This window comes from Chaetodon auriga, chromosome 17, assembly GCF_051107435.1.
Source record: "Chaetodon auriga isolate fChaAug3 chromosome 17, fChaAug3.hap1, whole genome shotgun sequence".
In the NCBI taxonomy this organism is placed as follows: Eukaryota; Metazoa; Chordata; class Actinopteri; order Chaetodontiformes; family Chaetodontidae; genus Chaetodon; species Chaetodon auriga.
The window spans coordinates 7,136,368-7,207,462 of NC_135090.1; the positions used below are offsets into that span (position 1 = coordinate 7,136,368).

A 71,095-nucleotide genomic window follows, 5' to 3' on the forward strand; every position below is an offset into this window, starting at 1 on the left:
AGAGTTCAATTTAGACAAAAATGTAAAAATAGAATAATCATGATGTCCTGATTGGTTCATTGCACTAATTCCACTGGATGTTATTATTGGTGTTTCATTGTTTTATTGTGTTATTAGCTTTGATGAAGATAATGGAATAAAAGGAGAATCAAGTGTCACTCGAGTAAAATGAATGAGCAAAATAAAGTTGTGATCAGCATACCTAAATGTGTTCGGCTTTGTGCATCTTTGGTTCCATTTCATCAATCTATTGTGGAAAGAATATGAACCTATTTTAAATCTACAGTAAGTGATATTATTGATGTTTTTGTTCAGTCAAATATTTTATTGTGATAAAAGATTGAAATGCTTGTGCTGAAGCCACTGAGGAATAATTTCATTTATTTAGCTTGTAGCTGCTTTTAGCTGTCCAACCATTTATTTTATTTTATTTATTCCGCTTATTTCTCAGGGACAGTGCATATCATGTACCCATTTAAATGATGGTCCTGGCTTTGTTTAAGCAAGTGTTGGCACCTAAGTTCATGTCAAACCACTCTCTTTTCAGCTCTGCCGCTGATTGATGACACAGCATTGACGACCATACTGATATTTTCATGATATCAGGTCCACTAATACCACCGCTGACATGACTAAATTTGTTGTTTTCATCTGCTGATTTCTGACAGCGAGACTTTTTTAGTCAATGAACCCTGAACAAATTGAACCAGAACATAAAGCACTTTGGGGGCGTTGATTATGCTAATGATCAAATCTCGCTGCATAATGTAGCTTCAGTGCTGTTAAATCAGACTGAGAGTCTACAGTCAGCGAGCTGATGCTAGCAGCTCTGTTGGGCTCTGGAGGATAGTAGTCCTTTGAGCTACATGCAAACATCACCATGCTGACATGCTCACAATGGCAATTTTAGCATATGGATGTTTCGCTGGTATGATGTTTACCATATTCACTATGGTTTAGTTTAGCACGTTAGCATGCTAGTTAATTAGCCCTAAACACAAAGTGTGAATGTCATTAAGCTGAGATAATGATTCTTCAGAGGTGCTTGTCAGACAGGCGAATAGCTTCAGAAACCCTCTCCCCCCCACACTGTTTGAGATACTTCACTCAACCCCAAGAAACCCAAGAAAGTCAAGCTGCTGGACCTTGAGGAAAAGTCGGAGAAATTCAGAGGAAGTCATTGCTTTTATGAATGTCTGTGCAAAATCTTGTGCCGATCCATTTACTAGATATGGATATTAGTATACTGTATGTTTTCAAGTCCTGAAGTCCGGAAAAGGTGACATTTCAGAGCTATAACTTTTTAAGCTGCAGAACTATGACTGATACAGAATACATTAAACACTGAACAATAATTGCCAATTTTTTTTGCCAGGAAAGAATGACAACATGCAACACTGCATGAATAAATAAAAAAAAGAGTTCACAAAAGAGAGTACTACATGTTCAGTATGTAAGATGTATTCATATAATTTGCCTGTGAGATGTGACATGTGAAGTGTATCTGTGGATGTATTCAGGAGTGTGTGTGTGTGTGTGTGTGTGTGTGTGTGTGTGTGTGTGTGTGTGTGTGTTTGTGTTTATGTCCATATGAGTACATCGTGTTACTTTGAGTACATGAGACACAGCTGTGAGTGTGACTCATCTCATCTTGTGTCCCAAGTCACACACTAGCAGGAGATCATTCATACGCACATACACTTACTCGAGGTCACAGCTTTGTTTTGCAGCACTTTTAGCTTCATGCTGCACTTTACAGACCAGCTCACATTTGTGCCAAAACCTTTGAATGTACAGTATGGTATTTGTAGACTGATGGCTGGTGGCTTTTTATGAAATATTACATTTTTGTTGAAACTCTGTTATACTGTTCCTGCAATCTTTGCAGTACCCAATTCTTTATCACTCGTTTAAAGGTCACACCATAACTGGAAGAAATGAAGGGTATGTATGTCTGCACTATGCTCGTATGCTTGCATTTTTCCTTCTTGTGGCAAAATCATTAACACATCATGCCTGCAAATAGCATCAGTGCCATCGCCGGGACTATTTTCTGTCCTTATTGCCGACATGTTCCCAGCATACTTTGAGCTCATGTTTGCATGGCTGATTTGAGCATGCAGGTTTATTAGCAAGTGTAAGTATATAATGAGATAGAAAAGTGGAAGCCGTGGCAGTGTTTCCTGTGAAGACGGAGGCTGATACACTCCACTGACTGCAAAGCTTGCAGTGTGAGTCACACTGTTGTGGGAGAGAGCCAAACAGCCGAGGATTGGGCTGCAGTCTGCTGGTCTGATTGGCAGACCCATCCATCCCAGTGAGTGTGTTCATGTGTGTGGGTGCTATATCTCTGGGTGCTGGGGACTCTGCCGAACTGATATGATACTGTAACATCTCATCTGCTGTGGAAAACAGACAGGAAGCTGGAATGTCTCTCAGCCAGTGAGTAGGGATGGGTACTCTCTGGATGAAAACAAGTCTGTTGCCAGTCATGTGGAAAAATTAAATCAGTCTATATTTCTGTTACATTTAATGTAATCATTATTTGACCAGGAAAGCTTGACTGAGATTCACAATCTTTTTTAAAGATATCCAGAGGAAAGAAAGAAATATCACCAGTATAAAACATAAAAACACAAACATCAAGCTAGGAGCTGTGAGGGCCAATGTGCATTTCTGATGAAAGTCAAAATGTGCTGCCAACCAATTTTTAGGGAAAACAGAACATAAACCCTGTGTAAATAACAGCTGTGTTGGCTTAACGTGTTGTTTGGTGATGCATTATTCCTATTCCCACAGATGACAATGCAGATGACTTGACACCATGTTGACATATTTACAGCAGAGCATCAACGGAGGTCAGAAGCGGAGGAAAAAGCAGCAGGTAGGAAAAAAAAAGCTACTATTTTGCACATAATAATACAGTGCGGTCACAGTACATGTTGTGATTCAAGTAATGTTTATCATTATAGACATGCCCAAAGACAGCCAAGCTTTAAGATAACAATGAGTTCATTTTCTACATATTTTGCTTACAGGGCCTAAAACATGTGCAATGTCTTACGCAGAGATGCTGTTCAAAGTGTAATACAAGACTAGAATCTGCAGCCAAGCTAGCGGCTCTGCAAGACCACTGCACAGCGCTGACTGAGCTAAATATGAGCTAACACTCTAATGCAAACAAACATATGCTTCCGCATAATAACAATGCTAACATTGTGATATTTAGCAGGTATGTTTCCCATGCTCATCATCTTAGTTTAGCGGGTTAGCGTGCTAACATATTTGCTAATTTGCATTAAACACATTGTACAGTTAGTTTGTCAGGCATGTGGTTATAAACTGAAGTATTAGTATTAGTAGTAGCACAAATTGAAATTTTGACCTGATGATGGCGCTGCATAAAAGTTAAAGGATCACCAAAGTTATTACAATTCATCCTGAGGGGGACATGAATGTTTGTATTCATTTTCATGCCAATCTGTCCAGTAGCTTTGAGATATTCTAGCCTGACAGACATTACCATCCCTCCAGCCATGCTGCCACTGTGGCTACAAATCAGCAGGTGTGGTAATCAAAAAATGGAGAAATGTTATTCTTCTCATCGTGGAAAAGGCAGAAATAATTATTTTAACACCAGCATGGCAACCTTCAATCCAGTGCAGCCACAGCTCGTGCTATAAATATGCAGTCCAGGGCCTAAATTATGTGTGATGTCCTCCACAGAAACACTCTTCAAACGTACAAAGGTACAAAACAACCTTAAGCTTGCTTACACATTATACTGTTATTATCAACCAATCAAAAACTCTCTATGCTCACTCTCCTGCTCTGCTTTCATTTCAGCCTGCAGAAATCATACATTAGATTAGATTCTGGGAATTTCCTGTTGCTGTGCAACACTTATGGAGCCTAAAGTTAATTCAGCCAGATGTGACAATCACCAGTCACATTCTCACAAGTTGATGAGCTGGTGTTTATCATCTGACAGGCCTTCAGACTGCTGCTGCTGTTTCTGTTTATGCTGCCTGCTCCTACCTGAAACACGCTGCTGTTCCCCTCTCCCGCCTCCTCCTCTGCTAGGTTCTTATTACCATACTTACAATGGCATCTGTTGCCTTGTGCATTTATGTGTCTCTTGATATCTCAGTGATCTGTATCTGCTCATGTGTGCTCTGTGTACCTCATGAGGGGATTTTATGTGCTCGCCTCAAAATCTTATGCAGCTTGGATTCATTCAGGGAGCAACCGAGGAGTAACCACCCACATTTGGTGCAATTTAGCAACAGTGCAAAAAACACAAAAGCAGAATATTGAAACGTTAGTGAACTTGATTAAGATAGAAATGAATTTATTGTCAGACAGACGTGACCGTTATGAAGATCATCAGAGCTGGACAGAGAGTATGAGTCACGTGCTAGAGAAATAAAATGCCACAAGAGAAGAGAGGGAAGTAGACACAGATAGCAAATGGAGTCTTAATATCATTCTCATTTGTCATTACGTGCCTTCTGGCTGAAATTAGCATTTTCTTTTAAAAGAACTAAACATGCCCATAGCTCCATTACAAGTGAAGCAACAGCAGGCAATCACATTACCAATGAACTCATCAGAATTCCAGGAATGGTTATGGTTGACCATGCTGATGTCTCACACATCACGACATGAAGAGATGTTATTTCCCTCCGCAACCACAACTCAATCTAAGCATTTGCAATGGGCGAATTCTTATCCGGGCAGCGCAGTACACGGTCCATCACCATGAAATACTCAATTGCAGGTCACATACTGTACGTGTGCAGGAAGTTGACAGTATGCATAGTAATATGGAAGAAGACATGTCTGTTACTGAATGTATCTCTCCAGTATCATTTAACTGTAAGAGTCCTTCCAGTTTTGCACTCTAGCCTACCAGTGCAACTATTTTAGACAGTATCAGCCCTCAGATGTACTCTCTGTACATTCAAGATGAAGTTCTCTACATCCCACCACCAATCAACCTTTGCTTAGTTGATGTTCGAGGCTCTGAAGATGAAACGAGATCTGGTGGGCAGACCAACACCCTGTTTCATCAGCCAAAAGCCTTATTGCAAGAGCACATCCTCCCACATCAAAAAGAAAAAAGAAAATCTGCTAAGAAGAAAAAGAAGTGAAGATATTTATAGCTGCTCTTCAATCTGTTTATTTACAAATGTAGAGTGAAAGGCTCATTTCAAAAGAAATTGAGTGCAAAATGTCAACCATAAAATTACTGATTATTGAACTTGTTGACAGAAAAAGTAAACATTCAGGCTGATCCTCATTAAGAAACCTGAACAGTTTCAGTGAAAAAACAAACATAATTTAAAGCAAATGAATGTTGATGAATTATCAAGCTATGTTCTGTTACACTGAGCAGAGTGAGGTTAAACCCTAATTATTGTTGTGGCTGTGTCAAGGGATGTTGCTGCAGTTGTAAGGCAATTAAACGATATTCAATGAAAATGAACGAGACAGTGTTTTGAATGTGAAATATTTAGAATGTGGAATTAACTTGTTTTAAAGGGTTGGTTTGTTGGATTAAGTAGAAGCTAGCGGTGAGGTTGAAGATTCCAACCATCCGACGCGAAAGGTGCTCCCTAGTGTCAGTGTTTGGTTTATTCATTCTGTGCTACTGAAGGAACTTGGTGGACTCTGCTCACTCCATTTCTGCTGATATGTGACTTTTAGCCTTTCTTGAGGCAACATCTGTCCGTCGGGCCATTGCTTTGGTCCAGACTGAAATATCTGAAGAACTATTGGATGGATTGGCGTGAAATTTGGTGTGGATATCTATGGTGCAAAGAGGATGTATCCTAATGATTTTGACGATCCCCTGACTATTTGAGGGATTGAAAGTTCATACACACATTCATGTGTGTATGAATATTTATATTTTTATATATATATATTATATTCCCATCAGCCTTAGCTGGACTTGTGTTTAGAGGTAACTACCAAATGTTAGCATGCTAACATGATAAAGTAATTATAACTGCTAAACATCAGCGTGCCAGTGTTGTCACGGTGCGATAAGTCCTCCAAAAACAATTTGTCTGTGCCTTCTAGAACGACACATTATCTGTTCTGACGCCTCCATCGGCAGGACAACATTGCTCGTCTATACTTTCCAAGACTGTTACAAATCACTGTATAACCGTTTTCTGATATTTTATCACCATGGTAATAGTTTAGTTGAGTTTAGATACAAAGAAGGTCAGGAGGAGCATGGTTTGGGCTGAAATTACTACTTACAGTTAAGGGACCGTCATCACCACAGTGACAACAGGGCTAGAAAATTAATGGAATAAGATAATAAGATGAAGAATAAAACCCACTTGATCATAACAATAAAAATAAGATGAAAATAGAATAAAGAGAATTCAAATGTTTCAATGAAAATATTTAGTTTTTTTCATACTAGTTTCACTTATTTGAATATTTGTGTGTAATTAAAATTCAGCCAATCCATTATTTATCCATCGATTTCCATTCATTTGTTTGTTTGTTTCATGCAAATATCATAACCTGTTAGGTATAGAACCATAAAATGAAGAACAAACCTGTTAATATGCAATCTGTGCATACATTAACATCTTACATTGCCACCAGGTGTTTACCCGGGCACCATCATTTTCTAAGACACAGCCACAGGTACATGATGTAACAAGAAAAATGACAGATACACTGTGGGACAAAGTTATGGGTACTGAAGATTAAAAATTCAAAGCTCAAGAGTCAGATGAAGCCTCATAATTCTACTGAGGTGACATTAATTTGCCCATATACCCACAGTGATTGAAGCAACAACTCACTGCTTCTCTGGTGGTTGTCAAAAGTCATTCATTGAAAAGCAGGAAATCACTAACAGAGGAAGTGCTGTTGATTGGAGTTGAGGGGAAGTGGGTATGAACAAAAAAAGTAAATTAAAACACTTTATCACAAAATAATTCCCGGAATCCATTAAACATTAGATATTGATGATATATAACAATGTCAGATGATCCGAGGTGGATCTTAATTTCAATTTTAATAGCTTAATTTTAATAACTAGCAAAAATCTTCCCTTTTTTCCCCCTCACAATTTCATCTACTGTGTTGATCTATCTTGGTTAAGTATTTATGAGAGGAAGGTGATAATAAGGTAGCTAAATTCAAGGCTGCAGGTATGCACAGACAGCTCTTAATAAAGTGATATTGGTGGTAGGTAGCATTCTGGATCGTCATTGTGAGCTGTGTAATAAGTGGAGATCTCAGGAAATGTGGAGTTCAGTTACTTTAAACTAATTTCCTCCTTTTTATTTACACTTCTAAGAGTTAAAAGAGTCAATAAGCAGTATTTGGCTAGCACTAATTTACAGGCTAATGTAAATATGTGATATTAAAGTAGGTAGCATGTAAGATTGCTCCTCTTAGTGTGACAACAGAAGGCGACTCTGTCATCCCTGATAAGAATAATGAATGTAAAATAAGGATTTGTGTTTACAGGGTATAACAATTTGACAGTGTTTCCTCTCTTACAGTATATTTAAAGATTATCTCTTCCTCACAATGTCAATTTAAAGTCAACTGACAGGAGAGCCCAAACATGGCACTCACCTAATCAAAAGTTTGCATTGTGTAAAAGTTATTTTCCCCTCTCCTTTGTCTGAAACCCATCAGGAGATTTGGCACTGTCAAACACCTCTGCATATTTGCAGTCACCATTGGTTTGTTGAGCATTAAAAATGTTAATTGGAATTTTTAAAAAGGAAAGAAAATATCGCATTACCATCCCACCTCCTCCAGTCACAGGCTGTCAAAATGCAATATTCCAAATTAGATTGTATTTGGATAATCTTTTGAACTGTAATAGGTTTCCAGCCAGCAGGCATATTACTATTGGCACATCATTATTAAACAAAAGTGACACCGAACCATCACTTTGCAGGCGGCGCCAGATAAACGTTCGACACCGTGCAAATAATATTAGTTCTGCTTCCAGAGTCACTGGCTTATCTCTGGGATGCTATATTGGGTTCATATCCCTGTCGGCTGGCGAGGGCCTTCTGACGGAAGTGTCTAAATTTATGAGTAGCCCATATGTGTGAGGTGCATGTATGAATAGGCTGCTGTGTGTGTGTACTGTGTAATGTGTGTGTCACACATTAACGCTTTTATATGTAAATGCTGTGTTTGTGTGTGTGCGTGTGTGGGTGGGTGGATAGACGAGTGTGTGCCTGCTTGTGGGTGTGTGTGGAAAACGGGATGCATTCATATGTAAATAGGCAGTGTATGTGCGCCTGTATATGCAGACGCGACCCATATCATGGCATAATGAGATCCGCCACTGTTGGTTACCCTCAGACAGTGGTAATTATGGCTGAAGTGAAAAGGACTGATGCTGAAGGCAGGACGGACGTTCACACACTACGTATTCAACCACACACAGGCCTCAGTCCCACTGACAGCCTGCTGCAGGCAAAATGACGACCTGTCCAGTTGGCACCGGGATGGGAATACGATGCCACTAACTGGAAATGATAAATTAGACCTGCATCCGCTTTCTAATCAGCTTTCCAAAGCCTGCATACCTGCTATAATATCCAATACCAGGAAGATACGAGGTATTCAAAGTGATGTCAAGTCAATAAAAACCTAATAAAGAACCTCATTAAGACAGAACGATACAAAGAGCTACAAATAAAAACAAAAAATATGAAAAACAAAAGCTTTTTGTTGCATGTAGCTCACTCAGTTAGCGCTCAATGCTTCCAGGTAAGCAGAATTAAACATCACATCTCCTTCTTGAAACTCTCAGATTAATTTATATCAAGGTTTCTGTGTAAACACGGCATTTTATTCTTTTGATAAAAAGTTAGTCGACTCATTTAAAGGATCAGTATGGTACTGGTGGTCAGTCCCACAGACAGCATGCTGCTGCTGTAAATACTAAAACACCAAATGTGCATCAGTTCGCAGCTGAAAGTAGTCCCCAGTAAATGCAGCATTTACCAAAGTTTGAACAATGTTTGCTCGAATGAAACTGAAAGTGTATATTTGCAAAGATTTACATCCTCAGTAGGAAACAATGCGCTTGGAGCCACAGACAGGGAAGGGAAGGCAGAATTTCAATATTGAGACACAAACACTCTGTTGTTATAGTCTGTTATTTGTTGTTGAAGATATCGAATATCACCAGCTTTGCCCTTTGAAAGAACAAGTCAGTGTATTTGTCTCCTTTATACATGACTCTATGGTATTGCTCTCTCCTCTGTTTCTATCACTTCTTGCCTTTGCTGCTGAGCGTCGTTTCTTGCCTGGAGCAGGTGCTTTGAATACCGAGAGCAGACTGGATGCTAAAGTGACTCACTATTGCCTCCTGAGCTACAAAGTGGTATTACGAGATAGGACAGACTGGACCTTATTGGGACCGGCTGCTTAGCATGCAAATTTTAGCAGATATCTCTGCGGATTTTACTTCCTTTTTGCGTGTTTTAAACTAAAACGCTGAAGTATAGCTCTTTTAACGATTCATTTAAACTCCCAAATCGTCGCATATGGACACTTGGTGAGGGTTGCTTGGCGTCACTCTTTGAGGCACTGGCTGCCCCTTTAGCATCATTTTTCAGCATGCAGTGTAGTCCGATAGACATCTATAGACAGCCAATGCAAAGACTGTGTTGCCTTTAAACTTTCATTTAATTTTTTTTTTAGTGAAAAAGAAAAAAAAAACTCTTCACTCAAGGTCCACCTGCAATTTTCCCAAAAGCTGTTAACAACCCAGCAGATGGAAACTTCTCAGCTTTAGCTGCTGTAGTTTGCTCAGTAAATTAGTTGCTGAGGAGGAGCATGAGATGCAGTTGAAAGCACAGGGAAAAACAGTTAGTCGACCTTGAGTTAAGTGGTTTTTTTGTGCTTGTTTGTTAGTTTGTTTTTGTCAAACTACTGTTTTCGAGATCAAGAATGAACATCTGAACACAGTGAACTTTAAATGTGTTTTTGCTTTTCTTTCTTTCTTTCTTTCTTTTTTTTTTTTAAAGTTCTGTTGTTTGTGCAGTTTAAGTGCATTAAGTCTTACGTCAAAATGATGGTACATTTAATTCATCTGGACTTAACGTTTAATGGGTTGGGTTACACAAGTCAAGCACATTACTGTCCTTTCCTTTTAATTCTGCACAGAAATGACTGGGAGTCAAAGGCTTCCCTGAAGGATGGAAATGCTTATTCAAAAATTCTAAACAGCATGGTTTGCGAAACAGTCAGCAGTAATGTATTGGTGTCATGATTTGTAGTAAACGGATGAAAGCATAAAGAAGGCGCACCCCTTAAACAACCTCACAGAGTGTTTGTATCCAGGCCTGAAGTGTCCCAACTAGATTTCTAACATTTGTCATCGTGGTAATTGTCCTTGCTCAAGTGTTTCTCCTCTACAGAAAGCTGCACTCTGATGTTGCTCACAGGCTGTTCTACCTGATAGGCTCTACATCCTGTTTGCACGCTGACAAACGCATCAGCCAAGTTGTGATTTATCTTCTTGGTACTCGCCTTGAACCTTTCAGCCACAATCTCGCTCTCCTTACATCTCTCCATCTCTGAACACAAGCGATGCCTCCCTGCTTGTCTCAATGGCTAATGGACTCTGTAGGGTGCTGAGAGTATTTTATTGTGAGGGTTTCTTGATCAAGTGCATATTTCAATGCCATATATATGCAACATAGAGTGAAAGGATGAATTATACTTGTGTGGCAATATTCCTTGGGTTCAACTCATCTACAATCAATATGCAGCACTCAGAGTGCAGATACATGCACTTCTATTTTCAACAGCTTTTTACTTTGATACCTTTTTAAATAGATGTGAGTTGTAAGGGCCATTTCTTTAAACTCCAAATCCACTCGTTGAGCATGTTAATACCGCGAGCCAAGTGTGTTCCCAATCCAGATCGTATCATAATGTAAACAGGAATTAAAAACAACATATAACACAGTGGAGGGATGTTCAAAAGTGAGCAGGCTGGGTGCTGAAAACATGGAAAGTGACTCAGAAGATTTCGTTATACGCACGAGTCCCTTCTTCAACACCTACATCCCTCTGTTTTTGGAGCAGGCAGTTCATGAAAAACCCACATGAGGGAAAAAGAGGAGTGCAGTCTGTGTGTGAGGCCAAAAGCCCAAACAAGTAAGAGTGTAAAACCTCCACAGGCAGCCCACGGATGCTCTTTACACCCAACCAGAGCAGAGCGTGTTTGAACCGACAGCCAATCGCATGAAACCCACAGTGTTGACTACTTCTATTAAATGTAGAGTACACCATTGACAAAAGAGGCGATGGAGGTGAAGAGAGGAGGAGTGGCATCCTGCTTCCTGAGTAGAGTCAGTAGGCTGAACCGCTTTGGTTCAGACTGAAACATTTCAACAGCCATGAGACAGATTGTCATGAAATCTTGCAGAGACATTCATTGTCCACACAGGATGAACCTGAATGACTTTGCTGCTCTCCTGAATTTACATCTAGCGCCTTCCTGAGGTCTAAGTTTTAACTGAAAGAGACAAATGTTTTACTGTCATGCCTAGATGGCAGTTTTGTTCAATACTTTGGTTTAGTTTGCTCAGATTTTGTGTTCAGTTAGCTGAACAGCATGTTAGCATTGTCACTATGAGTATGTTAACTCGCATTTAGTTCTTACAGCTGTACCACAGCCTCACCAGTGCAATACCACATCTGTCCAGCTGGTTGACGACAAGACAACACAGGAGTGGAGCACTGCTGTTGTAAAGAAAAAAAAAAAAAAAAATCTCTGGTGATGATTTTGTACTTTATTGTCAATGAAGTCAGAGAGCTGATGAGCATGATGAAAGCACAACATGAAGCTGAGTGGCAGGAGACATGTTTGCTTAGATGTGTCATCAATCACTCCAAGGTGCCAAAGTACATTTCACACTAGCAGTGAATATTTAGGCAGAATCAGGTCACAGTGAATACCAACTGAAATGCAGTTTAATTGAATAATGCCAGCTGAAACAGGAATTAAACAGTGAAACACAGTCAATCAAAGGGGAGATTTTCCTCATTTAGGGCAAGAGTGCCCATCATTTTTCAAGGTCTCTCAGATCAGTGGATCCCAGCCTTTTTTGGCAGATGCAAACCCACAACTGTGTCAGATGAACCCAAGTAGGCTTCCCATTTATCCATTAATTCTAGCTATTTGAAACAGTCACTCATTGCTTTTAGCAGACGTCAAATGTTCATCCATCACTTTTAGCTATTTCAACCATCCGCTACCTACTTGCACCACTGATCCATTGCTTTTCGCTCTATGAACCACTTATTGATTACTTTTAGACAATCATTTAAGCCACTGATCCATTGCTTGTAGATAACTGTGTGAATCATGTACCCATAGCTATCTATTTACCCACTACTTTTAGACCAATCTTCAAACTATTTAGCAATACTTTTAGATTGCGATTTCAGCTGTCTGTGCATTCATTTTAGCTGCTTATTCTATTTATCCACTTCTTTCAGCTAACTATAGATTTGCCATGCACTCGCTTAATGTGCTTTTTTTTTTTTTTTTTTCATGAAATCATAATCTATATCTTTTCAAAGTAATTAGGCTACTCCTTCACGCACCCCCTGGGGTAGGCTACAAGTAGGCTACCCTTTGGGGAAAACTGCAGTAGATGTTTCGTATCACATTATCCTATATTAAACACATAAGCTCAAACTTTGATTTTAATATTTTCACTGCTAGTGCAAACCTACACAACCTGGCTCAGAGAAGCAAACAGGCTAATTTCCAGGCACAGGGTATCAAGAGGCTCATCCATTTGGCCCGTACAACAAAAATACATTGTTCGCCGAGCTGGATCTTTGACCCTGCAAAGTACAGTAACCACAAGGGATCTCCAGTGGATGTACTGTGATGTTTCCTCCACTACAGTCGCTGGGATTAGATCCAGGTTTGTGTTTACTGTAGGGGGGATTTTGCTTGGCCAGAATGACGGCTGGAGATGGATCCCCAAATACTGTGAACAGATTCCAGCCTTCCTATGTGCTGGACTGCAGGCTGCAGCTGCTGTCTTTTATGGCAGATTCCTCAGAGGCAGGAGTATCTGAGAGAGACTGCAGAGAGGCACTGCTCAATGAGCAATTTATATGTTCTCAACAAAGCTTCTTCTTGAGACCCCGAAGGCAGGTCTTAATTGTTAGACGTGATATCTCCACTCCCCCTCTCCCTCTCCTCTTTCTTTGACTGTTTTCTTCTCCCTCCTCCCACCCACCCTCCCTCCAGCTATTAGGAATTGGATTTGGAGCAGAACGATCCATTTAGTCTCTCTCCTCCATCTCTATCCCTCTCTCCCTACTTCCACACCTCCTCTGTAGGTTTCTCTCATCAAAGCCCTGGCTTAATCTGTCTATTTTTACCTGAAGGAATGAAAGGATGGGATGAGGTAATGCTTTTCCTGTCCATCAGGTGGGCAGTGGTGCATGGGCTCTCTAGTGGGTATAGCTTAGGGAGCTAGCACCACCATGTGGATTCAGAAAAGATGAAGCATTATGAAAGCAATAGCAAGGAGGCTCAGCCTGGAGAAATTTACTGCATGATTGCCAAGTGATCAAAGGGAAACACAAAGAACTTGAACATAGATAGTATGAACAGACTCTACAGCTGAGTAAATAACGCTACAGACAACATTTTAACAATGGCCTGTTCAGGAAACTTGAGAATCACTGACTTTCTTCAAAGAAGTACTGCAGTTCAATTCGAGGGAGTCAAGAAGTCAGAATCCCTTGAAGTCAATGTGTGAAAGCAGAGCTCCACCTAGTGCACACAGACAGTAGGTGACAACGACACAAAACTGATGGCATTTTATTTGAAAAATGAAACCAAGGAGCTTTGACTTTTGCATTTCACTGAGAAATGAAACATAACAGGAACATCGCGGTCATAAGTTATTTAAAGTGTCAGTCCAGCGTAAACCTGTGATCAATATTTAAACCAGCAGAGATATGCACAAGTCCAGGAGACTGAAGTAACAGTATGTGTAATATCTGTCTGTCAGAGGTTTAAAGGAAGGATAACAATCCTTCTCTTCCATGCTTTTCTTAAAATAATCTTCCTCGAAGATGCAGAAAAACTACTTTTGGAAAACAGTATGGGCATTAAAACTTAGAAAATACAACATCACTCATCATTTTAGCAAATAAAATACAAAAGCATAGTCGGATGATTTGATTGGTATTCGAACAATAATCAAAATACATTTTTGCAAAGGTTTTTGATTTGTGTATTGATGGCAGTGACACAGCTGCTTGAAGTGTGGAGTGACTTCTCTGGATTACATGGCAGGTCTTTTGTTTTTGGTGTTTTTGCCCAGCATTTCTTCGACAGTTTGGTGTGATAACATCCCAGCATGGCGTGCATCCTGATCCTTTTCACCTGGAATTATGTTTTCTATGTACACTGATGATGAGCAGCATGTTTGGGCAGTGCCTGAGACCAACAACAGTGCTAACCTACATCACAAAGTCTGTAAAAGGGCTAAAAACACCCCTCCTTTTATCAGCTAATTTCTTAAATATCTGTATTCCATACATCAGTAAATAAACTTAAAATAAATATTTCCAGAGCAGACATATTTCTTAATATCATAATGGGACAAAAAAAAACATAATCAGAGGAGAACTGAGATAAATGATGGAGCAGAGATTCTGACTCCATCACCTGTGCTGCACCGATCCTTCCAAACAGACCTACGGTGTTACTCTCCGTCTTCTCCTCCTCGTCTACCTGCACTTAAAGGCACAGAGGTGGTGAGCAAGTTGCAGCATGTGGAGATGCTGTTGCATCAGATAGAGAAGGTAAACAGGGTTGTTGGATTTAAGTCCAGCCTTCAGTCATCTTTGTTGTCGTTCTGGCCGTTACAGCTCTTCGGTCGGCCGAGGCAGAATCTGCGCGGATGGTCTTTAAAATCGAGGTAATGCTGGACGAAGCGTGGGTGCTGCTCTATAAAATGATGAAGTTCATCTGGAAAAGAGGGGGAAACATAGGAAATTGTGTTGTAAACATGATTAAATTATAATGTATCTCTTTCATTTTTTGGTAAAGCGTGTCCTGGAATCAAGCCTTTATTTCAAGGTGTGATGTGAAGCATTGTAACATCAGTGTTATTCGTTTCTTCATTCAGAGACATCAGTAGAATTACTATGCTGATTTCATACCATTACAGAGAAAGTGAACAGCTTCGTTTTACACTGTGTGCAGATGGGAAATCAGCGGGATTCATGTTAAAAGCGGAAATTGCTTTATAGGACAACGGAGAAACAACGAGTGTACGGAAAGGCTTTGACAGTTTCTAGAAAAGGCAGATGGTGAATGTAAAGGACCCTGGAAAATCAACGACAGACGGCACTTATCCTCTTCAGTGAAGCCAAGAAGAAATCAAATGTGACGCTGACAGCACGGAGGAAGCAGGGACGCGCTGATAGACGCTGTCAATCATCTCCATAATGGTCTCATGTGTACAAAGGTGTCACATCATTTTGTGCTGAAGCTGAAAAATGCTTAATGACAAACACTGGGTCTTACCATATGTGATCTTTTCTGTGTCAGGTCTGTCAAGAGATAAAAAGAAACCCGACAGCTCCACCTCTTCCACTCCTAACATGATTTCCAAGATGGTGGCGAGCTCTTCTTCTTGGATTTCCCCATCCTCCTCGCTCTCATACATCTGCACAACAGCACAAATTCTCAGTGCTATAGCTTTAAACCTATGCTGAAGCTGATCCAGCGGTAAAAGCGCTCACCTTGAAGGCCAGTTTGAGGGTCTTCATTGAAGCGGATGGTTGATGAATGGTAGACAGGGCAATAACATAGTGTCTGATGTCTATGTGTCTGTCTCCATGCTGCGAACAAAATCAACTTAGTGAGTAAAAGTGGCAAAGAAACAAATATGTTCCCATATGAAAAGGTCATTTGATGCTTATTAGTGTAAACTCGAGTTTGAAAACAAGTTTATCCGAGCAGTTTGACTGTCTGTCTGTCTGTCTGTCTGTCTGTGTTTACCTGGTCAAAGAGGCTGTGGACTTGTGTGAGTGCATCTGTAACTGGCAGGTTGAGGAACTGGGCGAAGTCCTCCAAAGCCAGCCGCTCTCCCTGCAGCTTTCTGGCTCTCCTGGCCTGCTCCTCCAGAACCTCCTCTGTAGTCGCTGATCTCAGCCTGATCATGCACAGTGTCCAAGAGAAAACACATCATGCAATGATGTATTAGTTCGTGGTACTGTTAAAATGTGACATATATGGACCCGCTGTTTGTCACCTTCACGTTGGTTGGCTTGTAAACATACCACATACCTATCCACAACATCTTAAAGAGTAAAGCAGATAAACGTCTGGAGGAAAAAAAATGTGGGTGATGTGTTCATATCCTATTGTTGACACCTGCAGCAGTTTGGCTTGAATTTTGGCTGACGACTTCTTTTTGTACATTCTATTTGTAAAAAATGTGCAAACAATCAAAGATTTATCTGCAACACGTTACTTTCCTCCCGTCAAGATGTGCTCTTCATTACAACGTGACATATTCCTTCACTGGCTGTTGGCTTTGACATCATTATAATGACACAGCGTACGAAATTCACACAGATTAAACCGAAAACTATGACTAAAATTATGACCTCTATGACATTATAGCTTATTTTTTAGAAACATAGCTGAATAAAACTCAACCTTTGTGCATAAAATGTTAGAATTACATAACAATACATAAATGTGGATAAGACATTAAAAAAAAACCCCTGTAGGATTAAATCTGCACGTAAGTCAAATCTTCTGTAATTAACCAAATGGTCACTTGATGTGATCACAGATATCTGACAGTGTTCTTATGTTAATGTATCACCTGTATATAAAACCAGTTAGCAAAAAACTGTGGCATTCTTTAAAAGTATTTAGTCTTGGCAGAACATTTCTGCTATAACACCAAACCTTTCCTCACTTGATGTTAATTAACTGGTTCATATCATTCTGGAGGGGGGCACATCTTCCTGTGTGTGTCTCTGCCCTGCCACCCCTAGATGTCAGTGTTTCTACACCTTTGGGGCCCCAAAGTCTTGAATCACACCCAGTGCTCACCCAGTCCAACCAGTCAATCCAGTCTCCCTCAACTCACCCCAGGCGGCACACCAGCAGGTTGAACTCAAGCAGGCTGCTGTAGTCATATATGCCTAGCGGGCCCTGTGATAGGCTGATCTCACAGTCATCAAAGGAGAGGTCTGTGAGCGGCAGCTCTAGTGCCCTATCAGGACAGAGGGAAAGTAAATGAAGACCTTTCACATGTGTTTGTGTGTTATGAACATCCACAACGAGCATGTGCATACAGTCTGACGCTCATACATACACACTAACACACACTTACTTCGCCATGAGCTTCCTGACATTATTGGCAAACAGGGCAGGGTTTTCCTTCTCCTCATCTGATGGAGTGTAAATAGGCAAATACTAAGGAAAGACAGAGAATGTCATCTTAACAGTGCTGTCCACTGCATGACAAATATGGAATTACATATATCACACTTATTACATTAGATGGGGAGTGTAGTCAGTTTTACTGACCTCTGGCTGACTAAACCACTCACCTCTATCTCCATACGGTTATGAGGTTGGCACAGAGTGAGCCACAGGATCTTCAATCTGGAAGACAGGACAGTTGGCTTTGTAAGTACACGGTGAGACAGTGTCAGGATGGCCATGGATACAAGAGTGGACAAATACCACTGGAGATAATGGAGGCTTCCCAACAGCATTCTACCATGTTCATTGTTGAGGTTAAACAGGTCACTGCTGTTTGAACTACACACTTAGCAGAGGGCAGTAAGAGCTGTGTGTGTGTGTGCATGCGTGTGTGTGGTGTATGTAAGAGTGTGGGTGTGTGAGAGAAAGACAGAAACACTCACGCTCCGGGACCTTGCCACGTCCATGTAACAGTATCCTGTGGGGAGGAAGGAGAAAGAGGAAACGGCTCAGGACAAACACATCGTGAAGTCAAATCCCTACAGCTTCTCTGACTTACTAAAGGGCTGTTTGCTATTTTTCTCTTTTGTGTGTGTCTGTGGGTTCACCTTACACATATTATTCATCACAGCTGATTGATGCGTAAATACTGTCCTACTGATGTGAACTGACAATGTTGCAACACTTTGCAGCCAGGATGTCAAATGACACCTCCCTGGTTAATGCTGCAGTTCTGTGACATGATAATGCAACTTTCTTTGAAAGGGGAACTCCACAGGAGTCCGTTCACAGATCCTGGGAAGTACCACTGCCTGTGTGGAGAAGTGTGATAGATTAAATGGGTTAGATCTGGAGGCTACAGAGTTTGAACATTTTAAAAATCTGTGGTTGTGGAGTTACAAAGAAGTGAGGTTAACAGACCTCCGCAACTGCTCCTCATTTCTGCTTGTGGCCGGCAGATCAAGGCCACATTAGCTGCTGCTAGCATAACACTCCTCAGTTGTCAGCAGTTGAATTGCATTGTGGGTCATGTAGGCACCAGGATATGACAAGGAAGCTGCATTAATTTTGCTACTTTTTTTTTTTTTTAACTGCCCATCAGTGTTATTGGAGTGCAGTGCTAAAAGAGCTGAGTACTCTTTGAAAGTCTAAGTGAAGTCAAAATGAAGTGAAACTAAAGATCAACTGGAACTTCTATTAAATGTACGACACCTACTGTACCGTTAAGATGCAAATTAGGATCCCAAGTTCCCTTAACTGATTTGCTTCCTGTGCAAAGTCTAACTCGGCCCTCTATGCTCAGCCTATGAAAAATGTTTTATTTTAAATAAAACCCTCTGGCAGGCAAAATCAAACCTTGTCCCGGACCCACTTTGGCCTGCGAGCCTTGCTTTGCCGCAGCCCTGACCCACATTCATTTGTTCATGTGTAAAAGGGGAAAGTCAACAGAACAGCCGACTGCCTGAAGGTTAATTGCAACAATGCATTATTTTCTGCTCTGATCTGGGCTGAGGAACCAAATCACCTGTGTGAACACATGTTGAGAGCGATAAAACAGCATACAGATAAAGCATTCAGATAAAAGCAACATTTACAACAGGACATCTGGGCACTTTCAACCGCTGCTATCGGCTTCTCTTCCTGCTTGTTGGTGTTGCACATTTGCATTAAAGATCCAGAAAGTTGAAAATGTATTGATTTGGCTCGCCAACAATGAGAGTTTTGTGTAAATTGCTTCCAGTGTTCTTGGCTGGGGGTAGATGTGTTTATTGTTGTTTTCATTTCCAGTTAAATGAACAGATGGAAACAGATGGAATGGAAACAGTTCTGGTGGTGGTCTTGACAGGATTATACCAAATGTGGACAAGCTAAGCTGATTTTTTTTGTGTGTGTGTGTGTGTGTGTGTGTGTGTGTGTGTGCGTGTGTGGTTAACTGCCCTGTGCTGCCACGTTGTCACTAAAGCACAGTGACTAAGTTCAGCCCAAAGGGAAACAGTTTCAAAAGCTCTCTGGGGAAACGGACAAGAAAAACTAGGTAATAAGAAGTGTATAATTCATGAGAGAGTGAGGAGAGGCGCAGAGAGACACATGATACCCATGTGCGTCCATATGTGTGTGTGCGCATGTGTGTGTCTGAGTGTGAGAGCGAGAGATTGAGAGAGAAAGAAGGGGATGAAATATCATCCGACTCGAACATGAAGTCACTCAACACAGGAAGGACGCATGCTAACGTGAGGGAAAGAACCCATTATGTCACAGGTGTGTGTAGGTGTGTGTTTACCAGTTCGTTCGGGTAACGAAGCACCAAAGGCTGCACTGGGAGTCCCGGTATGAAAGCACCTGAGACACACAAGAGAGGAGGGAGGTGATGAGATGGAACTGTACCGACCCAGCATTTGAGTTTTAGTCATGTACTACATGTATATATTATCAGCAAAATTTGTGAGACAGAAGAACGTACTGGTCTAAGTTGTGCACTGGTTTGGATGAGCTCATGACCTCAGGATAACCTCCAGTCCTGGCAGACAAGCTCTCTGTGGAGATTCTATAATGTCCTGCTGATGACTGACGAGCTGATAGAAGCTACATACAGTATTTATTACTGAGCAAAGCCCCATTCAAGCTACTGTCTGAGCTCTGAATAGATGAGAATGGGATAAGAATATTACTAATGAGAATAAAGCTGAAGGTGCAGAACAACATCAATATTCATTGGGAGTTACACTCATGGCCAATCTTATTTTAATGTTGTTTTGGTCTCCAACTCCTGAGGGAAACATCTGGCTCGTTAGCTGCTAAATGCTCCACTTTGCTAGCTAGCCGCTAACTTTGTCTGTCTGTCTTGGTGTTGTACGGTGGGTTTATCGCAGGCTTTTAGCTGAAATGCATGTGGAAACGAGGTTGATGAAAACAGTAAAATGAAACAGTAAAGGTGTGGACCATAAAAGTAAAACAATGAGCTGAAAGATGTTAAAATGCTCCTTACGCCCGAGGGAAGGGCAGAGACGCAGAATAATGTGGTTTTACCACTACAAGTGATTCCTTTCTCATTACACAACTTTTTCAGACTTTTTTTCAAAACTATTCTTTAATGTTTATATGGTATAAAATGAGATAAAATGCAATCAAGATCTAATCTGGTCAGTGTTCTCAAGAATTAAAATTATATTAAAAAGAAAAATCACGAATTGAGTTAAATAAAACAAAAAAACATGTATATTATTTATTAGAATCTTTGATTGGACACCCAGAAAGCTAAATACTTAAAAATATGTGTATTTATGTGCACTATACAATACAATAGGCCAATAGGTCCTGAAGGAAGGGAGAGGCTGGTATCACTTCTGCTTTAAAACGACACCTGTGAAGCTGGTGAAGTTAAAAAGTTCCCACAGTAGAGGACATCCTTGTGCTGAATGAGATAAAAAAAAACTCTGTGTTGGAAAATTGAGCTTACAAATCTACGCAGCTGTAATGAAGAAGGAACCTCCACCTTCAACCACGGATGACTAGCTAACATCTGATTTTTAACAAGAACCACACTGGCCGACATACTGGTCTAGCTGGACATGAGACGGTGACAGAACATGAAGGAGCATGAGAGGGAGCAATGACTACATCCTCTGAATAATACCGTGAGCATAGAGAGAGGACGGACAGGGAGAGACGACTGAACGCCGAAATGACAGCTCTATTGAAAGGCCTTTTGAAGACTGGAGGTATCTGCTGAGCACCTCATGCACAGGTGGCACCCTGGACGTTAAAAACACAAACACACACACACACACTGCTGCTTTGTTGTGGTGGGAGCCAGTGAAGAGACATAATTAGAGGAGACACATCCAGAGAGGACTGGTACCACACAACAGACAGATCAAGTTGGACAAACACACTCACATGCACACACATTGATACTTCTGTCCATGTGAGGACACCCTAGCCTAACCCTAACCACCACAGCTAAATGCCTAAACCCGAACCTTAACCTAACCTAACTCTTAAAACCAAGTCTGAACCTCAAACAGCTCTTTGGAGGACTGGCCAAAATGTCCTCGCTTTCAAAAAATTTCGTCACTTCCTAAAACTCAAATTGGTTCTCACAAGGATAGCTGTACATGTACACACACACACTCAAAAAAAGCAGAACAGAGTGTGACAAACAGGGCTTACTGGGAATGACAGATTTACAGACTGGAAGAAAGGGGATTAGACAGAGCAGGCAGAGAACAATGACAGACAGCGTAACACACACACATGTACGTGCTCACACACACACACACACAGACAGACACACACACAGACACACACATATGAGCAGAAAAACAAGCTGAAAACAGACCGAGTGCAACAGTTGTGTGTCGTGTTGAGGTGTCCCTGAGCAGGACACCAAACCCAAACCTGCTGGGCCAACGTAAAATGAATTTGCCCAGACATCTACACCTGGAGCTGGCAGCCGTGCAGTCAGCCTCATGCATAAATAATCATTTACAAGTCCAGGCAAACTAAATGAAATGAATACTGAACAAAGTGCTCTCTCTGTTAACACCCTGCTGGCTGGCAATGACCAAGAACCTCAGCCAAATACTGATCTGAGCTGTGGTTTGGACAAACGCTGTATCAGCTTCTCTGGAGAATACCATCCACATGGACTGCAGGTAGCTCACATTATTGGATTATACACTAAAAACTTCCACCAGTGGACAAAAAATATGCTGTTTTTTTGCAGTTGAGGTGAGCAAGACTACCCACACCTTCAGTATATGCAAGCAGCTGCAAGTGCCTGCCTGTGTGAGGTATTGTGCCAATATCAGACCTCACTAGGGCACACTTGATTAATAAGGACATCCCGTCTCCCACGCACAGACAGATACTGCACATGGGTCAATTGAGCTCAGATGGTTGGCAGGAACAACTAAGTGGGTTGACGCATACAGCATTACAGTTACAATGAGGTGACATTTAGGAGCCGAGAGGAGTCATCCAACTAACACAGCAAATGTGGCTGGAAGCGTTGGTCTCTCTGTGAGTCTATACAGCAGTGCTTTTAGCTAAAGGCTAACATCAGCACGCTGACATGCTCACACTGACCGTGCTAAAATGCTGATGTTTAGCAGATGCATATTTACAGTGGTCACCACCTGAGTTTAGTACGCTAACTTTTGCTAACTAGCATTAAAGGCAAACTACAGCTGAGGCTGATGGGAATATTGTTAGTGATGAGGAAATATCATTTTTGCATGTATGGAATAATACATGTGTGTTTTCAGCACAATCTCACCACAACAGGGTCGTTTGAAATATGAAAAGGTACATACACACACACGCACACGCACATGCACGCACGCACGCACACACATATACACACACACACACACACACACACACACACACACACGATAGGTTTTCATCACTTTTGGGGGACATTACATAGACCTACATTCATTTCTTGGAGACTTACCCAAACCATAACCATAACCACTGCTTGCCTAACGTTACCCTTAACCTTAACCCAAGTCTTCAACCTAAAATTGAATCATTTACATTATGGGGACCTGCATTTTGTCCCCACAAGTAAGACGAGTCGCCACAATGTGGCTATGTAAACAAATTTATGTCCCCATAGTGAGAGTAACACATACACACACACAGCTACCTTCCACCTGGTTTCATGAAGCCTAAAGCAGGACTGAACACATACCAGCCTTGAATGAGATGAGACCTGACCTGTTGGTGCACGTCCCCTCTGGAAATATCATGATCTGGAACAAAGACACATTAAGGTTTTCATTAGCGATGTGAACGGATGTTCTGATTGATACCAATTCCTTGATAAATTCTGCTTATCAGTTAGATTCTTCATCAGCTCCCTTGTTGATTTGTGATCAACAAGAGATGAGCTGGGTCCCTCATGTCATCCATCTAAAATGGATGACATGAGAGAATACCTGTACAGCGCTCTTTTTCATCTTGGTTTTCTTAGTCAAAGAAAAAACCTGCCTAGACCTGTTAGTACAACATAGGGTATATATGTACAGTAATGCATATGCTGTTCAGTTGGCGTGCAGTGGCAGTCATGCATTTGAGTGTCAAATACATGGCATCCCTGGAATTTGCACCCACAGAAAGATGTTTCAGCATATTGTTGGTGTTTCCAGTCTGATTTGAAATGATCATTTACAGACATGAAAGCGTCTTTCGCTGTGAAATGAGGCCACACACTGACTAACTGTATTTATGCTACCATCTTTCAATTTCACAAGATCACTGTTTCTCTGTGTGCGTGTACTGTATGGCTTTATGTGCATTCTCGTGTATGTCACCTGTGGCCACTCCCCTCCAGACTGAGCTCTCCGCTTGATTTCCTCAACAGTCTTTCTTCTGGAGTCCCGATCCGAACGAAACACAAACACTGGCCTGAGGTAGTTGATGAGAGCTGTGAGGACGGCGGTGAAAAGAAAGATTTGAAATGTGAGCCGGAACAAGAGAGCAAACACTACACTTATTGGTAATCTGTACGACTCACTGCCCCAGATGGGAATGCTCCTGCTCTCCACTTTGGTGACTATGGAGCACATCGTCAGGCTGCCTGGGATGGCATCAAAGTAGGAGGAGTGAGGTGCCATGGTGAGGATGGGAACTTCAGAGGACGCCGCCCGCTCCCCTTTCACCTTGATCGAATGGAAACCTCCGCAAAACCACATGACTCGCAAGACCACTCGCAGACACACGTCTATAAGCCTGATGAAGGACACACACAGGCAGTTGAAAGACAAAGATTTGTCCATCTTACTTATACTTATATACCTGAGATGTGAGAGAAAACTGTCCCACTTTCCTGCATAATGAGTACTTTTACTTTTGTACTGTTAGTACATTTTGCTAAGAATACTTAATACTTTTACTTAAGTAAGGTTCAGAAAACAGGTCTTTTACTTGTAGTGGAGTATTTTCACAGTGTGGTGTTGCTACTTCTACTTCATAAAGGGTCTGAATACATCTTCCACCACTGCTACTCTCCCTCTGTGCGTACATCATATATTACTGTAATATGCTAAATGCTGGTTTATATACATTATCCCCAAAAATGACATCCTGCTTTAATCTGATCTTTGCTTTAAACTGTAACTCCTATGGATGCTGTATATTCAGGAAATTCAATCACAACAAATATCCACCACACACACACACACACACCTCCTCCACCACGACTGTGGCTCAACGACAGAGTCTGAGCGTCCCAGGCAGGCTATGAAGGCGAAGGGCCACGCCAGCAGCAAGAAGAAGAACATCAGCAGCAGCCGCACCGGAAACACTGTGACAGACATCAGTCCGATCTGCCGACACAGAGAACAGAGACAGAGACACCGTCACCATTCCTCTGCACCTCCACTATCATTCCCTGTACCGTCAGGTTACATTCTGCTGGGTTTTTAGCCAGCTGTCAAACAGTCATTACTTGAGCATACTGTACATTCCTACGCATAAAAATAATATGCCGGCATGTCCTGCAGGGTTGGGGGGGGAACAACACATTCCATCTGCGCCTTCAGGAAGGAACAAACAATGCACAGTATCAATCACAGTAAGAGTCGTGCTCTTTCCTGCTCAGGAACCCCACAGGTTTACAGCCCTTTACTGTATGTAGAATATGTGCATGTCTATATATCAGTGCTAGTTACCTTGTGCTACCTTGTGCTATTACAAAAAGAAAAAACCAAGATGTTTGCATTCTTACACACACTGTTTACGCTGAATACTGTTTATCGTAATGCTACTAGATGCAAACTTTTACCTTTAATGTTACTCACAATAGTGTTGGGGGCTGATTTTCTGATCAACTCTTGGACACAAACACGTCACTGCTCTCCAATATCACCCTATCCCATCCTAGTTCCCAGCTCCAGTTCTTGATAATGCTGAATCTCTCGACTCAATACTATCAAGATACTTGGTTGCTTATTTGATTTGAAGTACAATTTGTTAGAGTTTTTGTTTACTCTTGTAACTCTTGACCATGGGAAGAAGTTGAATCATACACTTCTAGAGACTGGATATCATGACTCATATTTCCAAAAACAACTCACATCACATGCCAGTCAGTCTTTCTGAGGTTGACTTCAGCAGCATCATTACTTTGCTGCATTTAAAAGTGACACATAAAATACTTTTTGAAGTAAACTGCTCCACTTCTTGCTAATCAAGCTAGTGCCATAAGAAAACAATTAATAAGATGTCAGAGCCCCTGAAGGCTGCACACAGCACAAAGGTGAGCATACTTCACATATGACATGACTGCATATAAAATGTACACATAATTTTGTGTGTGTACAAATATACATACGTGTGTGTGCATGTGTATACTGTACTTCGATCGCCTATCAAGGCCATTTTATGTAGAAACAAAACATGGAGCCAGGGGAGGAAGGTAATATTCAGAAAAAACAAAAACAAAAACAGATTTAAGTCTTAACTTTCCCAGAAAAAAAACTTTCTGGGGTCAAAGAGCCACATCGCTTCCCTTCACAAGGCTGGATGGACCTTTCTTCTAAATGCAGCTTCAGTTTGTCACAGGATACTTATGGTTCGATGAGCACTACTTTTGTTTTTTTAAAGTCAAAGTAGTTGCAGAAGCAAAACTGCATTTTATGTTTGGGAGCCGATCTTGAAAACACCTCACACCCAAAGAAAAAACTGAGGCGTAATTACACGAAGGCGCTTACATAACACAGAAAAGAACAAAACCTAATAAAGTGGCTGAGTTTGCTCCGACAGGAATGTGAGATTGACAGCTTCACTGTATTCGCTGTATCAAGCCCCTGGTAGTGCAACTTGTAAAAGTTGTGTAAAAGCCACAGTGACAGCACAAATTAAGCAGGAACCTGTATTCCAGGAACTCGGGCAGGTTGGTGTTTTTACTGAACATGGCATGTGCACTTGGGTCATAATGCTACTTGAAACTGAAAAGACGCCACTGCTTGCTGAGTATTTTCCCCAGAACCACAAAATTAAATTGATTTGAAAGGTGAGGATCATTTTTATTTTATCATTATTAACAACACTTTACACTAATTTTACAACATTTTACAGTACAACAGACAGCAAACTTGAACACCAACATACTAGCAGCCACAGCACCTGCACAGTCAGCAACACTAATGCATGAGGACTGCGAGGAGAGGAAGAGGGACTGAGGCGGTGTGTGGATGTGGGCGAGAGATGTGACCCATAACCAGGTTATCAGGATAGCGAGGATACAGCCACTTAACCCAGGACACATGCACATGGGTCTAAATTCAATCTGTTCATATGAGACTGCTGTCAGTCTTAACAGAGACTCTCGTCTGCAGTGATCATATACCCCGCTGATAAACCTGTGAATTATACAGTCACATTCGGCCTCTTGATCAAATAACCAGTCTGCACTTCTGTGCATATGCATGCTGTCTCCCTCCCTGACCCCAAGGCGTACAGTACTTTTAAACATTAACAAATGAATACTCTGCCAAAACCTGGATATTTTCCAGCATCCTCTAGTTACCAGATATGTTAGAATCAAGAGCTCTCACTAAATCACACATCCTAGGCTATTGTACAAAGTGTCAATGCACAATAAAGACAGTAACCTTATGTACTTGTAGAAGTTATTTCAGCCCTTATTTCAATGTTAAGGGCTAAATATTCACAGGAAACATAAGCATGCATGGAGGTATCAGAGATATGCACATAGTGTCCATACGGTACATGAATGCATCACTGTTTGTTGATACCCTCATCTGATGTATTAAGAGTGTGGTGGTTTCCAGTGGCAGACCACCATCTTTTGAGCAGGAGTTGAGACCAGCTGGAGGAAGACATCAGTAGCTTGTGATCAACTCCAGAGCTGACGTATCATTGAGAAGTAGTACTGCTGGGATCGGTCTCCTCAGCAGGGTGGAGCGAGCAGCAGAAACACTTAGCCAGGAATGCTTAACCTCTGGGCAATCCCAACCCACGTGAATAACTGTGCCAGTCTGATTTGATAAGGATGATTCCCAAACGTATGTAAACAATCCATTTGCTCAGAAATGTAGGGGTTTCCTGGCTGTTTGATGTTATCAAACAAGAACTTTCACTTTTGCATAAAACCAGTGAGATTTTACTAAATAAACAGGAAGAAAGGAAATATGACGAGGCCACTCTGCAAACAGTGTATGAGGCTGAGCTCAGCCTCAGATCACACAGTGCAGTTTAAGTGCTGTGACTGAAATGAAGTGCACTGAGGCCATGAGTGGCACAGCGCAGATCAGAAGTCAGCTGACTGACCTGTCATGCCTTTTCTCTTACAGTGTAATGAGAGAGATGTGGTGAGTGTGTGTGAGTGTGTGTGTGTGTTGGGTCACAAAGTCATGGCCTTCAGTGTAAATTCAGACAGTGTGACATTTTAAGCCCCTTCCTCCCCTTTGCCCAACCTCGGGTTGATCTCTTCATCCCGCACTTTCATCGCGCTCCCTCGTTCCCCTTCTCATCAACCTCCCGACCTGCCTCACAGTAATCTGCAATCCCAGAGGAATTCCTCTCCGTAACCATCCGTCCGTCCATCCATCCATCCCTCACTCCCCGTGTCTCTTTGCTCAGCTGCACCTTCATTTATCATGCTGCTCTCCCTTCAACTGTTTTCCTCCTACTTTGCATTGATGTGCTTTCTGTGACCACTCTAGGGAATCGTATCTCACCCCTTCCCATCCTCTCCCGCCTTTCCTTTCTTTCCTGCGTGCGTCTCTCCCCCCCGGGGAAGCCCAGGTGCACACTGCAGGGCTGTATTAATAAATAAACAGTAATGGGGGTGATTTATGATGCTCTAACCCCTCTCCCCGCCTCACCACCCCCACGGCTGACACACAGCGCACTCATCATCAGAGCTTAACGAATCCATCTGGGAGGATCCGCTGACATTTTCTCAGGAGGTGGCATGAGAATGAGCTGGGGCGGGGTAGAGGGAAGCAGTTTCTAGTGTTTTATGGGAGTAGTGGTTCATCCACAGCTGACGGTTTGAAATTTGCTATGAAAATACGGCTCTGCACTGCTGGGCTTACTTGCACCACAGATCTTCCCTCTAATATAAAAGTAGCTTAAACTTTTATGCTCGGAGGGCATAAAAAGCCGACTGTTCGGTCGGAGATGCAGGTGTGTTATGCTAATAGCAACATTACTGGAGGGAATTTATCAGATTTCAAGACTTTAAATTTTTAAGACTCAGCTCAGGATTCCCATTAAAGGTTCTTTCATCCTACTACTTTTCATCACGTCATTTTTATCTCAATTTTCAGAAGTCAGTTTTTATTTTTCAACACTTCTTTCCACCCTGACTTTTCTTTTCATAATTCCACTTGGTGATAAAGTCTTTGTCTGTCCACCAGACACAGGCTTTTGTCTGAAATATGCTCAGCTTGGTCTCATCCATATTTTATGTACTTAGTCAATATTGAATATTTTCAGTCTCCACAGGGTTAAAGCAGTTAAAGGCTAATTATGATGAGAAGTCACATGATTTTGGGGACCATTTCACTTTAATCTGATTTACCTTAATACCTCATGAGTTGTAAGTGTGGTATTATACATAAGTGACAACATAAAAGGAAGAAAGGCACAAAGAAAATGTCCCATTGTCTACTCCGAATGACCAAATAGCAGCAAATGTCTTTTGGCTTGAGGGTAAAGTTCAGTGCTTTGTCAGCCCATTCTGCTGTCTGTTAAATATTCAGGAGGCTGGGAAGACACGATGGTCCAACTGTCTCCAAATACACAAACAAACACACCTTCTGTACATGCATATGGCAACATTAAAGCTGTCATGGACCATTAACACAGTGAGTCACTCAGCCCATCCTGCAGCTGGGTACATCTACTTTCTTAACACACGCACACACACAGCTTAAGTATCGCAACGTGATTTTATAAAATCTGATTAGTTTTAATAAATAAACCTTGAAATACCCGACTGAATTATCTGAAGCATTTTCTTTTGAAATTAAGAAACTGCAATACTCAATACAACTCAATACAACACAGTGTGTCTGTCCTTGTGTGGCTACACAAAAAATTGGAATTGAAATTTTGACCTGATGATGGCAAAGCTTTTACACTTCATACTCTAGTGACCTCTTGGTCTCTACAGAATACGACTGCAATCCACTCAATAGTTGTTGAGATGCTTAAAAAAAAGAGACAAGAAGGTCAGCCTACTGATGGCACTGGAGAAAAAGTCAGGAGATCACCAGAGTCATCAGAGTACATCATCTGGGAGACAGGAGCTACTGTACAAAATTTGGACCACCAACCCACCACAACATGTCAAGCAGACCTGTTGGTGGGGCCACAGAAGAAATTAGAGGAGTCAACAGATGAAGTACGACAGAGGACGATGTCACTTGCTTTTGGGAGGACAACAGCAGCAGAACGCTCTTTCTTTTCCAGGCTGAAGCGTGCTTCATCTTGATTCAAATGAACAAATTTGAGAAGTTGTTTTCAGCCCTGCACTGACACACATACGTTTCCACAGCCGTGCCACATAACACCCAGCTCCCCTGTGCAACGTGACCCAGCACACTTTTAACTGCTCCATATGCCCCGTGGTGAAGGCTAATTGCCCTGAGTTAAATTGTTTTCAATCAGCCAAGGGGAGTGTGCTCTGATTTCCACATGGGAGCCCTGGAAGCAGTCCACCGCTCCTTCTGTTTGTCATGTTGTTGGTGTACAGGTTTAGTCTGTGTGTGAGGTAGGGGACAAGCTACTTGTCTCAAGTAAGGACAAGCAGTGCAGCTAGTCCAAGACGAAGATACACACTATTAAAAGTCACAGCTTCCTTTTAAATATATCTAAGGCCCCTATTGTCAAACAACCAACAATATGTGCCAATTTGTTTTTTTTCCATCAGGAAGATCTGCTGAAAATCCTACATTTTTAAATCTCAGTGGTCATAATGTTTGATGAAAATAATTCCCCTGCTTCATGTGAATATATTCGGCCAACTGATTCTCTGCTGTTCACCCTCACTTTCACTCCTCTCCCAATTTGATGAATTAAGGCTTTAACTCGACCAAACAACAGCTGTGTTTGTTTCTGCTGAGTTTGGATGAAGTGAGTTTTACGATGATAAAATGACTGTTTCCGTGAATGGAGTCTGGTGGCTTTGGCCAGGCAATTCTGGTTAAACAAACAGATCTTACTCTTTAGCAAAAAGGTATTTCTGTAGGGAATCTTTTCCATAATGTTGTCAGACACTTACAATAACACTCCGAGCCTGTCAGCAGCAAAAAACAAACACTTTTAGTGGACATACATTGATGGTGCGCAAAAGCCCAGAGGGATTACACTGCAACCCGTTTTGAGGCTGCGGGCTGCAGCACTCTCGTTCAATACTGGACCAATTTTAAAAAACTATTGACCCCATTAGTCACTTAGACACTAAACATGGGAAAATATGTTCAACAAACACAGATAATATTTGAACGAAATTCATCCATTTGCCCCATTAAAAATCTTCCAGGAAGAGTACAGCACAGAAACTGTGATCAGTGCACCAGTAGATTAGGCTGAAATAGTGAAATAGCCAGAAATCTCATTACATATACCATTTCTCTAGAATTATTTGAGATAATCATTGAGATTGCAAAGGGGTCCCAATGCAGTCTCTGGACATCGCAGCTCTATCCAATGTCACAGGTATTTTGTCTGCAAGCTGGTGAGTTGGCAGCCTCGTCTGTATGATGTTCACTGTTCAGCAATGTGTGTGACTCAGCTGGACTGAGCGCCACTGTCTTTCTCTCCCTTTCACTTGCTGACCTAGCTGGTCTACAGTCCTGCTGATCATGTTTGCTGGAAGTTAAAAAAAAAAAAAGGGTCCAGGATGACCAACGGGGACGAATGTGCTTATGTATCAAGCAGGACTCGTCTTCTACATATGACAAACCCAGAGGTTCAAAAGCATACACATACCACAAACCACAAACACCATGCAGTCGTTTAGATCTGAAGTCTACGGCACGTAATAAGTGCAGTTTTTCCCCACTTCTTTATTTTGAAACACTGAAACAGGACATATGGGGAGAGCAACAGGAAAAAAAAGTGAAGATTTTGATTGCATGGGACTGTGTGTATGCGACCAGACGTTTGTGAGGTGGAAAAACACACCTCACTGCCACATTACAAGCAGGCAGAGGGAGGTGTGAGCCAGACACAGACACACATGGTCCAGGTTACTTTCGCCGGACTGCTGCTGTCATTGCAGACGCACAACTGTTTCCAATCTGCTGCAAACTCAGACACATCCCAGTAAACCCACTCTTCCAGCAAGTGCAGTTACAGCTTTGTGGAAGCCAAAGTGAACAGGTTAGAAGGTCTTTACAGACGCACGTTTATAAAGCAGGGTTTACTGCAGTCAGAGCATGAAAATCCAGAAAGGAAAAAGACCGGGGTTCACCACTTTTAGCAGTGGAATGTGACTGTTGGGGACGGACAGTGCCAACATAAAGGCCAATTTCCTGACATTTGAGCATTGCACGTTTTGCCGTGAATGAAAAGCAGGCACCTCTTGGCTCTGGAGCTTTGGAGAAACAGATAAACCTAACGGGGCAGAGCAGAGGAAGCACTGTGTACTTCCTCCTCTTGGCTGATTGTGTGACTCGCTTTTAGCACAACTTGTTTTATGGACATTATGTCACCTTCAATACAAACTCTGAATTTAAAAAAAACTATTTAGATTTGTATAAAACTACATGAAATTAGTAATTTAGTTGCTCTGTTTGAACACATGAGCAGCGGACAGTTAGCAGACCACACCACTCACTAGGCATGAAAGCCTATTGATCCATTGGTTGATTGATTAGGATGCATTTCTGATAGACTGCCGCCCTCCAGCAGCGAGAAAAACATTGATTTCAGTGGTTGATTTAGGATGTGGCCGGAGCTGTAGCAGAATAACACACCCACCACTTCTGTGTTCGTGTTTGGCCTGGAGCACACACCTTGCTTCAACAAGCACCTTTAACAGCCGCATTTCTATCCCCATTGTATTTGAGTATTAGTCTGCAGGTCAGCGTTCCCACCTGAAGGAGGCCAACCTGGACAGAACCTAACCTTGACTTTAACCTAACCCAAACCATCAGCCACTCTTCCAACGCCCTCCTGGAAACTGATCCTTTCTAATTAGGACTGATCTGAGCACACATGAAACTTCGCTAGCTGTCAGCTTGTTTACCGCTGTGCTAACACTGGAGTGTAAACACCGTGTGCCTGCATGTGTGTTTGTGTGTGCACACTGGACGAGCTGAAGGAGCCACAGCCAGAAACAGTAAAGTGTAGACTGACAGAGGGAGAATTTGGGAGGAAATCAAGTGTACAGTTTGTTACCACATGTCAAAAAATGCACTGCTTGCAGTTGTTTTGGACTGAGCTTCCAGCTGTCTGCAGGTGCGCAGTTAAGAATCTCATGCAAATGTCTCTCATGCAAATTGGGTAGATCAAGATTCAACTCTGTCGGATCCATCCAGTAAATGTGGGGTAGCGGCTGGTCCCATCATGACACCACAAGTCTCAGATAACACCTACAATGGAGCATATGGGGCAGCACGGCGGTTACAGGTGACTGATGACCCAAAAATGATACACGTGAAACCTAAAACTGTTGTTTCCCATTTGATTCCCTCCCAAATCTGAGCTCAGTGTGTTGCTCTTATTTCTGTAGACACCACTGATCATAATGAGGGCTCAGCAGATCTCTACATTGCTCTGTGCAGTGGCTCGGGATGCATGAACATTGTTTTATTCTTTCAATTATTAGTTGTCATCCTTTAAGGACCACTTAAAGATGCTCTCTAATGTCACTGACCACAACCAGGAAAACACTGAGGAACATTTCCTCGATAGTCAGATGACTGCCTCACTGTTTTCCTGTGTTTTTGTTTTATATATAAAAAGTTTACTAATTCTATCACCAGAGTGTAAACTGACCCGCGCTACAGGCCATAACACAAAAGTGTCTCTCAGTCCCAACAGTTTGGATGAAGTTTAAGTGCAGTACATTCAATATAAACACTATAAAAAAGATGGTGCTCAACGAAAGATCATTTATCAAGCCTTATCGCAATTGTCTTACCTTTATTTTATCTGCCATGGTGAATTTCAGCTTGTGGACGAAGGGGTTTTTACCCACTCTGGCGGGGCGACAGTGTGATGACTTCATTGCTGACGACTTGACGCCCTAAAAAAAGAGAGGAAAAAGTCGAGATCAAAATGTCCCGTAATGTTTACTGAGCTCGTTGTTTTCTGGAGGAGCTTTTGCACGTCTTGCTCAGCAGTCAGTCCACCTTGCTGTGAGAGGAGGGGAGAGTCATGCTGGGCGGAGGAGAGGAATCGCTTAGAGCAAGCGAGCCAGATGGAGAGATGTGACTTCCGGTTGTAAAGTTCAAAATAGTCCCTGTGTCTGTGGCAAGCGTTAGGACTGAACAGCCTGTTTACTGTTGAAATATCAGCGGTCTAAAATATCGTCAGCATGGTCATAAATCTCCACTTTGCTTTATCTTCAATGTGTCATCGGAACGTTCGTGTTATATTCTGTAATACACATTTATCTCACACTCAAACATTGGCGCACACTGTACATGACGCCGTGTTCGTGCTTTTATTTTGAAAGTGATGACCAAATCTGAAACTTGGTGGCACACGCACGCACGCACGCGCCCGTGTCATAATGTTTCCATATAAAAGTGCCTAAACTAGTAAAATAAAACCGGGTTTATGTCACTACAAATACAAAAATAAATCTCTAAAAAAGTTATGTAGAAACTAACAAATTAAAAGCAGTGTACCACCGAGATCCCAGAGCCCAAACAGAACGTGATGTGATTGTATTCTTTTACAACATGAACCTTTTGAAAAGAGGTGGACGTTTGAAATACTTAAGTCACACAACTAAGCGACTATCACAAAGACTCATATAACACAACCAGGAGAAGATGAAGATGATATGGCGTGACTGTCTGTGGAATGTGTGTTGGAGATGTTTGGGGTGATTTGCTCTCAGTGGGACTCAGTACGCATTTGAAGTCTGGTTTCCTCCTGCATTTGAACCACCCATCAATTTTTGTGTGTCTTTTATTTCCAGATGACAGCAGCTGCCCATTTAATAAACAGACTGTTTTGTCTCTCAAAGCCACAGATGCCAGGCCGACATTGTTGATGGGATTCTGCATGCAGTGTAACATGTTTTGAGCCAAACAGGAAACCTCTAGCATTTTAGTAAAACGCCTTTGAGTAGTGGCAAATATTGGATTAATGTCATCCTGCTGGGCTCTCTTGAAGTTAATTGTACAAATATTAACATTGAATTACATAATATAATGCGCACACACGCAGGTGTTTTGTTGCTCCATCAGTAAATATTCATGTAGGAAAACTATTCATGCTGGGTGGCACTTGTAGGCTCAGTGTTTGTTGTCAAACATCTTTCAAACCAGTCAGGTTCCCATGGCTGCACAGCTTGCATGTCAAAGACTGTCCATACTGTTGGGTGCTTTGTGTTTTGTCTTCCAGTAATGATCCAATAATGCAAAGGTCGGCCATAGAATTTAAGATGAGCAGCTCGTTACTGAGACGGCCTCAGAAGTGTGCAAGCCTGCTAACTTTTCAACACCAGGTTCTGTACAGTTTTTTTCGAGTCAGTATTGTAAAGGCACTGATAAACAATGCTGATCTATACAAACCACGGGGTGATAGGGACAATTTACCATATGTAGACAGTGAGAATAAGAGCATGACATGCAGGCTGGATCCTGTATTCAAGAAGTGTAGACTTTGGCTCCCTCTTGTGGAAGAGTGATGGAAAGGAATCTGACAAGACAGGCCAATAAATATTAGATGTAAGTTAATATTTTTATAACATGGGGTGAAAAGGAATTACTCTACTAATCTCAGATTTGGCTACAATCAAGTTCTTGCTTTGTAGCTTGTTGCTTAGTGTAAAAAGATTCAAAATTACTTAGAATTGAACCATGCAATGGTCCATCGAGAATCACTCTTTATACAGTATTGTGCATGCATCTGTAATATACAGTATCTACTCAAAGCTTTACTGACTAGACTTTTATGTATTCACTAAGAGTAAAGTATTGCAATATTTTTTTGTAAGCTATACTTTATTCAGAGTAATCTCATATTAGCTATATTTACCATTTAAAGCATTGTGGAATTTTAAGAAAAAGACTGCTAATAAAATGTTAGAATTCAGCTTGTTCACTGTGAAAAAAATTGTTGAACTTTGGCCCATTGCTGCTCAAGTATGAAAAGAGTGATGAACATTCTTCAGTCAAACAATTTATTTTTGTAGCACAGTTCTTCTGTATATCCACAATCTCCAAACAATCTTCTCCATACTCCTTCAACATGTCAGCCCTGCCTCTGCTTGTGCCTCGGATTAGTCTTGCAAAACACAAACAAATGCCCCCTGCGTCGAACAAAGAAACAGTCTTTGCAGCGCCTCTTCAGTGCAGACTTGGTTTTCATGCCTGCAGAAGACTGGATGCAGGGAAGATGCTGACACTGGCCCAGCAGAGACTGCCCACACTGGGCAGAGGAGCCAGATGAGGGGGGCTGGACGGAGCTGATTCTGGTTGATGACTGGAGCAGTGTGCCGGGAGCCGTGGTGAGGGTGCAGAGACATCTGTAAGCACAAGCTGCTGGCGAGGTGAGATTTAACCGGCTCGTCTGGGCCACTTGACGCGTCAGGGAGGAAGCTAGGTGCTTCAAAAGGAGGGCCGCCATGGTGTCAAAGGCTGCAGAGCGGGTTCAGAGAGAGATCATATGTAACTGCAGTTGAAAAATGGATATCATAGTTGTATAACATAAGACTATATTTCTAGTGTGAGATGTGGTTAATATCATGTTAATGTAAAGAAATGGTTTCCCAACTTATTTGAGAGAAATTAACAAGGAATGCCCTTAACTGTTTGCCCATCACATTCAAAGTATTATTTATATAGTCTCAGCCAGGTTACATAATCCATCCCAAGATTAACTAGTACATCAAAGACTAGCAATAGCACCCTACATATAGCTTCATTATCAACATACATATCCTCTGTGGCAATATGCTGTAGAGTTAAAACTTCTCGGTTATTCAGCTTCCTAAAAACTGAGCAAAACTGAGCAGCGTAATGCAAAGTCATGTGGAGCCTTGCATGGGTGTTTTTGTAAGTGACATGTTTAAAAGGTGTTACACATGTAAATTCCACAGTACGGTGCCACTGTAGCATAGCAATGCTACGTGCCAAGGAGACGAGCATGTCATGAGGTGACCTGCTAGCGCCACAGACATATATCAAAACGGCCGACATGTTCGTCCCCAACATAACACAGTCATACCACAAAGTCAAAGAACGAAAACGAACCTTTTAGAAATTCCTTGGGGAGTTAGAACAGGTGCTATATCCCTGAATGCTGCGTTTTAACCACCACAACACGGACGCTATGGTGTTCTTCTGCTAGGGGATATAACTGCTTCCGGTTTGTGAGCCTTTTTTATTGTATGCCCTCAGTACAGTCTGTAAGGCACTTTCCCTCTCTGACTTTGGACAAATATTGCTTCCCTCGCCATTAGTAGAGTCTAACTCCAAAATAATCGCTATCTTTTATAATATATACCTAACTGCAAAGACTTAACTAGAAAGTTCGCTGGGGTTGGTACTAAGTATATAACTACTTTGAGCCTGAAAGGTAAAATGCGGGGTATCAAAATTACAATTATTCTGCGTTATCCGCAAGGCACCTTGGGAAAGAAGGCTGTTGTAAACATGGCGGCCGCAGTGGGTAGAGTTCTGTCCTTCAGTAAAAATGCGAAGGCGCTTGTTGCACCTTTGCGACTGGCTGCCGTACCTGTTCATCGCTACAGCATAGAAGTTTCCAGTACCGGCGAGCCCATTACTCACACGGGCCAGGTAAGTGATCCTCTTTGATTGTCTCGTGTTGGTATTACTGTGTAGCTCAACATTAGCTTAGCCTTGTGTCAGTTTAGCTACTGGGTCAATTAACTTACATCCATCATCGGACAGCCGTGGTTGTTGTCGTTTTCCTTTAACATTTGAATTTTGGTTATTTATTCTAACACACACAGACAGAGTCAACAGCTATTTTTTTTCTTTTGAAGTACAGATAAAGTCTGATGCACTTGCTTTAGCTGGCTAAAAATTGTGCCTCAAAACTGACCACCAAATCAGCAGCAAAACGGCATAATGAGTCGGAACGTAACTTTATTTCCCCTCATAGGTCTTTGATGAAAACGATCCCAGGAGAGTCAGATTCGTTGGCAGACAGAAAGAGGTAAGACGTACCTGACACAGAAGCCACTTAAAACGTAACCAGATAACTGATGTTGTGGGGGTTATAATAACGTTGTAAGTATTGAGCAATGAGGCTGTCAGTGTGCGGCATCACAGGTGACGGATTGTGTCGTACAAAGATTTAAGCCTTGTCAAACATCAGCATCTTGTTCTCAGATACATTTCTGTTCTACGTTTCACCAAACATTCAAAGTAGTGCACATTGCAACATATATTACACTAAAACAATAAACAAAACTGTCTAAACTAAATAGAAACTAAGATAATAACTAAACCTATTTAAGAACTGGATGTATGCTGGCAGGATAAATAGATGGTTCACATACAGGATAGCCTTCATCATTGAAGCAGCCATTTTTCTCACACCAACACAGTTTTGTTGTGTTTACAGAGTGTCTAATACATATTTAAACATACCTTTCACACATGTAGAGAGTTAAACAGAGACAGAGCCATAGGCCTAAGAGAACAGGTCGGCCTTTAAAACCTTTAAAAGACAGCACATGTGGTACATCTTGTATCATTACACAGTGTGTTCCAGAGGAATCTGTACCTCTTACTCACGTAAAGCTCATTTTGCAGAGCCGATGGTGACAGAAATCATTGTTTTTGTCAAGGTGAATAAGAACTTTGCCATCAAATTGGTGGCAGAGGAGCCAGTGACTGACATTGAGGCCAGAGTGGTGTCCTGTGACGGAGGTGGAGGAGCCCTGGGTCACCCCAAAGTCTACATCAACCTGGTAAGAACCTGCACACATCAACATGATAAAGTGATTTGAAGTGGTCCGTTTGTCCATTTTGGCAAAGCCTCGTCCCTCACTCTGTGTCGTGGTGACTGTTTACTGTTTGTTAAAGTGCAACCAAGACTTTGATTATTATGAATCAGATTAAAAGTGTTCGATGCAAAGCAGTATTATTCTCAGTGATATCACACTTCATATAGCTGCATATTCACCTACCTGTTACTGTTTCTTCTGTACATATGCACATTACTCTGCACTTTTTGCACCTCTGCTTAGATGATAAACTGCATTTTGCATTTTATAAAATTATGTGAACATGAATTATGGATTATCTGTTGAGATTCTCTGTTTTGTTTTTAATGATCTCTAACTCTGTACGAACGCTATCATTTTCTCTCTGCCTCTCCCTCCAGGATAAAGACACAAAAGTGGGCACATGTGGCTACTGTGGACTACAGTTCAAGCAGAAGCATAATCACTGAATCATTTCCTCTGTCTTTGCTTCTCTGTATAAACTGCCATATTGGTTAATAAATTATATCCTGTCAGCCTGTTTGTCTGTCTATGACCACGTAGTGCTGTATGTGCACAGCTCTGTCAAGGGTTCTTTTCATGACACATTTCATGTCCCTGTTTCATTGGAGTACCAGTGCCGTAGTACCAGTACTTTGAATTTGTGGATGCAGTTCCCTCCTATGACAGCCAGAGGTCAGCAGTGTCCAGCAGATGTGTTCAGTCTGGCACTACAAAGGCAGTAACAGACTGCTACGAACAGCAATAAAAAGCAAGTTTTTAGACTTGATTTTCTATCGCACCAGCCACAACTATTCATTTTTAGAACAGACACCAAAAGGTTTTGTATATGATAAAGATTTAATTGGTCTGAACTACAAGAAGACGGCTGATGGAAGGCGCACTGCACCTTAAAAATGTCATCTGCTCCATTGTTATCTGCATGGGTGGGATTTATTTCTATCCTGCATCTTGGAATACATGAATAACTGATTCCCTGCGATTGCAGGGCTTTGAACCTGCATCATCAATAAGCAGGCGAGATATGGCTCATCTCTACTGTTTACTGTAAAGGGAATCTTAGCATTCCTTGTGCATTGGTCCCACACAATCTGCGCTGTAGAGTCTCGCTCTGCCAAGCCTGGAAGACATCAGGAGGGAGCCAGCCTGATAAGACACAGTAGCGCGGAACAATACATGTTTGAAGAAGATCATATATATATTTCATCAGGCTTATTCTCCAAAGACCTCTGCATGCCAAATTGGCCCGTGCTTGGCTCAGGCTCCAGACAGCACTAGCCTGTTCTGTCCCCAGTGATGCAGCCAGTGGAACTGCATTTTCCACACCATAGAGCTCAGGTTGGGAAGAGTAGTCAGGCTGATATAATTGGCCCTGGTGACTCCTGGAAGTGAGGCTTATGCTGTAGTTAACCTCATCTATAGTCAGACCACTTTGGATGATTGAAGGGGAGAGAGGTGTATTGTTAAAATGAGGCTGGCGAGCCGGGTCAGTGTCAGAGAGCTGACTGGTGGGTCTTGCGGTTGGTAAGTCTGAGTGGTTCAGAGGTGGTGGTTGGTTGAGTTGGAGGCATTGCCGGGGGCAAAATCTTCAGATGAAACTGAGCATATGAATTGTCCTGAATTAAACAGTGCAGTGTTTTTGTGCTGGGTTTAACCGCACTGTTTAATTATTCACTGCTCTTAAATGCATCAGCCAGCATAATGGAATTCTTTAACATCACATATGTCAAGTAACTGCAGATTATAAAGTTGGGTTCAACCAATTTGCAGACGTACTCATTCATGGGTTCAGTCTTAAACTGTCATATCACCAGAGGCGTCTTTGGCTACATCCAGTTATCCACTTTCTTTCTGCATAATGTTAGATAATAATTTCAAATGCAGCTCCAAAGCATGCACTGCTGGGTCAGACCATTCAGACAAAAATAAGCTCAAATGAGACTGTAATCATATTGAACATCTCCTCTCTGCTGAGCCACACAATAGATAATGGAGTTAAATGCCATTGAATTCCTTAACACAGCGCCCCTCCACAACAATCACTCACTCTACACAAAACATCCTCCTCGTCCCTGTAATTGCCCTATTAAAATATTTCTCCTTGAAGATGTGTCATATTACAGACCCTCAGGCTCATTATGGAGCTCCCTGCAGCCAATTATCTGAACCTCCATGTCTGGAAGCCACTGTGACCAAAAGGAGCTCATAGGCAGATCTGGGAGCAGCCCATCCTCTTCACATCTATACTTACTGTATGAGAGGCAAAACAGAAAACTGACCTTTGGTCAATGTCTCGGGGCGACTCCACTCAGCTCCACTTTAGAGTCAGGTGACAGAGCTTCTGACCTTTACCATGGAAATAATGACTTGTTCTTGTGCCAGGAGCTCAGAGGGTTACCGCAGGGAGCGAGACACCTCTGGCGACATGTGACAGTTTTTGGAGGAGAGAGTTTGCACTCAGCACTTTGATAGCCCCGGAAACCAAAGTGTGTGTGACAAGACACAAGAGACTTAGAACTGTGTATATGTATGCCTGTGTGTGTGCGTGTGTGTGTGTGTGTGTGTGTGTGTGTGTGTGTGTGTGTGTGTGTGTGTGTGTGTTTGAGTATGTGACAGAGACACAGACAGTGTTGAAAGGAAATAGGTGTCAGACGGAGGGTGCAGAGAGGAGTAATTTGAAGTTGTCAATACTTCCCGTGCAGACATTCCACTGGAAATTTTAAAAGTAGAAGTGATTTAGAAAAAGGTTCTCAGGTTGCAGAATGAATAATATGACCGATTTATTTAAGAAAAGCATTCCTGGGTTACTTTTCTGAGCGGATAAAAGTCCTCCTTTGCCTATCAAGCCTGTGTCAGTTCTCCCATAAGACATAAAAGGCCAAATAACTCCTGGTGATGTGAGCCAGACAAGTAAACAGTGGCTCTAACATTCCCCGGCCTGCAGCAACACACTGAGGCTTAATCACATTATATGGCCCAGGGAGCAGGCCTTCGTGTCAGACTGGCTGTTGAGTGGCTTGCTTGTGTGTCGAGAGCAGACAGAGGTGAGGTGAGACGAGTGGGGAGAAGGAGGAGGAGGAGAGACAGGGGGAGAGTGTGGAGGACGGGGAATGAGAATGAGATGTGGAGTTAGGGAAGGAAATGAGGAAGAAGATAAAATGGGTGGTGGCTGGAGGAGTAAGGGGGGAAACAAGTGAGAGGTCAGTGGAGTAAGATGGAGAGTGTGAAAACGAGGGGCGAGAGAGACGATGGAGGGGCACTCTCACAAGAGGAAATGTAAATTACTGGTCAAAAATCTGTCATATTCCCGGTTTTGATGGTATTTGTTGTTGGTTGGTATTTACTTGTGTAAACAGCTAATTCTAAGGTGCACACCGCCTTCTCTAAAAGGAATCACTTGGAAAACTTTGTCAAACTAGTCAAAACTAGTCTTTTGAAGTTTTATATTAACTGTGCTCGAACTGTAAAACACCCACTTTAAAAATTTTGTGTGTAGTCAGTTACTGATAAAGAAATGAAAGCCTCTAAGACAGAATGAAAATTGGATGAAAACTGTATGAAGAACACTTTGACAAAGTTCAGGAATACTCAAGTGCCTATTTTCAATATTTTTTATAATTGCAATGGATCAAATTAGAGAGTTATCATCTGCCCTTCCCACCAGCTATGTAAACAAAGATTTCTAGCGTCTTTCAGCTTGTTGTTTTGGCTGTGATAGGTAGCTGTTTTAGAGAAAAAAAAAAAAAGCTCTAAAAATAGTATTTCACTAAACAGCCGACAGAAAAATTGATGAACACAGATGCACATTTAGCAGGTAAAAAGACAAATATTTTTCTCAGGAGTTGGTGGAGACCCAAATAAATGAGAATGTGACTCCGTAACTTACTAAAAGGTGATGTTAGTGTTGTGGTCACACCTGATTTCTGCTGCCCCCAAGTGGTCAAAAGACCAGTTATTCAGTTTTAAAGTCCGGGTCTCACGTTGCAATGAAAAACTAAACAGTTTGAGTTGATCATTAATTAAAGCCCCCTCCTATTAGCCTTGCAGTCAGTGCCTTGGCTGAGCCTTTTCTCCTTGGAACAGCAGTGGGACAAAGAGAGTCTCACAAACCCAGATTCAAGTGTAAACCCACCTTGATGTCACCTCTTGGTTTGTGGACTACCATTTTGAAGCCTTGAGTTTCGCATTATGGCCATCTCCATCTTGGTTTTTTGTAGCAAGAAGTGACCATATTTGGACGAGGGGGTGGAGCTTGGGAGGATACGCGCTGCTGCTCCTTTATCCTGACTGGATCTGACTGAGAATCCAAGGACATGCTGTGGTGGTGACTTGTCAATCACAAGGTGGTCAGACCCTAAAGCATAACCTGCTTTATCATCTATTTTACTCTGCATGTTTTTATCTCAAATGTTAACTGAGGTAATAAATCAAGTGAGAAGTAGGGACATTTCCTATGCAGCCAAGAGGCATACAATCGGACTTCTTTTAGCAATCATTGGAGTCGCCCCCTGTTGGCCGTTAGTAGAATGCAGGTTTAGAGCACTTTGCATTGCCTTCACTTAGACCAGTGTTTCTCAATTCTGGTCCTTGGGCCCCCCTGCCCTGCATGTTTTAGATATTTCCTGCTCCAATTCAAATGAGTGGCTCGTTATCAAGCCACTGCAGAGCTTGATGACGAGCCGATCATTTGAATCAGCTGTGGTGGAGGAGGGAAACATCTAAAACATGCAGGGCAGGAGGGCCCGAGGACCGGAATTGAGAAACACTGACTTAGACCAAGAGGCTACGTCCACTCACAGCCAGGGTTACATACACACACCTAATGAATCAATCCCATCATGTTGTGGGGTGGGCCTACACTGAAACAAGGGGTATCAGAGGTGAAGCCAGGTGTAGCTACGTATCGGTATTTTGCAAGCTAAGCTTCTCTATTTTGAGAACGCTGGCAGAGATATGTTCTGTTTTTGGGGAAATGGTGAGGTTAGAGCTAACTGAGAGCTAACTGTAGCCTGCAGTAGCCTTTAACATTTATTGAGGCCTGACACTGTTCCATCTATTAATCCATGTTGGTAAATGTATTTTTCTCCTGTTTTATCCGTTGACTGTGTCCAAACAAATGTGTGTGAGATAATGTTAGCCAACGTTAACCCACCAGGTTCCATTTGTGTCAAATGCTGACAGGACATAGCTTGGAGGTGTTGACAGCGACAGTTACTGCAAACGTTCCTCATAACAGTTTGTCAGATAGCTGAGCTGAGTTGGGGACTGCTTAGATCAGTGCATGCTACATGAAGGCAAAGGTGTAGTTACATCTAAAGCATGAAAAAACCCCTAAACATGTCTTATTGATGAACAGAGATGAGTTTTTTGGGTTCAGTCAATGCCTGGAGGGTAATTTTAAATAACAAGTTAAACTGAGTGAAATAATGATTGTACAGAACACCCTTATTGATTTGAGGGATTCTCTCAGAACAAACTATTTTGAAAAAACAGAGAAGGGTAGAACACTGGATTCCAGAAAATTTTTAATACTCTGAACAAGGGAGACTTTTTATTTTTTTTTTTAGTGTTCGTATCAAAGTTGGAGCAGACTTAATGCTCAACGGCAGTTTGCAGTGTATATGTACTTTTACAGTTTTCCCCATGCTCTGTGCCCAAGAGACGAGTTATATCTCAAACAGCTGAGAGTGAGAACAAGTATAACCTCATATCTCTTATCCCCACTCAGCACAGGGTCAACCTCTTATCTCACTGCCGTTCTATATTCTTCACAACACTACCGCCTCTTCTTTTGAAGTCAAATCCACCTCAAGATTTTTCAAAAAGGAAACAAAATTGTATCATTTCTAGTACATCAAAGTTAGACAGAAAAAAAAGTTTTGAGCAGGAATATAAAAAATATATTTGCAGCCAACCACAATGAGATCCTGTCGGACAGCAAGTGGAAGAAAGAAAACTTTACAGAAATAAGAAGTCAGATGTCATTATTTATCATCTTAAACCTAACTTATTTATGAGGCAGAAACAGAATGAAATTCTCGGTTGAATTCATCCTGAATTATTTAATCTGAAATGGTTAATTCCATACAAAGCCCAGGCAGATCCCTCCTCTGTTCTGATAAATACTTTATCACTCTTCCTAAATCGAAAACAGGAGGAGGAGAAAGGTGGGGGTGAAAAGAAAAAAAAAACTTCTTACTGTTTCTTGTTGTGCTTTGTTTCAGAAAATGTTGGTTTCACTGTTTTCGGTGCTAAATTTGTGACGTTTCCGTCAGTAATTGAAGTTGATGGAAATGTATTTTTCATGAAACGTTTAAGCCTAATGATGCCTTATTTCTCTGATTATTTTGGTGATGTTTCTTGTTTTGGTTGTATGAAAAAGTCACCGAAGTGGATAAAGATGTGACACTTACTTAAAATTACTTAAGAGGTTTTATGAAGCATTTTGTGTGTGGTGGATTTTCTTGCAGTCCCAGGATGACAAAGTCAAAAGCCACCTAATGAAAAGGGACGCATCGCTGATTGCAGCTATATCTGGAGCCGGGGTGGAAGTGGCATCGATTTAACAATTTAGCAGCACCCTCCTCTGTGTGTTTCCATTAGTCACGGCTGAATACCATCCACTTCCCCCCTTTCACTCCCTCAAAACACACACACAAACACTCACGCACACACACACACACATAGCCAAAGCTGCGGAGGTATTTTCCACTATTCCTGTACAGAATTTACATCATCTAAACTGATACCAGTGGTTGCAGCACAGTGGACGGCTAACGTAAGGGCACACTCAGAGAACTTTGCCATGCTACGGAATACACCTTTTATTTTTGTGACTCAGTGCATGTGCAGGCTTTAGTGCAAGTGTACAATATTGTATATTCTTCGTGTGTGAACCGTACAACCTAGCTGCAGAAACGTGTGTAGTGACATTTGTTTGCTCTAAGACATTTGACCATTAATGGCGCCCATAAGAGGGCTATGGCCTTTCCAAATGTTGTTAATTGACCGTTCGCTAAACCCCTACACCTCCGTAACTGGGCACACCAGGTCTGTCAAATTTTGGATTTCTCCAGAGGTACACAGGACCACAGTAGGAGCAATACTCTGCATTGACAGCATTTAGAAGGTGGTGTCTTTTTTCCCCAATTTTCCCCAAACTGAAAACACAAGAGCAAAACTTTAAGAAATAGATTAAACAATTTGTTTGTCTGATCCAACATAAGCTGCAATCATTAGCATTTCTGGCTACTGAGCTTACCTACAGTTACCAACAAATGACCTCCAAAGCCAAGGAGCACATCATGAACTAGCGTTTACTCAACTACATAATTTGTGGGGTTCCTATGTTACATTACATGACTAGCACATCCACTGGAGCATCATGTTTTCTCATTGTATGGCGGCCAGTCTTGGCTGCTTATTAGTTCTATTGGCTAACATTAGCAGCTCTGTCCTGCTCTTTACTGGATTTGGGAAAGTTTACGCCCCAGCAACCCAAGCCAACATTACCTGAGATAACATTACATTTGCCAAATGCACCGGTTAGTCATAAAAGCCAGCATGTCAGCTACATGAATCATCACTTGGTGAGGATATGCTGACTTTTTGCCTGGGACATGATGCTTTAGCCTCTGTCGGCACAATAGCATGTATGTAGCCTAGCCAACAAATGCTACTTAAGACTCTTTCACAAGATTCAGCGGGAAACATTAAAAAGTCAGCCAGCCAGGTTTTCTAATAAATTTGAGATATTAATAGCTTAATTAGCAAAATGGCTAGAGCTAATAAAATCTGCCACCAACAGTTGTCATTTCAGTTGGCAAAATCCACAGTGGTTGACTAGAAATAAGAAGCCTGCTTTTGGCTGCCTCTGTCTGGAATCAAGGACCTCCTGTCTCAAAAGTTTATATGAATTTCGATGGTAAATCTGCCACCGCTATCATTCTAAACTGCGCATGCGCTGAGCGAAAATGGAAAGCTTGACAGGTGAGGCAACAGTAACTAAGGGGGTTGGTGATTAGCGAGCGGTCAATTGGTCATGTCACAACAACAAAATATCGACTTTTTGCAGTCCAGCAGTCTTTGAAATATTCCGTTGACAATGTGTTGGTTGGACTACAAAGATGACGTAGACCTAACATGTTCAAAGGATTGTCCCGGTGTTCTGCTATCTATCACGCCATCATTTAAGCCTTTCCACACCTCAGCTGGTTTGGGCTGTTGGAAAGGAGGACCATGGAAAACTCCATCCACCCATTCTCTGAGAGTGGCGACCGGTGATTCCTGTTGCCTGTCTTGCTTGGTTAACGCCATATTTGAGGGATACCCAGGAGAGGAGGACCCGGTTGATGACAGCATACAGGCAGGGTATTCTGGCTGCAAGCTGGCATCCAAAGATACAGCAGTGTGAGCGATGGACCAGATTTTCGGCTTGGTGTCTGTACTTCGAAGGTCTGGGTTTGGATAGAAGCTGCTGTTTTGCTGCTGGGCAGGTGTTAGTTTGGGGCATTCTGGAGACAGCCTCTCTTTTCTGTGCAGTGGGTCTGGGTTGTGTGTGAGATGCCCGTGTGGGAGGTCTGTGTTTTTGTTTGTGCCATTGTCCTCAGAAAGAAATTGTGGCTTCGGTTCACAGTCAGAACCATCTGACTCAAGCAGGTCGAAGTCCTCAAGGTCACTCTGCAGGTCTGCACAGTGTTGATCTGAAATAATGAATGATACAGATAACAAAGTCTGTGCATGCTAATCAGCCTTTGAGCAAACCTTGAAACATGCAAAATGTGCTGACAGATTGATTTAGTTCCTGCTTACCAGGAAGGTCTTTGTCATCTTTAAGTGGCTTCTCAGCTTCGTCACTGTCATCATCACAGCCTCGGTCATCAGAGCTTTTACAAGCCCGTGGCGACCACGTCACCTTGTTCTCCTTCTTCAGCCTCCGGCGTGCATTTGCAAACCAAGTAGACACCTGAGGGAGGAGAGGAATGGAGGTTAGAAAGGAACAGAAAATCAAACAATGGCATTATATGTTAGTGACAGGAGGGACGGATAAGGCAAAGCAATGAATAGAAGGAAGGAAAGAAGGAAAAAAGTATATAGGTGTAATAGAAAATGTGAAAGCAAAGTAAAGTAGTACAGCAAACACAAAGAACAACAAATCGATGCTACCAGAAATGTACTGAGGGAAACTAAACTTCAAGATGTAGCCATTTAGAGTGCCCTTAAAACTTATTTTGCTAAAACCTACCTGTGTGAGGGTCATCCTGGTAATGATAGCAAGCATTATCTTCTCTCCCTTTGTGGGGTAGGGGTTCTTCTGATGTTCCTGCAGCCAAGCCTTCAAGGTGCTGGTGGTCTCCCGGGTGGCATTTTTACGACGGGAGGCACCATCAGAGCAGGAATACCTGAGCCAAACCATGAGAAATGAAACAATGTTTAGCTATGTCCGACCAAAAACGAGTGCATGACATCTGCTATAAAGAAAAGCCTCCTTCACTATTGACTTTAATCACACATTAATGATGCCTTAGGAGACAGACTACAGCAAAAAGTACAAAACCCCACACACATAACCCCGTGCCAGTTCCAGACACTAAATCCCAGTAAGGATATCATACTTAGTGTAATACTTCTGTAATGAAGCCAAGACATAAAAGAATATGAGGTCACTACAAACTTGCTACAGATACACTTGAAATATTTTTCACTGGGGAGTAAGTAGTCCTAAGCAGATGATGTCTGATGTTAAGATATTATAGTTTTGAATTGAAAAAGTTTCATTTGAAGGAAATAAAAGCGCAGACTTTGACTTACCCATATCTATCGTAGGGATACTGTCCAAACGTATATTCATAGGGATAGTAGGCAGGAGTCTGAGATGTCCCCACATGCAAAGATGCAGCTCCGTCTTTGGGATCTAGTGGCCCCTGAAAATATTGGCAAATAGCTGATATGAAATGTTGAATCAGAATTCTTAAAACATTCCAACACATTTTCACAGGAAAGCACTCTGATACCAAAGAACCTGAAATTACTTTTGTTGACCTTCTTGTCATATGACTATAACATTCACGTATCATTCCTGTGCAGTCTTCAAAAAAAACACAGGGTCACTTATTTTTCAATCTTTCTTCCCCGTCGTGTCTTACAAAATGAGTGGAAATACGCGTTTTTAAATAACGGCAATAACAACCAAGTGAAATGTGAAACTTACTCTGGAATAGAGAGCGGTGGTGTCGCTGGTGCAGCTGCTATAATAACCTTGGGTCTTTGGATAAGGGCCGCTGTAGACTCCAATGCCGGTGCCTGAGGTGAGCTGGTGGCTCGGGGAGCGCAGCACCGGGTGCGACGGAGGCGTTCCCGGCTCCAGACAACCGGCCAGAGAGCTGGAGGTCATCAGAAACTTTGGCACGAAAAAATGCTAAATGAATCTCATTTGTCCCATAACAATGATATAAGAAATGTATTGAACGGTGTTTTTTTTTTCCCCACACACCCGAAAACCACTAAATAAAATGAGGTTTTAAATGCACCGCAAAAAAGTCTTCTCCAAGTCCTGCTGTGTTTCTTTTATTCCTGCGCTTTTCTGATTTTGTAACATTTTGCGAAGAAAACAAGTGACATGTTCGTGGATATTTTGGCCATGTAGTAGTCTATATTTTATCATTTTCATTAATTTGAGGGACAAAAACATGTAAAAAGAAAAAAACAAAACAAAACAAAAACATTTGACTGTACCTGCGGTGTGGTTGAGTAGGAGTATCCCAGCGGAGAGTAAGCCATGGCTCAAAGAAGACCAGAGAGACAGAAGCTGGAGCGCAGACCCGGGGCGACATCCAACACCATCCGTGCCAAGGGGAGACTTTTGTCTCGAACACTAGTTCAGAGCTAGTTTGACAGTCAACTTTTCAGGTTTAAATATGTTGATACCGTCTACCACCGTATCCAAACAGGGGCACGGAGACGTTTACGCAGCACTTTCATTTTACGCACAACGAAAACAGTCTGATAAAGTAACTTCTTGGCTTCCCTTGCGGTTCCGCCACATTCACCCAGCTGCTACAGCCTCTACAGTATCCCTGCTACCTTACAGTCCAAAGCGAGTCAGTGCGCGTGATGAAACCATGCATCTCCCCGTGATGCGCTCTTTGGTTTTAAGGCGCGTCTCTCTGACGTCAACACGGACTGTGTGTGTGTAACCCGGTGTTCATATCAAGATGAAGAAACTCCCCTAATTAATTCCCTCCCAGTTTTCTATCAGTTCCTATCCAGGAGAACAGCTCCCCCCCCCACCACCACCACCACCAACAGTCCCGAGGCAGAAAGAGAGTGTGATCAATTCTCCTTTCCAGATACACAAACACGCAGCTGCATACATGCACACATACACACACACTCCTACACACACTGTGCTATGGCCAGAGGGAGGATCAGGAACGTGATGCCTTGACACCACATTGACACGGGATGATTGATGACTACAACCTGATATTAGCATAATCGTTTTGCCCTGTAGTTTAGATAACTTGTCACCACGGAGAAATCTCCCTGTCATCCACATATTCATGAGTGGGGAAATTTCAGGTCTCCTCCAAGCAAATTAATCAACGAATAAACACTCCCCGCATTCCCTTGAGTAAGCACCTTTACCAACTGAATGGCTTGTCGTGTTTTTAATAACCAAGTCTTAAGCCGTCCTGGTGAAGTGGAAACATTTCTCTAATTTCTTCTCAATGCACTCTTAGGTCATTGATTTTTATAGGGAGGGGCAGGGCAGGACAGGGAAGGACGGGGGGGGAATGTTAGGGGAGTTTATGGTGTTAAAAATAATTGGATACATTTGTGCAAAATGGCAACAGTAAAGAATTTTTGGGGTAGAATGATAAGAGGCAGAGAGGACTAAGTAAGGGACTGTGTGAAAATTATAAGCAGGGAGAGGCGGTTGAAGAAGGGAGAGGTTTTTATTTTTGTTGCACGTGATGTGGTCTGAATGTAGTGTAACTAACTTTTTTAATCCACCTGGCTTCCACAGATATTTGACTGTGCACTTTTTTAAACTGTACCGAAGAAAATGTCTCCAGCCTGCAGAACATGTGCACAGTGATCCACTTGTTCTAACTCTGTCTCCAAAAAATTAGGTTTATACAGCACAAAATTATTTTCCCAATCGTAAAAACACTTAAGTTATTGTTATGAAAGGATCATTTCCATAGTGGAAATAACATAAAAGATCATAAATGTCAATATTGCAAGACTTGATATTTTGGTGGGGAGCTTTTTACGATACGTTCACCATCAGAATTGGTTAATGAGTTAATTTACAACATTTCCTCATTATGTCATAGATAACATTATCCAGTCATTATTAAGTTTCTATTAAAAAAAACAAAAACGTATTGGCTGTTGCAAGTTTGTAATATAAATGCAGTTCCTATGAGACACGGTTGCAGATTAGGTGGAAAATATTGCAGTGCAATATAAGCAGCCACTTTTCCTTGTTCACCAAGTTTTATTAGCAGCTCTTTGTTATGTTTTGTATAAATGTATTATTTTGAGATATTTCATGGGGATTATTGTGTTTCTTTTCTAGGTCAAGGGAGGACAATGTAAGGGAAGGTCTTTCTTTTTTATAAAATCAAATATAAGAATCAGCCCCCCTCCCCACTCTAATCATTTTTGTACAATCCCTTATTTGAGGGGAGAATCAAAATGAGAAATACATGACAGGCATGGAGAGAAAGAAGAAATAAGCGACAAAAGGAAAAGTCAGGTAAGAAACTTGAAGAAATCCAGCATGGACGTGGAAAAGGGGGAAAGCCTGAAGAGGTAAACTTGGGGAGCAGAAGAAATCCTTAATAGTCAGGGGATCTGAAATGGAGCGAGGGGATGTGGAGGGGTAAAAGGACAAAATATTCCCAGTGCACCCAGAGTAGGGCTGGAACAACAGAGCTGCATCACCAGAAAGCATCTCTGGCCCCAGCGGGGAGACGGCATCTGTGTACCAGCGCTTGATTGGCATTCCATTTGTCCCGTGAAAGGTGCTCATATACTGAACACGGACTAACTGTCTCTCCCTCATCTGTGCTCAAAGCTTGGAAATGAAGTTATCTCCCCCACGCTGGCGATGCACGTCTTCACACAAAACACATGTCACTCACCGAGAGTGGCAATTTGTTTAGCCACTGACAATGAACACGGCTGTTTAATCTTGGTTTCATACAGTTTATGTGAAAAATAAGTTGTGAGATATAGATGAATGAGCAGCGAGGCCGGGTTTAACTTCCAAGCTCTCTTCCTGGGTGAAAAGAGAGACTAGAAAGCATGCTTTGCACATAGAGGTGGATAGATTATGTTGATTCTCTCTTTTTGAATATTCAATAGACTACTTATATATTAATATATGGTGTGTTTATAAATTTATGGCATTCTTCCAGTATATATTTCTTAAGGCTCTGAGTTCGTTAGACCGTGATTATATCTTTCTGATCTTGCTCCCCCAGCATCAATCATTCATTCAAGATGCTCCTCAAGAAGAAAAAAAGAGAGAGGAAACACATTCTTATTCTCTCCTTCCTGCATCCAGCTCAAGCTATTATGCAGTAGGTGGGGCGTGGGGTTAATGATAGAAGCATGTTAATGTGACAGGAGGAGGAGGTCTAGGCTGTGCCGAAAGTGTTTGGAAAAGAGGGCCAAACAACTCCAATCACAAGTTCTTTCAATCACAGTGCGCAACATTTGAATATTTTCTACCTTAAAGTCTGAAATCTATGCAATTTTAATCACTGTTTAACATGTAGATGCTTTTTGAGCCTTCATCTTGGGTTTAGCTATTTCACCTTGAGAGAATATATCAGCGGGTGGTGCTGAAGGGCCCATACTGAAGAGAGTGCTTCCAACAACCTGAGTGAAAACATGACTTTATTGTTTCTTGAACCTCTTCTTAGTCAGAGAAGAGAGGAAATGGTTCCATGGATAGACTTCTAGTTAAATAGGTAGAGAATAGGTTTACATTTGAGGAAATACTCCTTTTCACTGTGTTATTCACTGTTCAATATGAAGCTGTAGCTAGCCGCCAATCAGCTTAGCTTAGCATAAAGAATGGAAACGGGGGAAACAACTCGCCTGGCTCTGTCCAAAGGCAACCAAATTCTCCAATAAGCAGCTCGAAAGCCAGCTCACTAATAAAAAAACATTTGTTAAATCCCTACAAAAATGGAAATGTAAAGGCTCTTTTAAATGCATTTTTTTAAATTGCATCTGTGCTCACATTGGAATTTAACAGCAACATATCAACAAAGGAAAAGAAGGTTATGTGCATCGTATCTGTGTGCTATGGGATCTTTGTCAAAACAGCTATGTCAGCGTGTTCCGAACTGAAGTGGAACAAAATGTGGAGAAAAGTCGCTTCCATGCAAGACTACCTTTGCTCGCAGTGTTCCACTATCAGACAAATGAACATGGGGGTAACACGAGGTAACGTTTCCACCTTTTTTCAAGTGTCTGCTCTGTGAGAAAAAGGAGGGCTATTCAGAGCGAAAGAAGAGGACAGAGGAGGACAAGCAATAAATGGATTATGAGGAAGGAATATAACCCTTTCTTTTCACCACAAGACACGGCCTACAGCGGCTGCCTCTTGTTAAGCACAATAGCACGGACCAAGTACAAGAGCAAACCAGGCTCGATTTGATCCACAAACAAGGCTGCCAACACCGAGTAGCTGTCTGACCACTGAGCAGCAGCCATGCTATCTGCTGCTCCTCTGCTCGGGTCTAATAAGAGCCTCATGGAAGATGTGGAGCTGCTGAACTCTGAGTGGGATACTATAAATGCCCTGGTCTTCCTCATCAATGATGCAGGATAAGGGAACAGAGACAAGCTAACCCTCTTAGCCGCTGTGCAGTGTGTGTGTGTGTGTGTGTGTGTGCGAAGGAAGTGGACGGAGACAGACAGAGGCAGAGCGGGAGACAGGTTTAGACTACAGGCAGCTCTTAAGAGTGTGTACAGTTTGCGTTGAGCCCTGAGAGGCCAGCCGTATTTCTCCCTATCGCTTCCACTTCATTACTCCGAGAGCGGACATACATTATTCAGCTCTTCAAGCCTCAGTCCACAGGGACCGATAGAGCCTTTAACAAACACTTTAACCCATCTTAACTCTCTCACTGATCCTCTGCCTGTTACCTTATCAGTTTATTTGTCCTTTGTCTCTCTTGGTCGTCTTTTCTGTTCATTTACATTCTCCAGTATTAGCGGTACCATAACTCATGTTTTACCTGTGTTCTTACCAGCTGTTACCGGCTTCACCTCCTCATTGCGTGGGCTCCCACAGAACCCACCACTGTACAGTATGTGCAAAAATAAATATTGCAAAATCAACCAAATTGTTTTCCTTTCAACCACAGACGGTATAAAACATGGATCTAGTCTCTGTGACCTCACCCATAGGTTTGTGAAGAGCCATTGTGAAGCTCACTATCAGTGGTTCTGACCATCACCATCATCTTGGCAGTGCTTAACTCTGCCAAACTCCCACCTAACCCAAAAATGGGCAAAGAGGTGGAGCTGAGGTTGGCCCAATGAAGCCTGATTGCTGAAACCTAGCAGCTGGCTGTCTCTCAACGCCGCCATGCCCATAATCATTAATAGCTGTAAGGCTAAATATAATTTAAACAAGTGAGACCGAAACCATTTTTTGTGGCAGGCTGTAAATCTGTTTATCTCTGCTGGGAAGTTCATGCAGTCATGAAACTGCATCTTTTGGCACTTCCATGTTGGCTTCATTTTCCAGTCACTTGGGAGCATCAGAAACGAGTTGTGAACACACACTGGCATCACCTTTTAAGTTAATATAGTGAACTTTTTAGCAAACATTTGCTTGTTTACACATCAAACAGCTACAGAGCAACATTATCAAGCCCTGTTTCTGTCTGCTGAACAAATCTAAGTCCAAAATTCACTTTTTTTTTTTTGCTTTGTTTTTGGTCTCTACCAACAACAGAAGCAAATACCCGTTTTTTTTTTCGCCACTAAATGCTCCACTATGTTCACTAGCTAGTCAGTTTTTTTCTTTTTAAAAATGTAATTTTTCTTTTCTGACCTTATTAAAACCCAGTATGTAGCAAAGTATTAAAGTGGTAATCCTTCCCTATAGCCACAAACTGGGCTTGCACCTTTGATGCTGTGACAAACTATAGAAAAGACCCTGAAGCACCAAATAAGGAACTATTTCATATTTTATATGTTATTTGGGCTATGAAAAAATTAGCCAAAAAGTAATTCACAGGCAAAGTAGCCGACAATATGTAGAGGTCAATTAGAGAGATCCCTGAAATCCCTGTTAGAACTTTTACAAACATTTATAAAAGTTTGATTTGGTTGGTAAACCAGTCAATCACAGATATGGAGTGTTTGCATTGGGTGTGTCTTTTTTCTCTTCTTTTTTCATGTACTGAAGTACTGTACTAATCTAATTTAGAATATTTCCATTGTATGTTACTTTCTATTTCCTCACCTTTACATTTCAGAGGGAAATATTTACATTTTACCCTTCAGGTACTAATTACTTAGTGCAGATCCAAGATAAATGACTCCAAATCTAATTAAGAAATCAATAATGAAGTGTCACTATAGGTTAAGATGACACTATATTGATCCCTGGGGGAAATTCAAAAGCGACTCTGCATTACATCTTCCACCACTGCCTGAAACATGCTCAAAATCATGTTTATGAGCAATTCTCATAATTTAGGAGAAGATGTGAAGTGTCAATGTGAAGTTTGTTTTTTGAGCTGTTAAGGAGGACTTGGGCTCTGCTGGATATAAGAGCTAAGTGATACAAACATCTCTGTACTTGGAGTTTTTTCTTTGCTTAAAAGGACCAAAAATAAGCAAGAATTATTTGGATTTGCTCATTAAACAATTTCAACAAGTCAAATGGAAGTAGCAAAGTGAATATTTATAGGAAATCCTGGAAACCTGGGGACAGCACTGAACCTCAGAGAATGACACCAGTGCCCACCTTAGACGTTTAGACTGAGGGACACCATGAGACGAGGAAACAGAGCTACAGTTATCCCTGGTTCATACGACTAGGCGGTATCACTGCTTAGACCTCAGCTGCCATCCTCTGGTGGTTTAGGGAACTACAACCTCATTGTAGTGGTGTGTGTGTGCATGTGTGTGTGTGTGTGTGTGTGTGTGTGGTGGTGGTGGTGTTAGCCTGAGGGCAGCCAATGATCTCAACTTGCAGTTGTTATTGACCGGGGTGAAAAGGTCACCCACGGTTTTGTGACTGACCAAAGACAGTGCAGCAGGTCTGCTCGTCTGCATGGATACACTTGGGTGTGGCTGCAGATTTCATGTTACATCTCTGGCTGGACCTCCCAGGACTTTTGGTTGCCGGCGGCATGCAGCCCGGCAACCTACCGGACTGAGTTTACACCCTTTGTTTCAGTGTTTTGGGTACATCTTAATTAGTGTCTGATTTTTTTTTTTGTCACATTCCCTTTTGTATCAGGACAGATCATCTATATCTAAAATCCAAACACAATTTTCTTTATATTACAAAATGGTTTCCTCCTTGTCTCACACAGAAAATGGAGTAAAAGCAGGCTGGATATCTTGACTATTATATCAATCTTCATTCTCCAGTGATCATCTGTTTGTCACTTTGGCAGTGTCTGATCTCCTTATTCCGCATCTAGAGAGCCTCTGTTCCATGACTGATCACATATCATCACACACTCTTTCACAAAGTATTAATCCACACCAAATGCTCAAAAACCTCATGCTAAGCGGTTGACAGAAAGTTGCATGCGATAGCAGTCGATTAAGTGCTTCTTTTTGGAGCGCTGACATTCCCCGGAGAGGAGCGGGGCAATAATTTCCTCAGATTGCCCCTGTGGGAACGAGGCTGCTGGTTTTCTGTGTCCACTCCAATCACATCACTAATGGAGAGGCGGGTAAGCATCTGTGACAGTGGGAAACCAGATCTCTGCTCCCCCAGTGTGTGTGTGTGTGTGTGTGTGTGTGTGTGTGTCCCTTGCAGATAAACAGTTGGCAGGTTTCCCCTTTCCCTGTGCACGTGCATGAATACACACACACACACATCTGAGGAGGGGACGCAAGCTGGACAGGGTTAATATACTCCATTAAGCTCTATTACCCTAAATGACTTGGGCAGATGAATGAGGACTCACATTACTCTGTAACCGTGTGTGTGTGCAGAATGATCGTGTGTGTGCATGCACACGCACGCATCTCATGTGTAATTACACTGTGGAGATATGTGACCCACAAGTCATCTATCATTATCAAAAGAGTGAAAAACAGCAGAGGGCTTTTTTTCCACTCTGGGTTACTGTACACTGACAGAATCCTCGTCTTATCTTGTCATTTGTATCTGTTATTATCTCACTCTCTTCAAACAAGCTGAAGATTAAAAATGTGTCTATGATCAGCCAATCATTTTTTCATGATTTTTGTTCAGCATTCTGCTTTAGTTTTTATCCTTTGATGATACCGACACTAATTAAATTCTCTTTTAAAAACACAAGTGGACTTGTTTTGGAGTCAGGTTGAGACAGTTCTGTGTTGGCAGATTTGTTCTTGTTTATTTTAAGACACAAGACTACGAGCCATGCTAACGTCAGCATGCTAGCATGTTAACAATGGCAATGCTAGCATGCTAATGTTTAGCAGGTATGTTGACCAAGTTAACCATCTTATTTTAATGTTTTAGCATGCTAACATTTGCTAATTAGCTCTAACACAAAGTACAGCAGAGGTGGACTGAAATGTGATTAATTCTGCAGGTATCTGGTCATAAACCTAAGCACTGGACAAGGTTTGGTCTCATCAAAGTTACTTAATGTGTGTATCAGCTGTGGAGACATGAAAACCACAAATGTGGCACTGAAGGAAAAGTCACTGAAGTAATCAAGGTAATCACTCAGAAACCTTGAATGTACAAATTTTTAAGTCAATGCGTCTTGTCGATGTTGAGAAACATCACAGGATAAGTGAAAACTTTGACATGCAGGTATCAGAAAGTCAGGGGAACGGCAAAGTCAGCAGGATTATCACAAATTTCTGGGCAAAATTTCATGTCAAGTCATTTATAATAATTAATATTATACATTTATATATTTTTAGATATTTCAGTCTGGACTACAATGACGGACCAACTGACCATAGTGACGTCGCCCCTCTACAGCCTGCCAGTGCAGTCAGATAATGAAAACCTGCTTCGATACAATGACAACTTTCTGTAACCAAACAAGATTTTTTTTTCATGATGTTCTGTCGCCTCTAAAGTTACTGCTTCTCATTTAGCAAAATTGTTGAGACAAGTTGATTTAAATTGGATTTTTTTCCCTCGTTTTAAGAAAACAGGACTGTTCGGGCTTCATTAAATATCGATGGGGACGTATTTTCTGCAGTCTAAATGCCGCAAATGTGATGATTAAAAAAAGTCAAACCACGGGCTAATTTTCTTCCTCACGTGCAAACAATGGCTGTATAAACTAAACATTTCAACTAAACATTTCCCAGACATTTCACAAACTGAGGCGCCGATTACAGGAATCGCCGAGATCACGTATGAATTCAGTTTGTGCAGCGTCCCCGCCCCGCTCCACTACACCGGCGTGTCTCAATGGATGCTGAACAAAGACGCAGCGAGTCCTCAGCCCCCTCAGGACTCTCACAGCAGTACACTAAGCTAAGTTGCTACACTATAACAAACCGGTGGATAAACATTGTTTCAAAATGGCTGAAAGGAGCCAGCGATGCGAATACTCCATCACGAACCCTCCCTCTGTCCTAATCTGCTTCTTCCCTCAGATTATTGCCATGAATGGGCAGAACAGAGAAAAGACTTATCACTCCCACCCTTTCATAGTATTTGTTGTGTGTATTTTCCCTGTATATTAAATTTGTCTCCTTTAAAAGGCACTGACAATGTTTGCTATTTGTCTGTACGGTACTCGCAGCTGCAACGCGACAATAAACGCCAGCTAAGAAGCAGCCCTCGGTAAACTCAGAATTGTGGGGCTTGTTGAATTACTCATGAGTTTTGATACTTCGCTTTTGTGCAAACGCTTAATTCCACTAATCCCTATGGAGGAACAGTGAATGGTCTAAATTCCCTATGATATCTTGTCTAGGCTAAACATTTGCTCACTTACGTATACATTGGGTACAGAAAATTATTCTTTTGACAACATTACAACAGATTTAACCCAGTGCCCCTCTTATCCTGCAATGACATGTATTAGCTTCATTGCGCTGGGAGGTACATTTCCATTTCAAATTACAGAGCAGCAGCTAGCAATGCGCGCACACACACACACACATGCATCAGACATTTTGTTGCGGCTTTGTTGGGAAAACTAATTACAGTTGGTTGTTTTGTTGCTGAAAAAGTTTCATTTCTGCATGTTAAGTGCAAAACTCCATTAAAAATTCAAGAAATATTAACTTGCATGTTCATTATTTCTTTTCTACAGCCTTCAGCTGTGTGTCAGGCCCTTTCTTCTCCGAGCCCCTCGGGGTCAAGCTCAGTGAAGCCTATTTGGTGATCAAACACTGTCCCTCCCTAACCCTCTTTTTCCTCCTTTCTCCGCACACACCTCTCTTGCCCTCTTTCTCTTCCCTTGGCCCTTTCTCTGCCTCATCGTCCCCCCTTCTCTCTCCTCCCCTGCCCACGTCTCTTTCTGTCCGGCTGGCCCTCTCAGCGGGGCTATAGAGTCCTAACTTGTCTACATTTACCCCCTGCGTTGGCTGACCAATGGGGCCGTTGCATGGAGAGTCCCTCCTTTAGCGCCCTGCCATTCTCCCCGAGTCAGCTCATGCTCCCTGTTTTCTCAACCTCTGACCCCAGGCCATGGCAACAGGGGCAGGAATGTCAGGAGTGATTGGCAGGATAAAGAGCGCAGCCCCTCTCTCCTGCACAAGCGGATTTGAGACACTTTCAGCGCCGAACAATGGCGGATTTGGGCTTGATTGGATCACTGATGAGCTGATGACTGTCAAAAGAGCACGTCGTCTTTACATAAGCCTGATTATCTCTGTGTGGCGGAGGAGCGAAGAAGAGTAGGAGGGGTAACCACTGTAGGGGTGGGGGGGTGGGCGTGGGGGACTGGCGGTGAGCTCACCCCCATGCAGAGTGCCTCGAAAGGGGATAGATCCGCACACGAGGGCCAGGCTACGGGCCCTGGGCCTCTCTCATCCACTGGGGGCCTTTAACAAATCTATTCAGAGGGCCGGGAGCCCTCATACATGTGGCCATAATCGCAGGAGGACGGCTGAGGGTGGGAGTGTGAGGGGGATGGCACATGGAGGTAATCATTGTTCAATTCCCGACCATCCCATCAAGACAGAACGAGAAAAAGAAGGAGGGAAGGGTATATAGAGAGAGCGAGGTGCTGACAGAAAAGAGCAGTGGGACAGGCAAATCAAAGACAAATCCCCTCCATAATCTACCTCTTTAATAAGGATTAGAACTCACCAAAGGGCCTATATGAGAATACCAAAGCACCAGTGAAGACTCTATTCACACTGAGAGTTTGAGGGGCTACGACTCAAAAAAAAAAAAAAAAAAAACTCCACAGAGAGAGTGCCATTCAGAAGTATTAGCGATGATTGTTTTCCTCACTTATGGCTTTTTACGGTGTGTACCAGTTCCATTTTTGAAAAGTTTTGGGGCAGCTTGGGAGACAAACAACCAACATGAAGCATAAACTTGAAACTCTGAAGAAGTTTCCGGCAGCACCCGCCAGAACAACACTAATCATATTTTGGATCTGCTCACTTTTTCCACTCCTTTCATAACAAAGCATGTTTTGGGCACGCTGTGTACCTGATCAAACGGCCATTTGATGTCATTTTCAGCCCCATCATGCTAAGCTTGCTGATATCCAACTTTGAAAGAATAACATATTGTTTGGGTACTTGGAAGAACAGTAGCGTGATCTGGCTGGGATGAAGTGTAGAAAAAGTGAAGTGTGCATATGAGAAAGAGTGGCTGATATTCTCCTCAGCGGTGCTGATGGCAGTCTGTCAGAGTTGGCAGAGGAAGTGAAAATGGCCTCAAGTGTCTGGCTTCCTTCCATGCTGTTCTCACATCAATGATGGCTCTCACTGCATCATCTCTCCCCCCTCTCTCTCTCTCATTTGCTCTCTTTAGACTTCAGTTTGCTCTTTCTATCCCTTGTTTATCTTATTGTCTCTGACTCTTTCACTTTCTGTGAAAGAATGGATGGTTTGATGGATTTATGAATCAAGAATACAGATTTTTTTTGAGTGAGGAGAAAGTCTGCAGCACCTGAAAGCACCACCAAAGTCAAACCTGATATTTCCCCACACCCCATACACACCTGTCAAGTAATAGCTGGGCATTTTATGAATTAATCTACTTTGTTTTCTTGCTGAGACTTAGGCCACTCTCATGTTAATATAAATACAGTAAGCTGCTGGACAGCTTAGCTTAGCACAAAGCCTAGAAACAGGAAAAAAAAAAAAACTAGCCTGGGTCTGGCTAAAGTATTTCCCAAAATAAACTATTCCTTCAAGGTTGTTTAAAGGTAAATAAAGCCGTGCCAGGATCTGACTTCCCGTTCATGATCAGCATAAGGAAATATATCCATAATATTCCCAGAAAAATATTACAGTAATACTGCATATCTCACATGAGATCAATACTGCAACCTGTGATGTTGACAGTGTATTTAAGTCATGGATCACTTTACAGCTTTACAGGGCCAAGGCAACACTTTTAAAAATGATGATTCAACAAATGTTACTGCATTTTAGGCCTTGGTGATAGTGAATGTACATTTTTTTGGTCTTCCACAAAGATATATAGATTTATAGTGCAGATATGTGCTAATTAAGATTAAACTGGATGTATAGTGAAGCCAGTGTGGAGCCTGATTTCGGGCTATTTGGCACTGCTGTATATTTTGGTCATTTGAATCAAGTAGAACTATTGGTTAATTATCATGGCATTAGCTGGATAAAAAGAAAACCGCCTATCTCCAAATCATCCCTGTTTCGTGAGAAAACAAGCTGGTTTTCATCTTTTATTTTTCAAATAATCCACAAGGTTTTCAAATGCTTTATTTATGTTCAGCAGCAAGAGAATTTTCTCACCCCACAAAATGACACCTAATCCTTCAGTTTATCTAAAAAAAATTCAAAACCGCCAAATCTGGAGATACGTGGTTTTTCACTTGGTAAGTACTATATGCAAATTTAGCTGAATAGCATTATTGGGTTGGTGTTTAAAGGCTTTGCAAAGTATGCACCAATACATTTCTGACCAATTTTGACATTAACAACTGGCAGGAATTTCAGAGTGGACTTGAAGAGAAGCTTTGTGTGTGTACCTCAGCGTGGATACAGACACTGTGACAGCTGTACTCCATTAAGTACAATTCTGCTTTACTTTCTCTGAGAGTGAGGTGGCAGCATTGAGTTAATATCCAGGTCCATGAACCTGGTTGTTCTGATTGTGTCAGTGCGTATCATACCTGCTCAAATCACCATTTGACTCAAAATGTCCATTGTGCTGTTTGTTTAGACAAAGTTGTCAACTGTTGATATTAAGCTATTAAATGACAGACAGCAGCTATTCAACACACTGCCACAAATGTGTTTCACCTTTGCAGACCAACCTAACCAAGCGTGACTCAACTTTAACCTAATTCGAACCATTTCAGTAATCTAATCCAAATACTGAACATCTATTGAGTCAGCAAACATTTCACTAAAAGGCCATGGCCACTCCACACTCAGTTAACTATCCATCAAAATGAAGTGTGAACCTAAAACAGCTACTTCATATACAACTCTTAAAGACTGCTGGCATAGTCTGCATAGCAAGTTTAAATTTGCAATTAAATCTAAGTTGTGTCTGTACATGAACCTGAGGCTGTCCAGGCCCCTTGAGAGGCCAAAGGACGCAAATCATGGCATGCATGACCTGCTGCTGATCATAGGAGCACAGCTTTGAGAAACACTCACTATTAACAGCCCTAAGAGCCCCCAGCATCCACCCTCTCTCTCTCTCTACTCCATTTTTTTGGGCCTGTGAACGTCAAGGATGGCGCAGAGTGACATACAAACCCCCCACTCTCCCCTCCCATCCACCTCCCCCGGAGCTGCTGCCCCCATACTGGCTGCTGGCCTTTCCTGCCGTCTGATCCATATTTCAGAGGCGGCAGTGGTGGCACTGAGGGGGTATAATCCAACATTAAAGCAAGGAGGCCTGGGCTGAAAGCACAGGCGCAGGTTCACAAGGTCCTGGAAATCTTCAATTTCAATTTCCGCAGCGTTTGCAGTGGCTTCCAAGGCCCTGGCATACAGTAAGTCTCCGAGTTTTGGCGAGAGTGCAGATTTCAATAAGGACGAGACTTTTCTTGATAAAAAGGGCTGACACTGCATGGTTTAGCTGGCATGGAGAGTGTGAAACAAACTCGACACAGTGATGAGGGGGTCAATTAAAAGGTGTGTACACTGTGATCATCATTAAACAAGTGGAAATGCATAAGACATTATATAAGTGTTCAACTATGTGTATTCATATGAATGTATAATTTGTATGTATGATTTCACGCTTGATTTCTAGAGGGAGGAAAAATAAAAAGAGGATTTCTATGTTGGGATTCATTATAATGCTCACATTAAAACTGATGTCTGACAGATAAAATAATATACACTAAACTGACGTAATAAAAATCTCGATCAACCGCTGAAAAGAAAGATAAGTTGGCTTTAGGAAGTTTAAGTCACCCCCTTTGTCCCCTGATTTTCCTGACGTTTTCTACAAAACATGAACAATTTCTAATTCAGAACAGGGAAAAAAAGTCTCCAATAATAAATGACTATAATGACATTTATTTAGTTCCCCAAAAATATATTCTTTAAAGACAAATTCATATCCTGTATTTACAATTTTCAAGGTTTTCATTCACAACAGAAGAGGCGAAGAAAAAAAAACAAAGGACATGAAAGAGAAATACGAGCAAATCTGTGACAAAAACAACCATCTCTTTTGCATGTAGAAGCTAAACAGTAATACTATGACGGGTTGCCCCGTCGAAAAATATCCTTCATTAAACTGTTCTCCGTTAAATAAAATTATTCCTTTCTTTTCTTTTCTCTTCTTTTCTTTTCTTTTCTTTGTCTTCTCATGATGTTGTTGTGAGAACTCGCTGTGGTGCTGTCCCATGGTGAGGTCTGAAGTGAGGATAAAGAAAAGGTAGGTCAGAGGTGAGATAAGTGCAACATTTCCTCAGATACTGGGGGGAAATATGTATCTGGATCATTAATATAATTATATTGCCAAAAAATATATATATGTCTTGGTTCATTCATTTTTTTTTTAATTATTCACAGGTTTTAATACTATGATTTCCCTTTTGAAAGATCATCTAACACAATGAGAAACTCTATTTATTCAAATGAAAAAACACTATAGGTAAATTGTTTTATGTCCTTTCACCCTCCACTACATCCCTGATGTTGGTATCAGCGTTTTCTTTGACAAACATTAGCTGCATTCACTGAGGGGGCGTGAATAAATGGCGGCAGATTATTTAAATGACACAGGTGGCGATAACTCGGCGTTGTTGGGGGGCCCCCGCAGGATATATTTGAGCGCTGCCTGACGAGGCGTTAAAGTGGAGACTCAATCACATGATTTATGTGCTGAGTTCTGCCTTCAGCCCAGTCAGGTGTAACAGTGTTTACCTCTGCTTTCAGGTTCATTTAGCAGAAGACATGTGGAGAGAAATGGAGGTTGATAATGTCATAATGCCAAATTGATTTCCAATGCACGAGGTTACCTGTCAGTGATGAGCTGGAATGGGGACTTCAGGGAATCAGGCCTGTGGTCGCTCTCTTCGTCTGTAAAATAACATGAAAGAAAAAAGAAACATAAGGCTAATTAAATAACAGTTTATTGGTTTGAATTACCTTCATATTTTCGGATGTAAATTGTAGGCTGCTTATATTTTCCTTTAGATAATTCATTTGTTGGATCAGTTCTTGTTGAAATATACGCGCTGAGGCCTGTTCAGTAAACAAATAAATTGCAAAGGCTTGTACAATCAAATGCAGTCCATACCATCTCTTTTTGGACTGAAGCTTCCTGACGACTCTACATCGCTGTCGTCCTCCGTGCCCGAAGTTCCGCGGCCCGCCGCAGCCGGTCGTGCGTCATGACGCGCGACAGGCACCGCGCCGTGGAGAGGCAGGTGTCCGGCCTGCGCCCCTCCGAGGAGCGACCTCATGTTCAAAAGAGAGTTGGCATTCAGAAAAGCCGCGTTGGCCCAGTTGTGCAGCTTGCCAATCTGGCATGTATATATCCCATGACCCGGGAGTAAGGCCGGGTGGCCGGCGGAGGCCAAAGCCGGGTGGTGCGCATGGGCCGCGGAGGAGGGTTTGTGAGAGCTGTCGGGGGCCGTGGCGGTCTCAGCCAGGGACCAGATTTTGGGTTTGCTCTGCGGTGGTCTCTGGCACTCCTGTCTGCTGGGAGAATGATCCACTGCGAGTTTGACAACAGGCGATCTATTGAGAGAAATAGCCGCTTCCACTCCTCTCAGGCCCTCCACAGAAAGCGTCCTGCTGCTGTCCGAGCTCTTCGGCTCCGAGGCCTGCGCTCTGGCGGGCAGGTCCGCCTCTCCCTCTTCCTTCCCGGAACTCTGCTCCCCTGCTCGCTGCTCCTCGGGTCTCTCGATATCGACCGTTTCCAAATCAATTTCCTCCTCTTCGTCTTCGTCGTCGCTGCCGTTCTTGCCGTGCTCGTCCTCGTTGTCGCTGCTGAAGATGCGGCCGTCCCGGTCCTCGGCGCTGCGGCCCCAGGTTACCTTGTTCTCCTTCTTCAGGCGTCTGCGGGCGTTCGCGAACCACGTCGACACCTGGAAAAAAGAAATAGATTTTTCACACATTATAAATCAGAATAAAGCCAATCTTCGTTTGACAATACAGAGCTGCATACTGGATGTGAGACATAAAAAAAAAAAACTTAATTATTCTTCACCCCATTTCTCCTAATTCCTCATTATCATTAAACGAGCTTTGAAATCAGAAATATCTGGAGACTCTTCTCTCTCGGGGTGGACGTGCGACTTTATTCAAGGATCAGTCACACAAGAGGCAACACCATTATCATATTAAGTGATGTAACAAGTAGTTTAATGAACAGTTGATCTTACAGGAAATGATAAGCATGACATCACCTCTGAAAAACAAGCTGATGGTGATTGATTGTCGTTGTGTATGGACCCTGGGGCCCACCAAAGGGTGCTGTTGGGGCACAGGCCACAGCTGAAGCCCTGCACACTACCCACCTGTGTGAGTGTCATCCGGGTGATGATAGCAAGCATTATCTTCTCTCCCTTCGTGGGGTAGGGGTTCTTCTGGTGCTCCTGCAGCCAGGCCTTCAGGGTGCTGGTGGTCTCCCGAGTGGCCGTCTTAGCCCTCGACGGGTCCCCGTACGGATACTGACCGTACGGGTAGAAGCCCTGGGCGGCGTGGACAGGTAGAGAGGCTGGATGGGACCCCGGGCTCTCCTTCAGCTCATACTGGGAGCCCTGAGAGAGAGAGAGAGAGAGAGAGAGAGAGAGAGAGAGAGAGAGAGAGAGAGAGAGAGAGAGAGGACTTGTTGAGTCTCGAAAATGATTTCTTCCTCAAGTAGAGAGAATGTGTAAAAATCAGAGTTGAATTATTAAAAGTGCAGCTAAAAAAGTTTTTTGAAGTTTCAATGTCCCGTCAATTTGATGCCAAATTTAACAGGGCGTCAGGAATTAGACATATCCCGAATCAAGAAAGAGGCTGTATCAATTATTTTAATTTTAATTTCAAAAGTGCTGTCCTTTTTTAATTATAATTAAATATTTCTATTTTTGCTCCGATTTAGCGAACTAATAAGGGATGCAATTAATTTCAGTTTGTAAACATTTTTACATTACGTTAATGACTTACATTATCAATTGTTCGCCTGTTTTTCTAATTAATAAACATTTTTTCAAAAACATATAGCCTACTACTCTACAGAAGATTCCATCTAAATTTCCAGTGATTTTTCTATTTCATAATTTAACACACGCACACGCACACGAACACGCACGCACATACACACACACACACACACACACACACGGTCTCACACACATACCTGAGCTGACAATTGCAAAGTTTAATTTTAACCTCAAAGATGACGCGTTTCTCCTCTGCGAAATAATTCAGCATTTTGCCAAACAGAACTTATATACATATATTAATAATTTCAAGACAAATAATAAAACGGTATCTGACAATGCGGGCTGGAGTTGATACAATAATTATTTATTAACGATTGCAAAACCACAAATAGCGCAGAAAAAAAAGAAAGATATGTATCAACACATCTTAACCACTTCTCACTACAGGATAATGGCGCATTAGTGTGCAATAAACAAGTGCTCAGCCCGATCAGAAGCAGTGAGAGTGAATGATTAACACCTGAGCTGCTTCAGTCTTTGGTGAGCGAGTATCAACTCTCACCATCTGGGATATGAGGGCGAGGTCTGTGGCTCCGCTGTACGGCAGAAAGGCACTGTAGTTATGAGCCGCCCATGGGCTCCCGTACATCCCCAGCATGGAGCCGACAGCCGCGGTGGTGGCGGACGAGCTCACGCCGCCCTCGCTGCCTCCATCCCGGGTAGGGGCCGCCCGCTCGCCCCCGTACACTTCATGGGAGGCACTGAGGAACTGGGGGTACCCCAGCTGAGGGAAAGACATGTCCGGAGAGCGCGTACAGTAAATCTCTCTTAAAGTCAAAGCCACACAACAGCAACAGCAGGCAGAGCAAAAAAAAAAAAAAAAAAAAAAAAAGGAAAAAAAAAAAGTAGGAATCCCCAGAAAGAAGAAGAGGATGAAAGGGGGTGTCTAAATCACCAGAGTCCCCCTTTAAGAAATTGTCAAGCTTCTCCACTTCCACGGACCCGGAGTTGAATCACAGCCGCAGTTTGGCACCTCGAGTGCGGAGTGATGCGTGTGTCTGGCCGCAGGAGCTTCTGGATGTGGAGCTGACTGACTGATTGGCAGCCTACTTAAGCACCAAGCTCCTCCTATGCCCGGGGCAGGCGATTAGTGCATTGGTTAGCCTAGGTCGTGTGTGTGGGTGTGTGTGTGTGTGTGTGTGTGTGTGTGTGTGTGTGTGTGTTGGTGTTGGTGTGTGTGATCTAATTTCTGCAGTCCTCACTGTGTCTATTCAGCGAGGAAAACCTGTGAAGTGTGTGCGTGTGTGTGCATGTGTGTGTCTTTTCATGGTCAGTGTGACTTCATTCAACACATGAACCACCTCACTCTGTCCTTATAGGAACACAGAGGCTTGTTATTGTGCGCATGTTGATAGCTGGCAGTTATAGTTGGGAAATTAATAATAATAATAATAATAATAATAATAATAATAATAATAATAATAATAATAATAAATCAGACAACTGTTGCAATTCGAAGGCATATAACTCGCATATTTTAGGTGTCATTTATTCTGCATGCTTTGACAGCTGATCCGCAGGGTATGCCGGGACATTCTGGCCAGCAGATGGGCCGGGAGGCATCGATATGGTCGGCCAGATCCGAGAGGAATGTCCGCGATTACTGACGGAAGTCAGTAGAGCATATTTTCAGACCCAAGATAAAGGAGGCTGAAGATGATGACAGAGATTGGGGAGGATAAGAGATAGCAGAGATAGCGGCACACAGGAGCTGTGGGGTGGAAAATGACAGATGTTTGGTGAGAAGAATGGACTACTGTACTCTGATGAACCTAGGTTTGAAGTCACTGATGTTACAGAGTACATTTTGCAATAAAAAAGCAAGTAAAAGTACAAATTTGAGATATCAGAAGCAAGAAAATCTCGTATTTTTTTATGGGGAAAGTGTATAAACTGTGAGGATGCAGATTGATGTTTCCTCATTGACAAGCTATCAAACCAGCAGCTCTGTTTCAATCTGCTCCTTTGAACACATGTGCGCGCACGCACGCACACACACACACACACACACACACACGCACATTCGGGTAGTGCTAATGAGGTTGAGCACCCAGCGCCCTGCTCAGTGGCCCTGTGGCCCTCCTGGGTTCCCTCAGAGGTTAGCTGCGTAATTACTCCATCCCCATAAATACAGATTCATCATTTCACACTGGAGCCCCTGATGAGCTTGGCTGAGCTGAGAGAGAGAGAGAGAGAGAGAGAGAGAGAGGAGATGAGAGGAGGGGGTGGTGGAGATGGGGAGAGAGGGAGGGAGGGGAGGATCTAATGATTTAATTACAGTGCTTAAAGCCCACTCTGGCTAAATGATGGTCCTCTCTGTCTCTTTCTCCGTTCTCCTCCCTCCTCAGCGCTGGCACCTAAAGGGCTTTACTCATGAATCTCAAAGCTGTTTTCCTAAACACATATTATGACAAGCGCCACCGCCGCCGCTGCTGCTGCTGCTGCTGCTGTGTGTGTGTGTGTGTGTGTGTGTGTGTGAGAAACAGAGAGAAAGAGAGGAGAGGGAGAGAGGATGCTTAATCTCCATGGCATTTTAAATGGCATTCATGGAGAGCGACTCTATCCTCATTGCCAAGGTAAATGGAGCCAAGGGACTCTCCATTTCAGCTCGATAAAAGAGCAATGTTAAAGACCCTCACCATTTCTCCCTCTCTCCCTCCATCCCTCTCTCTCTCCCCCACTCCCTCTGTCTCGTTTCTCACTTAAAATTAATGTTTTTCTCATGACAGGGGAGGGAAACGAGACATATCCACCATCTAATAGGATAATATAGCCCCATTCACCACCACCACCCCTCCCTCTTCCCTCCCTCTCTCTCTCCCTCTCTCTCTGCCTTTGTAGCTGCCTGATTTCCATAGTGTCTCTGTGGAGAGGCAGTTAATGAATTCCTCTGAGCTGGAGAAAGGGGGAGAATGGTTTGGCGGTTTAGAGAGAGAAAGAGGCAGGGATAGGGGGAGGAAGGCTTTGAGCTATGCCATTCAACTTCACAGCCTCGGCCTGCTTGTGCATTCACTATGTGTGTGTGTGTGTGTGTGTGTGTGTGTGTGTGTGTGTGTGTGTGCTGTGCGTGTGTGTGTCTTTTAACATGAACCTGCTAAGACTACCAAATATTTAGACTGGCCTCAGACCTCTTTTTATGGCGACGGTGGATTGAGGGATCTCAGGAGGCAGCTTGACTCTATTTGAATCCCATTCCCTGCTATTAGCTCAGCCCAGACAAAGGAATAACTTACCGCAGGAAACATTCGAATAAAGTCCCACAATCCACTTGCACTGGCCATTTCCTCCTGGGTAATTTGCACTGATGTAAATGAAGACGGCCAAAAACATCATAAAGCTGATTTCTTTTTGTTCGCAAACACTTCAACAAAGGAGGGATGACAGCAATAATGATTAAATAATTGGCTTATTTGGCATTCATAGATACTAGTCACAGGAGCTTTGCTTTCTTCTGTGTGTAAAACCTCGAATTTTCAACAGTAATATAGTATTAAAACAATATAATCTGTAACAATGGCCTTCTACTAGAGTAATATAATCAGTAACGAATGAGGGATTATTTGAACTTTAATAATTACATTAGAATGATTAATCTCAGTAACACTCTCATACTTCGGTAATTCATGGAGTCGGCTTGTTGGCGGATTTATCAGAAATTTGATGCAAGGCTGATATGCGTTTTGTCGTCAGACTGCTGGAAAACACGGTAGCTTAGCACAGGAGCGCTTAGCCTCAAACAAAATTTGAGAAATGTGACTCCTGCTAACTCAAGTTGCCTGTGCCCTATATATAGCTCGAATGCTATTATCAAAAAGGATAATGTTACAAACAAAGTATATATATCTGATAAAATTATTACCATTTCACTGTTTCCTGATTGATCAGCAACTGAAAAGTCAATGGGCAGTGAAAATCTGGAGTGTCATCAGGCCATAATTTAAGGTAAAAGAACAGATTTGATAACCCATTAGACAACAGGTAATGCTAGTGTTCAGCCACAGAAAGCTAACATTACCATTTGACAGTGTTACACAATACGATAAGAAAGAGTAAATGAATTCTGACATATCAATGCACTTCTTGGACACATTTATTTTAAGCCTGGAAGTAAAACACACTGGATGTAGTAAAGCTCACAATGTAACACTAACTGTTTTGCTGTCTCTTCACCCAGAAAATCAATCAGTGACGTTACGCTCACTGGAACACGCATTTTTCTGTGATGACAGCGCTCATTACGTGACATTTCAAGCTTGAGTACATCCAGTTCATTTTACTTCCAGGCTTAAATAAAGTTGTTGAGTTGAGTCCAAGACAGGCTTCAGATAGATTTCAGAATGAATTTCTAACTTTCCTATAGTGTCATGTAACGCTATCAAATGGTAACATTAGCTT

General features: G+C 42.2%; 4 protein-coding genes and 1 long non-coding RNA gene across 6 annotated transcripts; 1 reads left to right on the forward strand and 4 right to left on the reverse strand.

Moving 5' to 3' along the window:
* Nucleotides 1-13,950: 13,950 nt before the first annotated feature.
* Nucleotides 13,951-33,846, reverse strand: lpcat1 (lysophosphatidylcholine acyltransferase 1). Its single transcript, XM_076754878.1, has 14 exons — nucleotides 33,648-33,846; nucleotides 24,710-24,849; nucleotides 24,039-24,253; nucleotides 23,836-23,948; nucleotides 23,214-23,274; nucleotides 19,797-19,855; nucleotides 17,959-17,993; nucleotides 17,641-17,695; nucleotides 17,421-17,503; nucleotides 17,175-17,300; nucleotides 16,070-16,223; nucleotides 15,811-15,909; nucleotides 15,593-15,734; nucleotides 13,951-15,031 (listed from the first exon to the last, which is right to left on the reverse strand). The coding sequence occupies exons 1-14, from the start codon at nucleotides 33,732-33,734 to the stop codon at nucleotides 14,898-14,900; spliced, it is 1,503 nt and encodes a 500-aa protein (XP_076610993.1). The 5' UTR covers nucleotides 33,735-33,846; the 3' UTR covers nucleotides 13,951-14,897.
* A 2,001-nt stretch (nucleotides 33,847-35,847) lies between these two features.
* LOC143335400 (uncharacterized) lies at nucleotides 35,848-37,055 on the reverse strand. Its single transcript, XR_013078418.1, has 2 exons — nucleotides 36,937-37,055; nucleotides 35,848-36,321 (listed from the first exon to the last, which is right to left on the reverse strand). It is a non-coding gene; the product is annotated as an uncharacterized LOC143335400 (long non-coding RNA).
* A 253-nt stretch (nucleotides 37,056-37,308) lies between these two features.
* On the forward strand, nucleotides 37,309-39,175 carry ndufs6 (NADH:ubiquinone oxidoreductase subunit S6). Its single transcript, XM_076754881.1, has 4 exons — nucleotides 37,309-37,482; nucleotides 37,811-37,864; nucleotides 38,502-38,624; nucleotides 39,041-39,175. The coding sequence occupies exons 1-4, from the start codon at nucleotides 37,339-37,341 to the stop codon at nucleotides 39,107-39,109; spliced, it is 390 nt and encodes a 129-aa protein (XP_076610996.1). The 5' UTR covers nucleotides 37,309-37,338; the 3' UTR covers nucleotides 39,110-39,175.
* Nucleotides 39,176-45,469: 6,294 nt separating this feature from the next.
* irx4b (iroquois homeobox 4b) lies at nucleotides 45,470-49,705 on the reverse strand. The gene is made up of 6 exons (XM_076755124.1): nucleotides 49,395-49,705; nucleotides 48,871-49,059; nucleotides 48,471-48,583; nucleotides 47,905-48,061; nucleotides 47,472-47,625; nucleotides 45,470-47,362 (listed from the first exon to the last, which is right to left on the reverse strand). The coding sequence occupies exons 1-6, from the start codon at nucleotides 49,437-49,439 to the stop codon at nucleotides 46,779-46,781; spliced, it is 1,242 nt and encodes a 413-aa protein (XP_076611239.1). The 5' UTR covers nucleotides 49,440-49,705; the 3' UTR covers nucleotides 45,470-46,778.
* Nucleotides 49,706-63,531: 13,826 nt separating this feature from the next.
* irx1b (iroquois homeobox 1b) lies at nucleotides 63,532-67,724 on the reverse strand. Of its 2 annotated transcripts, none has more exons than XM_076754786.1 (5): nucleotides 67,203-67,724; nucleotides 66,008-66,250; nucleotides 64,783-65,575; nucleotides 64,502-64,562; nucleotides 63,532-63,893 (listed from the first exon to the last, which is right to left on the reverse strand). In XM_076754786.1, exons 1-5 carry the CDS (start codon nucleotides 67,437-67,439, stop codon nucleotides 63,845-63,847), a joined length of 1,383 nt encoding a protein of 460 aa, XP_076610901.1. In that variant the 5' UTR covers nucleotides 67,440-67,724; the 3' UTR covers nucleotides 63,532-63,844. The 2 variants fall into 2 exon arrangements, with proteins under 2 accessions (XP_076610901.1, XP_076610900.1); XM_076754785.1 differs by having other exon boundaries at nucleotides 63,714-63,893; nucleotides 67,161-67,578.
* Nucleotides 67,725-71,095: the final 3,371 nt, after the last annotated feature.

Bases quoted from the DNA above. Each gene is read 5' to 3' on its own strand.
- lpcat1 (XM_076754878.1), bottom strand. From the start codon at position 33,734: ATGAAGTCATCACACTGTCGCCCCGCCAGAGTGGGTAAAAACCCCTTC. The intron at 23,949-24,038 runs GTGAGTCGTACA...CCGTCCTCACAG, and splicing joins GAGCATTCCCATCTGGGGCA to CTCTCATCAACTACCTCAGG. The intron at 23,275-23,835 runs GTGACATACACG...TCTTTGTTCCAG, and splicing joins CTGGAGGGGAGTGGCCACAG to ATCATGATATTTCCAGAGGG.
- ndufs6 (XM_076754881.1), top strand. From the start codon at position 37,339: ATGGCGGCCGCAGTGGGTAGAGTTCTGTCCTTCAGTAAAAATGCGAAG. The intron at 37,483-37,810 runs GTAAGTGATCCT...TTCCCCTCATAG, and splicing joins CCATTACTCACACGGGCCAG to GTCTTTGATGAAAACGATCC. The intron at 37,865-38,501 runs GTAAGACGTACC...GTTTTTGTCAAG, and splicing joins TCGTTGGCAGACAGAAAGAG to GTGAATAAGAACTTTGCCAT.
- irx4b (XM_076755124.1), bottom strand. From the start codon at position 49,439: ATGGCTTACTCTCCGCTGGGATACTCCTACTCAACCACACCGCAG. The intron at 49,060-49,394 runs GTACAGTCAAAT...TTCGTGCCAAAG, and splicing joins CCTACTCAACCACACCGCAG to TTTCTGATGACCTCCAGCTC. The intron at 47,626-47,904 runs GTAGGTTTTAGC...CTCCTCCCTCAG, and splicing joins CCAGGATGACCCTCACACAG to GTGTCTACTTGGTTTGCAAA.
- irx1b (XM_076754785.1), bottom strand. From the start codon at position 67,439: ATGTCTTTCCCTCAGCTGGGGTACCCCCAGTTCCTCAGTGCCTCCCAT. The intron at 65,576-66,007 runs GTGGGTAGTGTG...TCTTTTTTCCAG, and splicing joins CCCGGATGACACTCACACAG to GTGTCGACGTGGTTCGCGAA. The intron at 63,894-64,501 runs GTAACCTCGTGC...TCCTCACTTCAG, and splicing joins TTCCAGCTCATCACTGACAG to ACCTCACCATGGGACAGCAC.